The following is a 72,089-nucleotide window of genomic DNA, read 5'->3' on the forward strand; positions in this document are numbered from 1 at the left end:
TACATTACAGATGGAGAGATATATGAGAAACTAAGAGGCTGGAAAGTGAAGGCGACCACGCCAATCAAGAGGAGGATGTGGCCAGGAACAGACATTGTAGACGGGACGAGATTTTGCAAGGTGAAGTTCACAGACAATGTGCAATCCTTGCCATATTCTACCAAATTTAACACTGTCGAGGGATTTGAATATTTTCGTGTAATCCATGACAATCAAGTGAAGGTATGTAGACTATGTATTCAGCCGGGGCACATACTTAAGGAATGTCCAGAATTCACTTGCCATAAATGTAGTGAACAAGGGCATTATGCCAGAGAATGTTTGAACATAGGTAATGTGTGTGAAATGTGTGACAGACCGAAAGTTAGATGTAGCTGTAAGAAGGGAAAAGATCACTTACTTTTGCAAACAATGGACCTCACTTCTGAGGAAGAGGAGGGGAGTGTGTTTATGGAGGGAGAAAAAGAGAGTGACATGGGGAGTGTGACTTCAGAGACAGTGGCAGATATGCCTGAAGAGCCTGTAATGTCTTCTGGCAAAACACGAGACGCAGTTTTGGTCTCTGCTGCTGACAAGGTGGAACAGCAGCACATGATGGGTGAAATACATACACAGGTAGAGATGGTGCAAGGTGCTTCTCAGGTGCCTGAGCCAGTTTCAAGCGTGTGTAAAAATGACACCAAAAAGCGAGCTGGGTCCACTGAAGTCACTGGCACTGTTAAAGCGCACTTTTCAAAAGGCTTCCCTGCCGCTCCAAATCAGGAGACGGAGGATGAAATAGATAGTGAGGATCATCAGTTGTTTGCAAAAAATAAGAGGTCATTGTCGAAAACTAGGGAGATGATGGGATTTGGAAAAAAGAAAAAGTAGGTTTTGAAAGGACTTGTTTTGCTCTGATTATACCTCTGCACACATTACTAATGATTACAGTCGCATCCCTAAATGGTAACAGTTTGAGAAACATGAGCAAATTTGAGCAGGTTTTAGTGTCTGTTAAGGCAGACATGTTGTGTTTTCAAGAGACCAATTGGACAGATTCCAAAATACAGGAGATTAAGAGTAAATGGTCTGATTTAATTTTTTGTAGTCATGGAAGTGATAAAACATGTGGTGTGGCTATTTTGATAAAAAACGATGTGGTTCAAAATGTAAAACAAATATATGCTGACAATGATGGCAGACTTATTGCAATTGAATTTGAAGTGCAAAATGTAGTTTTTCGTTTAATCAATGTTTATGCTTCAAACATTGAATCTGAAAGGAGAGAAATGTTTCACAACTTAAAAACACTGTGCTCAGAAAACTGTATATTGATAGGAGACTTTAATGTGAGGTGTAGTAGAATGGATGCCTCTAGTTGTGCTAGATTCAGATATGACTCTTCTAGAAATGCATTATGGAAACTTATGAATGAGGAGAATCTAGTAGATATATGGAGGGCTGAAAATCCAAACAGAAGAGTGTTTTCTAGAAGGCAGGTGGTGCTAAAGGAATTAAAACAAAGCAGAATTGATTTATGTCTAGCAAAACAAGAATTGGTGCAGCATGTTAAGAAGATGTCATATAACTTTACAGCATATAGTGATCACGCAGTAATGTCATTTCAAATGGGTTTTGGTGTGGAGAGGAGAGGGGGAGGTGTCTGGTGTTTAAATGCCAGTCTGTTAAAGGAGGAAGGATATAGAAATGAAATTGTTGAATGTATTAATGATGAAATGTCTAATGTACTGTTAAAAGAGAATGTGTGTTTATGGTGGGAGGAAGTGAAAGGAAAAGGAAAAAACAGGAGTATTAGGTATGCTAGAAATCACAACCGGTTAGATAAGCAGAAAGAAACAATGCTTAGAAATAGGATGTTGCATGAACTTGAAAAGGCTGATACTGATCCAGACTATGATGTTGTGAACTATTTGAAAATCCATGCAGAGCTGGGTCGTTATGAAAAAAAAGAAATGTTTGGGTGCTATTGTTAGGAGTAGGGCACAGTACGCTTTGGAGGGAGAGAAATGTACATCCTTTTTTTGGGGGCTTGAAAAAAGAAAACAAAGAGTTACATTGTAGAGTTGGAAAATGAAAAAGGTGTAAAGGTAAACGATTTTGTTGAGATCTTAGATACAGTTGAATCCTTTTACAGAAATCTTTACAAAAAGAATGATGTAGATAAAGTGTGTGTTGAAAAAGTGTTGGATACAATTAGTGCCAAAGTATCTCAGGTAGATAGAATGATGTGTGATGAAGAGATTTCGATTATGGAAATCAAGGAAGCAATTGTTAACACTCAAGGCAATAAAAGTCCGGGTTTGGATGGTTTAACAAATGAGTTCTATAAAGTCTTTGTAGATATTTTGGCACCCATTTTAGGGAAGGTGTTTCATTATATGGAAGAGAATAAGGAAATCCCTGAGTCTATGTCAACTGGTATGTTAACGATTTTATTCAAGAATAGGGGCAGTAGATTAAAGTTAGAAAATTATAGGCCTATTAGTCTTCTAAATTCGGATTATAAGATATTGACTAAAGTGTTAGCGAATAGGATGAAAAAGGTGATTGAGAGTATTATTGCATCAACACAAGCCTACGGTATACCTGGAAGAGATGTTGCAGATGTAATTTGTACAATTAGAGATGTTGTTAATCAAATGAAAAATGAAGGCGGTATAGTATTAAGTTTGGATTTTAACAAAGCCTTTGATAGAGTGGAGCATAGCTTCCTATTACAGACTATGGAGAGGTTTGGTTTTGGGCCAAAGTTTGTATCTTGGATCAACCTGTTGTACAGCGGGGCTAAAAGTTGTGTCAAATGTAACGGAGTGTTAACAGATACTTTTCCTGTAGAGAGGTCAGTAAGGCAGGGCTGTCCTTTGTCAGCTCTGTTGTACAGTGTTTCTACAGAACCGTTAGCTACATTAATAAATAGTAATAAAGAGGTAAGGGGTGTCGGAATCCCAGGTGGTGGTATCAGTGTTGTACATCAGTACGCTGATGACACTACTTGCACTGTGAAAGATATAGGAAGCATTGGAAGCATTATGAGAATCATAGATATATATGGTAAGGCATCGGGCGCTAAAGTTAATATAGAGAAGACTGAAATAATGTTTGTTGGGGATATCGATGCAAATAAGTGTGAGATTCCATTCAAGATAGCAAGGGATTTTATTAAAGTGCTGGGAGTAAACATTGGTGTAAAGGAGAAAGAGGCAAAATATATAACTTGGACTGGGATCCTTAATAAAGTCAAGCTAACGTTACATTTCTGGAAAAATAGAAAATTAAAGTTAAAAGGTAAAGTAATTGTTGCAAATGCTTTGGTATTATCTAAATTTGTGTATGTTTTGGGAGTCCTGGACATGCCTGAGTGGGTGCTAAATGAATTAAATAAGGTGGTGTCTAATTTTATATGGGATGGTAAAGGTGTTAGAATATCTCAGAAAACATTGATAGCTGACTATGTGGATGGAGGTTTAAAACTTGTAGATTTAGATGTCAAAAGAAAAGCTATTAGGATAAAAACAGTAAAGAAATATTTGTATGACAGTGAAGATTATGGCTGGAAACACTTCTTTAAGGTCTACTTAGAGGAGAGTGGTGGATGTGGAGATAATGGTTTATTGATGGGGCTTAAAAGGAAAATGTTTGAAAAGGTACCAGATTTTTATAAAGAGGTGCTAAATGCATGGGCAGAGTTGTTGCCTAATGTATATTATGAATGTGGTCATATTGACCTGATTATGAATCAACCTATATTTCTGAATGAGAAAATCAAGAACAAAGAACAAGTTTTGTATAATAAAGTATTTAGGAGTGCAGGTCTACGACAAATAAAAGATTATACCTATGAGGTAATTCCAGGGTTTTTACCTGAAGAAGCTATTTTTGATATTATCAAGGAATGGGATGAAGAGGTGGGAAGGGGAACAGTGAATAATATGTATGACAAGATAAAGAATAGCATACCAAGCGCATGGGTGGATTTAATAAATAGTGAGGTTGAAAGAGAAAATCTGTTTGTATTTCCAAATTTGTTCATTGGTAGCAGTGAGAAGAAAGTACATTTATCTACTATACCAGTGAAAATATTGTATAGAATAATGGTAGGAAAATGTTATAGAAGGCCGGCTGCTGAAAAATTTTGGAAAACAGTTTTTCCAGAATTGGATGAAAAAAAGATATGGGAAAATTTAAATGTAAAATATAATAGTAAGGAGTGTGAAAATAATGATTTTAAGTTAAGACACAATAGAATATTTACAAAGGTGGTGTTACATCAAATTAATTGTGAAGTAAAAAGGGAATGCGATATATGTGGATGTTTCCCAGAAACGCTTATGCATTTGTTTATAGAATGTGAGGAATTAAAATATATTTTTTGTAAAGTTAAGGAAATGTTAAGTAAAAACTGGGGGGGTGATTTCTTGAAAAAGTATGTGTGGGAGGAACTTGTGTTATTTGGAGTGTCTGGTAAATGTGATGGTGTTCATGTGTGCTTGTTGAATATTGTTTTGAGTTTTGTGAGGTATGCTATTTTTTGTAGGAGGAATTATGGTTTTTTTGACAGGAAGAGGGTGAAGGTGTGGGGTATTTTTATATCACTGTTTAGTAAACACATGGATATGTTGTTTAATTATGGGATGGAAGATTTTGATGAACATTTTGTTGAGGGGTGTGGGTTGATTGCAAAGGTGGATGGTGGAGGAATCACTTATAATTTTTGAAATGTCTTAGTCATGTCTGGGTTTTTTTGTATACTAGTTTTTTTAGTATTTTTATTTCTTTGGGTTCTTTGATTTGATAGGGGGTGAATTGTTCACCTGCCTATGTTAGGATAGTGTCTTCTGTATTGTTCTTTGTAATATTGTACTGTAAATATTGTAAAAAATTGAATTTTTTGATAATAAAAAAATAAAAAAATAATAATAATAATACGCCCGATCTCGTCTGATCTCGGAAGCTAAGCAGGGTCGGGCCTGGTTAGTACTTGGATGGGAGACCGCCTGGGAATACCAGGTGCTGTAAGCTTTTTGTCCCAGTAGAGCGTGCTCTTGTGTCATGGAGCAACTGCTTTTTATTTATCACCCTAATAATATCATGGATTGTTATTGGACTAAATGCAGTTTGTGTGCTGCCCTGCCCTGATCAAATCAAATCAAATAATGGACAGTGCGTTTCCCTCAAAATATAGGCAGTACATGCAGCCTTTGTTTTTAGTCTAGGAGACAGTCAATGTCTGTAGTCCATTAGGGCACTATACAATCCCTTCAATGTTTTGCCTGATTCCGTTAATTCCCAAGTTCCCTTTTCTCCGTTTAGATTTCCCCGTTGACCGTTTGTCCCTGTTTTGGCAGGTTTTCGCTCTAAAAAGTACACATTTTTAATAGAAAAACAGCACAATTGGATGTTCTATGTCCACAACAATGTTTAAACCCTATCAGGTGACCATTTGTGAGGTCTGGGAAAAATGTAAGACATTTAGATGTTGGGGTGTAGTTACCCTTAAATGCAAGCATGCACCAGGAAGAGACCTTTGTTTGGTTAAGCGGTGTTGCTGTAGAACAAATGGCAACTGGAGTGATGCAAATGATCACGGTATAATTCTGCCAGGCAGGCATAGGCTACTTTGTAGTTAACATTTACTTGCGAAGGTTTTGGGGAAAGCCATTCCTTCCCTACCAGAAGAAGGTTATCATTAGCATCATTGCTAACGGCTACACAAAGTGTAGACATACGCGCGCACCGCACACATGCACACAGACAGGGGCATTCCTGTGCCGTTTCAGAAAGTTCATGGAAATACGAATCACTGATGCATTTTGTTCATGTCTTATGATTGACTTGGGCAAATGAATGCGTTTTCTAACAAGTTGAATAGATTTAGTTGATTTCTTACTAAGTTCAATAAATGTTTGAATATTGTTGAATTTCGGTTTAATGTCTGGATTCCGTGATTCGGTCCGCAACGCCTATTTTATAGGGCCCTAGTCAATGAACTTGTCATAAATCAACATAGGATATGCCCTCTTCCCCCCCCCCAACAAGACTCAAATATATATATATATATATATTGGAAATGTAAGCAGGGGTTGAGCTTCTTCAGTTTGTGTCACAAAGTGGATACGTTTCTGTGTCCCTTTCAGAGTGAGTGACACATTGACTTTATATAGTGTACCAAGAGTTGTTCCCTTGCTTACGGCCATACCAGCCTGAATACGCCCGATCTTGTCCGATCTCAGAAGCTAAGCAGGGTCGGGCCTGGTTAGTACTTGGATGGGAGACAGCCTGGGAATACCAGGTGCTGTAAGCTTTTTGTCCCAGTAGAGCGTGCTCTTGTGTCATGGAGCAACTGCTTTTTATTTATCACCCTAATAATATCATGGATTGTTATTGGACTAAATGCAGTTTGTGTGCTGCCCTGCCCTGATCAAATCAAATCAAATAATGGACAGTGCGTTTCCCTCAAAATATAGGCAGTACATGCAGCCTTTGTTTTTAGTCTAGGAGACAGTCAATGTCTGTAGTCCATTAGGGCACTATACAATCCCTTCAATGTTTTGCCTGATTCCGTTAATTCCCAAGTTCCCTTTTCTCCGTTTAGATTTCCCCGTTGACCGTTTGTCCCTGTTTTGGCAGGTTTTCGCTCTCAAAAGTACACCTTTTTAATAGCAAAACAGCACAATTGGATGTTCTATGTCCACAACAATGTTTAAACCCTATCAGGTGACCATTTGTGAGGTCTGGGAAAAATGTAAGACATTTAGATGTTGGGGTGTAGTTACCCTTAAATGCAAGCATGCACCAGGAAGAGACCTTTGTTTGGTTAAGCGGTGTTGCTGTAGAACAAATGACAACTGGAGTGATGCAAATGATCACGGTATAATTCTGCCAGGCAGGCATAGGCTACTTTGTAGTTAACATTTACTTGCGAAGGTTTTGGGGAAAGCCATTCCTTCCCTACCAGAAGAAGGTTATCATTAGCATCATCGCTAACGGCTACACAAAGTGTAGACATACGCGCGCACCGCACACATGCACACAGACAGGGGCTTTCCTGTGCCGTTTCAGAAAGTTCATGGAAATACGAATCACTGATGCATTTTGTTCATGTCTTATGATTGACTTGGGCAAATGAATGCATTTTCTAACAAGTTTAATAGATTTAGTTGATTTCTTACTAAGTTCAATAAATGTTTGAATATTGTTAAATTTCGGTTTAATGTCTGGATTCCTTGATTCGGTCCGCAACGCCTATTTTATAGGGCCCTAGTCAATGAACTTGTCATAAATCAACATAGGATATGCCCTCTCCCCCCCCCCCCCCCCCCCCCCCCAACAAGACTCAAATATTGTGATTGTGGAGGCCAGGTCATCTAATGTATTACTCCATCACTCTCCTTCTTGGTAAAATAGCCCTTACACAGCCTGGAGGTGTGTTGGGTCATTGTCCTGTTGAAAGACAAATAATAATCCCACTAAGCCCAAACCTGATGGGATGGTGTATCGCTGTAGAATGCTGTGGTAGCCATGCTGGTTAAGTGTGCCTTGAATTCTAAATAAATCACAGACAGTGTCACCAGCAAATCACCCCCACACCATAACACCTCCTCCTCCATGCTTTACGGTGGGAACCACACAGCGGAGATCATCCATTCACCTACTCTGCGTCTCACAAAGACACGGTGGTTGGAACCAAAAATTTCCAATGTCCATTGGTCGTGTTACTTTGCCCAAGCAGGTCTCTTCTTCTTATTGGTGTCCTTTAGTAGTGGTTTCTTTGCAGCAATTTGACCATGAAGACCTAATTCACACAGCCCCTCTGAAAAGTTGGGATTTATTTGGGATGCAATTTCTGAGGCTGGTAACTCTAATGAACTTTTCCTCTGCAGCAGAGGTAACTCTGGGTCTTCCTTTCCTATGGCGGTCCTCATGACAGCCAGTTTCATCATAGCGCATGAAGGTTTTTGTGACTGCACTTGAAGAAACGTTAAAAGTTCTTGGGGCGGCAGGTAGCTTAGTGGTTAAGAGTGTTGTGCCAGTAACCGAAAGGTCGCTGGTTCTAATCCCCGAGCAGATTAGGTGAAAAATCTGTCGATGTGCCCTTGAGCAAGGTACTTAACCCTAATTGCTCCTGTAAGTCGCTCTGGATAAGAGCGTCTGCTAAATGACTAAAATGTAAAAATGTTCTTGACATATTCCGTATTGACTGACCTTAAAGTAATGATGGACTGTCTTTGCTTATTTGAGCTGTTCTTGCCATAATGTGGACTTGGTATTTTACCAAATAGGGCTATCAACTGATTGGCTCAAACACATTAAGAAGGAAAGAAATCCCACAAATTAGCTTTTAAGAAGGCGCAACTGTTAATTGAAATGCATTCCAGGTGACTACCTCATGAAGCTGGTTGAGAGAATGCCAAGAGTGTGCAAAGTTGTCATGAAGGCAAAGGGTGGCTATTTGAAGAATCTCAAATCTATAATATATTTTGATTTGTTTAACACTTTTTTGGTTACCACATGATTCCATATGTGTTATTTCATAGTTTGGCATCTTCACTATTATTTTACAATGTAAAAAATAGTAAAAATAAAGAAAAACCCTGGAATGAGCAGGTGTGTCCAAACATTTGACTGGTACTGTATATGGAAATACCAAAAAGATTAAAGAACATATAACGGATAAATGCAGTGAAATGTGTTGTTATCTGCCTTGGTCATGGACACATTGACACATTTTTCAGCTTCGGTATTCAAACCAGCGACCTTTCAGTTACTGGCCCAGCGCTCCAACCTCTAGGCTACCTGCCATGAGCCAAGCATGTTTACATGTAGAATGGAATAGGTTATATGACCACTATGATTAATGTCATTGTCAGTTCTACCACCTCAACATTGTCCATTTTAAACAGGGTGAAATATCTAGTTAGGGGGGGCACTGTGTAACTGTCAGAAGATATGTGCTTCAGTCAGAAAATTTTTCTCTCATCTCTTCGGTCTCAGCTAGCTAGCCAGCCAGTAGCTACCGAAACAGCTAGCCAGCCAAGCTAGCTGCAGAAATGAAAACCATCAAATACACTTTTCCTAATATTATGACTTACATCAACATCCTTAGCTTGCCCATTCACTAAATATACTGTTAAATAACTCTGACTGACACCCAATAGCTTAAGGATGCTGAGCTATTTAACGTTATAATGAGAAAGATGTTGTTATTATGAAATAATCTGGTTGCAAGTTATTATGAGAAATAGCTTTATTATGCCGAAACATTAGCATAGGCTACTCGGCAAGCTTGGCTTCCTCTCATGCACAGGTTGACATTATGGCCGGTTTGCTTGAGTTGATCAACTTTTATTTTTGAGGCATTGGGAAATATTAGTGTCATTGAGCAATATAGATGGTGTTGTCAATACTTTACATACATTGCAGAGAATTCTGAGTTCTCTAAGGCTCTACAGACGGAAAAAACAATTGGACCTCCTTGACATAGCATTACTCCTTCTTGATCTAGGCTGACATGGGAAGCTTTATGGATACAAATTAATCTTAAACGCATCCAAGTGGGATATGTGGTGACTCATAACACAGTCAGGTGTTTACTTCATATTCAAGTCCCCAATGGAGTGCGCATTTGTGTGGAAGTCTCTGGGAATGACATTAGCCAGCTAGCTACCTTACCTTCACAAACAAGAAAGACGACATAGAGGAACAGCTTAGCTAGCTAAGTGTCCTTTTTGTCTTGTAATTTCACATTTGGAAGGTGCACTGAAACAAAATTATTATTTCATTTCTAGCACAGCCAACAACTAGCAAGCAAAATATATGAATAATGCGCTGAAATTAGCGACTGAGGGGTCACTATGGTAGTTAGCAATGGCTATTCTCAGGAACAAGCAAGCCCCTATCTGAGAAGCATGTTCGACTGATCGAGTATTCTATTCAATGCATTGTCAATGAACACATGATTTCATAAAAAGTGCATTAGAGTGGCTTGGAAATACAATGACATTGCAAAATGAGGCAAATAATTAGTAGGAAAACATATTTTCATCATTTTGATGTCATCAGATTGACTTTAGGTGCAGTATAACGTTAGCTAGCTAGATAGCTAAGATTTAGGGGAGACCACCGATTTTAGCTAGCTAGCTAACATTAGCATTGATAGCTATTTTTGATTAACTTTGTTAGCTAATGACAACGTTGCCATCCATTTGACGACATGATAATGATGGCAAAGTTGTTTCCTACTAAACATTTGCCTACTTTAGCAATGCCATCATATTTCCAGGCCACTATAGTGTTATTTAGACTAAACAGCCATTAGCTTCCATTTATCACACCACTAAGGCGCCAGTGGGCGGCTTGAGAACTTTCATAACAATGGCATGATGTAACCCAGTGACGGAGGTGCAACCTATGAATAGCAACATTTGTTTTTGCGTTATTCTATTTTACCCAGCTCTCACACTGTGTGTGTATGTGTGTGTGTGTCTATCTGTCCGTCTTGGAGTTCCAGATGTGGCGGCCACTGGAGGGCAACTTTAATACTGGAGCACATGTAGGAGCTCATCGTCATGAAATTAATCTATAACAGCTGATACAAGTATCCTATATTAGATGCCACTACAGTGCTAGCTAACTAGTAAATGTACACCGCAGGCGCATTGGCAACATTTCGTAAGTCCAGCTTGGTGAAGACCCGGGCTCCCTGCAATGACTCGAATGCCGTCAGGGGGAGTGGGTAGCGGTTCTTAACCGTGATGTCATTGAGCGCCTGGTAATCAATGCACGGCCGCTGCCCACCGTCCTTTTTGCCCACGAAGAAGAAGCCCGCGCCCGCGGTGAGGTAGAGGGGGCAGATGAGACCCTTGACGAGTGCCTCGTCGATATACTCCCTCATTGCCAGTGTCTCCGGCAGGGACAAGGAAAACAATTGCACTCGTGTGGGCATGGCGCCCCATGTAAATCCATTACATTAGGATTTCATGTAATGGAAAAAATTCAACAAAATAAATAACGGAAAAGTTGTGCGTGCATATGTATTCACCCCCTTTGCTATGAAGCCCCTAAATAAGATCTGATGCAACCAATTACCTTCAGAAGTCACATAATTTGTTAAATAAAGTCCACCTGTGTGCAATCTAAGTGTCACATGATCTCAGTATATACAGTTGAAGTCGGAAGATTACATACACTTAGGTTGGAGTCATTAAAACTTGTTTTTCAACCACTCCACAAATTTATTGTTAACAAACTATAGTTTTGGCAAGTCGGTTAGGACATCTTCTATGTGCATGACACAAGTACATTTTCCAACAATTGTTTACAGACAGATTATTTCACTTATAATTCACTGTATCACAATTCCAGTGGGTCAGAAGTTTCCATACACTAAGTTGACTGTGCCTTTAAACAGCTTGGAAAATTCTGTAGCTCAGCTGGTAGAGCACGGCGCTTGTAACGTCAAGGTAGTGGGTTCGATCCCCGGGACCACCCATACACAAAAATGTATGCACGCATGACTGTAAGTCGCTTTGCATAAAAGGGTCTGCTAAATGGCATATTATTGTTATCATGGCTTTAGAAGCTTCTGATAGGCTAATTGACATCATTTGAGTCAATTGGAGGTGTAACTGTAATGTATTTCAAGGCATACCTTCAAACTCAGTGCCTCTTTGTTTGACATCATGGGAAAATCAAAAGAAATCAGCCATGACCTCAGAAACAAAATGGTAGACCTCCACAAGTCTGGTTCATCCTTGGGAGCAATTTCCAAATGCCTGAAGGTACCACGTTCATCTGTACAAACAATTGTACACAAGTATAAACACCATGGGACCACACAGCTGTCATACAGCTCAGGAAGGAGATGCGTTCTGTCTCCCAGAGATGAACGTACTTTGGTTCAAAAAGTGCAAATCAATCCCAGAACAACAGCAAAGGACCCTGTGAAGATGCTGGAGGAAACATGTACAAAAGTATCTATATCAACAGTAAAACTAGTCCTATATCGACATAACCTGAAAGGCCGCTCAGCAAGGAAGAAGCCACTGCTCCAAAACAACCATAGAAAAGCCAGACTATGGTTTGCAACTGCACATGGGGACAAAGATCATACTTTTTGGAGAAATGTCCTCTGGTTTGATGAAACAAAAATAGAACTGTTTGACCATAATGACCATCGTTATGTTTGGAGGAAAAAGGGGGTAAATTGCAAGCCGAAGAACACCATCCCAACCGTGAAGCACAGGGGTGGCAGCATCATGCTGTGTGGGTGCTTTGCTGCAGGAGGGACTGGTGCACTTCACAAAATAGATGGCATCATGAGGAAGGAAAATTATGTGGATATATTGAAGCAACATCTCAAGACATCAGTCAGGAAGTTAAAGCTTGGTCGCAAATGGGTCTTCCAAATGGACAATGACCCCAACCATACTTCCAAAGTTGTGGCAAAATGGCTTAAGGAGAACAAAGTCAAGGTATTGGAGTGGCCATCACAAAGCCCTGACCTCAATCCTATAGAAAATGTGTGGGCAGAACTGAAAAAGCGTGTGCGACCAAGGAGGCCTACAAACCTGACTCAGTTACACCAGCTCTGTCAGGAGGAATGGGCCAAAATTCACCCAACTTATTGTGGGAAGCTTGTGGAAGGCTACCAGAAACGTTTGAGCCAAGTTAAACAACTGAAAGGCAATGCTACCAAATACTAAATGAGTGTATGTAAACTTCTGACCCACTGGGAATGTGATGAAATAAATAAAATCTGAAATAAATCATTCTTTCTACTATTATTCTGACATTTCACATTCTTAAAATAAAGTGGTGATCCTAACTGACCTAAGACAGGGATTTTTTACTAGGATTAAATGTCAGGAATTGTGAAAAACTGAGTTTAAATGTATTTGGCTAAGGTGTATGTAAACTTCCGACTTCAACTGTATACACCTGTACCTATGATGAAAATTACAGGCCTCTCTCATCTTTTTAAGTGGGAGAACTTGCACAATTGGTGGCTGACTAAATACAGTTTTTCCCCACTGTAGATGCCCAGGCAGGAGAGGTGAAACGGCGCCAACCGTGCCAACGACGGAGACCCGAGAGGCAACCCCAATAAAAAAATTTGGGGGGGGCACACAGGGTGGATGACGAGGCTACAGGAGGCTAAAAGGGAGAAGAAAAGTGTAGAGGCACGGCGAGAGGAGCTGGTTAGGCAGCAGAAGGAGCGGGGGTTAATAAAGGAACCCAGTCCCGCTCCTCGCACCAAGAAAGTGGTGCATGTCGCTAGTCCGGTCCGGCCCGTTCCTGCTCCCCTCACCAAGCAAGTGGTGCGTGTCGCCAGCCCGGTCCGGCCTGTTCCTGTCCCTCGCACCAAGCCAGTGGTGCGCGTCGCCAGCCCGGTCCGGCCTGTTCCTGCCCCTCGCACCAAGCTAGTGGTGCGCGTCGCCAGCCAGGCCCGTCTGTTCCTGACCCTCGCACCAAGCCAGTGGTGCGCGTCGCCAGCCCGGTCCGGCCTGTTCCTGCCCCTCGCACCAAGATAGTGGTGCGCGTCATCAGCCCGGCCCGGCCTGTTCCTGCCCCTCGCACCGAGCTAGTGGTGCGCGTCACCGGCCCGGCCTGTTCCTGCCACTCGCACCAAGCCAGTGGTGCGCGTCGCCAGCCCGGTCCGGCCTGTTCCTGTCCCTCGCACCAAGCCAGTGGTGCGCGTCACCAGCCCGGTCCGGCCTGTTCCTGTTCTTCGCACCAAGCCAGTGGTGCGCGTCGCCAGCCCGGTCCGGCCTGTTCCTGTTCTTCGCACCAAGCCAGTGGTGCGCGTCGCCAGCCCGGCCCGGCCTGTTCCTGCCCCTCGCACCAAGCTAGTGGTGCGCGTCGCCAGCCAGGCCCGTCTGTTCCTGACCCTCGCACCAAGCCAGTGGTGCGCGTCGCCAGCCCGGTCCGGCCTGTTCCTGCCCCTCGCACCAAGATAGTGGTGCGCGTCATCAGCCCGGCCCGGCCTGTTCCTGCCCCTCGCACCGAGCTAGTGGTGCGCGTCACCGGCCCGGCCTGTTCCTGCCCCTCGCACCAAGCCAGTGGTGCGCGTCGCCAGCCCGGTCCGGCCTGTTCCTGTCCCTCGCACCAAGCCAGTGGTGCGCGTCACCAGTCCGGTCCGGCCTGTTCCTGTTCTTCGCACCAAGCCAGTGGTGCGCGTCGCCAGCCCGGTCCGGCCTGTTCCTGTTCTTCGCACCAAGCCAGTGGTGCGCGTCGCCAGCCCGGCCCGGCCTGTTCCTGTTCTTCGCACCAAGCCAGTGGTGCGCGTCGCCAGCCCGGCCCGGCCTGTTCCTGCCCCTCGCACCAAGCCAGTGGTGCGCGTCGCCAGCCCGGCCCGGCCTGTTCCTGCTCCTCGCACCAAGCCAGGGGCGCAACAGGGAGGCGGAGAATCGGTGGTTGTCACGCCCGGAGCCGGATCCGCCTCCGAGGCGGAATGCCCACCCGGCCCCTACCCTCTTATGTTTATGCTGTGCGGTCGGAGTCCGCACCTTTGGGGGGGGGGTGGGGGTACTGTCACGCACTGACTCAGGGGACGCTTATATGTTGATTCAGGCTGTGTGTATTCTTTGTTGTGTTAGTTCTTGTTGTAGAATCTAGTATGTCTATTTCTATGTTGGCCGGTGTGGTTCCCAATCAGAGGCAGCTGTCGCTCGTTGTCTCTGATTGGGGACCATACTTAGGCAGCCTATTGGCACTAGTGGGTTGTGGGATCTTGTTTTGTGTGAGGTATGTTGTTTGTGTACCTTGGACTTCACGTTTCGTTTCTTGTTTTGTCGTTGTGTTTATAAGTCAAATAAACATGTTTGCATATCACACTGCATCTTGGTCTGACCCATTCATCAACGTACGTGACAAAGTTGTAAATGAGAACTTGTTCTCAACTGGTTTACCTGGTTAAATAAAGGTGAATGAAAAATAAAAAATAAATACACCAGATTCTCAATTAGATTGAGGTCTGGGATTTGACTAGGCCATTCCAAGACATTTTAATGTTTCCCCTTAAACCACTCGAGTGTTACTTTAGCAGTATGCTTAGGGTCATTGTCCTGCTGGAATGTGAACCTCCATCCCAGTCTCAAATCTCTGGAAGGCTTAAACAGGTTTCCCTCAAGAATTTCCCTGTCTTTAGCGCCATCCATCATTCCTTCAATTCTGACCAGATTCCCAGTCCCTGCCGATGAAAACCATCCCCACAGCATGAATCTGCCACCACCATGCTTCACTGTGGGGATGGTGTTCTCGGGGTGATGAGAAGTGTTGGGTTTGCGCCAGACATAGTGTTTTCCTTGATGGACAAAACCTCGATTTTAGTCTCATCTGATCAGAGTACCTTCTTCCATATGTTTGGGGAGTCTCCACATGCCTTTTGGCAACCACAAAATGTGTTTGCTTATTTCTTTCTTGAAGCAACTGCTTTTTTCTGGCCACTCTTCCGTAAAGCCCAGCTCTTTGGAGTGTACGGCTTATAGTGGTCCTATGGACATGTACTCCAATCTCCGCTGTGGAGCTTTGCAGCTCCTTCAGGGTTATCGTTGGTCTCTTTGTTGCCTCTATGATTAATGCCCTCCTTGCTTGGTCCGTGAGTTTTGGTGGGCGGCCCTCTCTTGGCAGGTTTGTTGTGGTGCCATATTCTTTCCATTTTTTTATAATGGATTTAATGGTGCTCCGTGGGATGTTCAAAGTTTCTGATATTTTTTTATAACCCAACCCTGATCTGTACATCTCCACAACTTTGTCCCTGACCTGTTTGGAGAGCCACTTGGTTTTAATGGTGCGGCTTGCTTGGTGATGCCCCTTGCTTGGTGGAGTTGCAGACACTGGGGCCTTTCAGAACAGGTGTATATACATACTGAGATCATGTGACACTTAGATTGCACACAGGTGGACTTTATTTAACTTATTATGTGACTTCTGAAGGTAATTGGTTTCACCTGATGTTATTTAGGGGCTTCATAGCAAAGGGGGTGAATATATATGCACGCACCACTTTTCCGTTATTAATTTTTTAGAATTCTTTGAATCAACATCTTTTTTTTCATTTCACTTCACCAATTTTGACTATTTTGTGTATGTCCATTACATGAAATCCAAATAAAAATTCATTTAAATTACAGGTTGTAAAATAGGAAAAACGCCAAGGGGGATGAATACTTTTGCAAGGCACTGAAAGTAAATCTCTGTATTTCATACTACTGTAATCTACTGTAATATAATCTAGTTATGGTATCAAAGCAAGTACATTTATTGTATTATACTGTACAAAAGTAAATGCCACCATAATCTGAATGAATGAAATTCATTGAGGGGAGGGGGTTTGTATTTCACAGTATTTTACTGTAATTACAAGAGATTGGTGCAAGCAGGGTGGCTGTTAGATAATGTGTTTACACATTACAGCATATCAATGAATATTTGGTGTTATATATCACTTGCACTTGTAGAGTAGGGGTTCCCAACCTTTCTTCCCCAGGGCCCCCTTTTTCACATTTGAAAAATGCCACGAAACACAACAATTCTTTCCCTGCCCACAATATTTTCCCACAATGCGCCATAACTTACAGTATGCTGCAATAAAAAATGTCAGAGTATTTTACTGTTAATATCCAAATTACCGTATAAATTACAGTTTTCCATTACAGTGTGGGCACCAGAGGATTCCAATGCTGCAGATACAACTTGCCTCACGAATGGAACCCTAGGGCTCTGGTCAAAAGTAGTGCACTATCTAGGTAATAGGGTGTCATTTGGGATTCAGGTACAGTCACTTTCAATAGCCATGTAAAAATTCAGCACAGCAGTCTCACATCATCATACCCCTCAGACTCTAAGCAGCAGCACTTCTAACACGTTATAAATATAGCCCGTCTTGAGGTTTCCCCTGACAGTGCCATCTAGCATCTGGGATGTTCACAGACATGTTTCTGGTTTCATTATCACTAACCTTAACCCCTAACTCCTAGCCTAGCTAAAATTAGCCACCTAGCTAACGTTAGCCACAACATATTGTAATTCATAACATATTGTACGAATTGTAATTCATAACATATTGTACGAATTGTAATTCATAACATATTGTACGAATATTGTAATTCATAACATATAATTCGAAATGGATGATGGACATCCATAAATGAATACTGTACATACCATAAGAAACTTAACATATCATACTAATTGGAGTGTCCTGGATTTACGTTTACAATGTTACGTCTACCCTACCCAGAGACATTTTGATTTCTATATAGGCTATTGTTAAAAAAGAGGAGTCTAAGTTTGTAACATTGCTAAAGTTGTTTATCAACTAAAAAATGTGAGCGCAACTGAGCTAGTTAAAATCAAATCAAATTTGGCACATTTTTATTTTACCAGGCAAGTCAGTTATGAACAAATTCTTATTTACAATGACAGCCTACACCGGCCAAACCCGGACGACGCTTGGCCAATTGTGCACTGCCCTATGGGACTCCCAATCACGGCCGGTTGTGATACAGCCTGGAATCGAACCAGGGGGTCTGTAATGACGCCTCAAGCACTGAGATGCAGTGCCTTAGACCGCTGCGTCACTCGGTAGCCCATGCTTCGAATACAACAGGTGTAGCCCTTACAGTGAAATGCTTACTTACAAGCCCTTAACCAACAATGCAAAAAAAAAATGTTTTGTTACAACTGAAGTATCTGATCATCAATAGATTAGAGAAAAAGCTATTAGTTTTTTAACACAGCAGCCGCATTTCATCAGTTAGGTCCTTGTTTAATAGCCTATGACATGTTGTTGTAATGTTGAAACTTCTTACGACAATAGAGTGTCATTGCGGCTCGCAATTCGCCGTTCCTGCATGTGGGCATTCCCGCGGGAAAACAGTGCTCGACAGGCGAAGGCGAAGGACACTGTCTACCATTGACATATCAAGCTCTTCTTCTGTGGGGTTTATCGGCGGTTGGCATCCAATGTTATGGTGCATTACCGCCACCTACTGTACTGGACTGCCCCTGCCTCCTGCCTGTGTAGCGGAGTCCTAGTTTAAAAATGGCCAATAGAAGTATAAAGAGGGGTTCCTGCAGATTGAGGAATGCCCATATGCAATAACGCCCCAAATTGCAGGCCACAAATTCACCCTTCTCTCTTACAATAGCCTACTTCAAAACCAAATGGTACATAGTCACACAAATAGATAGGGTGTTTGTTAAATTATCTTATATTTTAATATTTTATGAATGGAGTGAATTTGGAGCGGCAGTTGTTTTTCCTGTGAGTGCTGAGCGTTTTTTAGCGGAATGGGGGAAAGGACATTGAGCGCTGGTGCTGTCCGTGAGCAATGAGTGGGATTTCCAACTGTTCAACTCTGATCACATACTCTGGAAGCAATCTCAGACCTGTTGCTTAGATAAACTGTCACGGAATCTGCCGAGGCTGCTCCTCCTCCTTGCTCGGGCAGGTTTCGGCGGTCGTCGTCCCCCGGAGTACTAGCTGCCATCGTTGTATGTTTCATGTTCGTTTGGTTTTGTCTTGATGTTGTACACCTGTTTCTAGTTAGTGCTCATTAGTGTCCTATTTAGTTCTCGTTGTGTGTGTCAGATGTTGTGTGTGATTACGCTTCTGTTTGGTGTTCTGTGCTACGTGTTTCCCTCCGTTGTTTTGGAGAGGTTTTCGCACATGTTAGTGCGCCTTTTGTTTGATGCCTGTGTGCGCCTTTATTTCGCCTCCGGGCCTGTTGTGCTCGTGTACTACGTGAATATTTCACTAAAGTCTTTTGGACTTTGTTTCTGCGTCCTGCGCTTGATTCCTGCACCACACCCACCTTCAGCACTCGTGACATAAACCAAATACTAGTGTACATGCCTCTCTGCTCTAATGCTCTTATTGTTGTTGAATGAAACAGTGTTATCAAAGTGACAGTATATATCAATGTCCCCGTTTTTTTCTCAGCCAACCATTAACATAATTCACAATAAACAATAAATTGTGTGATTCCTAGGGCCGCTTCAGGATGATATGTCTGGGTGGGCAGCCAGACATTTTCTGTCTGTTTCAAAGCTTTCTTACTGCTATTTTAACCGTTTAACATGATTCTGGCATAATCAATTGGGTGGGCAACATAGGATTTTGGGTTGGCAATGCCCAAGCCACAGTTATGTTTTCTCATTCCCCGGATGCACTCCACCACACTCATTAATATAATATTCTGCCCTGTTTATCAAAAGTGTTGGAAAAACTTGTCAATAATCAACTGACTGGCTTTCTTGATGTCTAAAATATTCTCTCTGGTATGCAATCTGGTTTCCACTCAGGTTATGGATGTGTCACTGCAACCTTAAAGGTCCTTAATGATGTCACCAGTGCCCTCTAAGCAATGTTGTGCTGCTATTGATACGGTAGACAATTCCATTCTTGTGGGCCAACTAAGGAGTATTGGTGTCTCTTAGGGGTCTTTGGCCTGGTTTGCTAACTACGTCTCTCAAAGAGTGGAGTGTATAAAGTCAGAACATCTGCTGTCTCAGCCACTGCCTGTCACCAAGAGAGTACCCCAAGGCTCGATCCTAGGTCCCACGCTCTTCTCAATTTACATCAACAACATAGCTCAGGTAGTAGGATGCTCTCTCATCCATTTACATGAAGATGATACAGTCTTATACTCAGCTGGCCCCTCCCCGGATTTTGTGTTAAATGCTCTACTACAAAGCTTTCTAAGTGTCCAACAAGCTTTCTCTGCCCTTAACCTTGTTCTGAATACCTCCAAAACAAAGGTAATGCGGTTTGGTAAGAAGAATGCCCCTCTCCCTACCGGTGTGATTACTACCTCTGAGGGTTTAGAGCTTGAGGTATTCAACTCATACAAGTACTTGGGAGTATGGCTAGATGGTACACTATCCTTCTCTCAGCACATATCAAAGCTGCAGGCTAACGTTAAATCTAGACTTGGTTTCCTCTGTCGTAATCACTCCTCTTTCACCCCAGCTGCCAAACTAACCCTGATTCAGATGACCATCCTTCCAATGCTAGATTACGGGCACGTAATTTATAGATAAGCAGGTTAGGGTGCTCTCGAGTGGCTAGATGTTCTTTACCATTCGGCCATCAGATTTGCCACCAATGCTCCTTATAGGACACATCACTGCACTCTACACTCCTCTGTAAACTGGTCATATCTGTATACCCATCACAAGACCCACTGGTTGATGCTTATTTAGAAAACCCTCTTAGGCCTCACTCCCCCTTATCTGAGACACATACTGCAGCCCTCAGCCTCCACATACAACACCCATTCTGTCAGTCACATTCTGTTAAAGTTCCCCAAAGCACACACATCCCTGGGTCGCTCCTCTTTTCAGTTTGCTGCAGCTAGCAACTGGATTGAGCTTCAAAAAACATTCAAACTGGACAGCTTTATCTCCATATCTTCATTCAAAGACTCAATCAAGAACACTCTTACTGACAGTTGTGGCTGCTTTGCGTGATGAATTTTTACCTCTACCTTCTTGCCTTCGTGGGGTTGTCTGTGCCCAATAATGTTTGTACCATGTTTTGTGCTGCTACCATGTTGTGCTGCTGCCATGTTGTGTCGCCATGTGGTATTGCTACCATGCTGTGTTTCTGTTATTTTATTTTTTATTTTTTATTTTTGGGGGTAGATCAGCTTTAATATTGCAGATAGATTGTAACTTCCATCAATGTAATTGCCTGCATCACTTCCAATCCCCCATATGTATTTTTTCCTCGCAAATATATATATACACACACTACCGTTCAAAAGTTTGGGGTCACTTAGAAATGTCCTTGTTTTCCATGAAAACATACATGAAATGAGTTTGAATAGGAAATATAGCAAAATGAATAGGAAATGTAGTCATTGACAAGGTTAGAAATAATGATCTTTAATTGAAATAATAATTGTGTCCTTCAAACTTTGCTTTTGTCAAAGAATCCTCCATTTGCAGCAATTACAGCCTTGCAGACCTTTGGCATTCTAGTTGTCAATTTGTTGAGGTAATCTGAAGAGATTTCACCCCATGCTTCCTGAAGCACCTCCCACAAGTATGTCAACTTCTGAAGCTGAAATAAATCAGTGTACATATACAGTATCTACATTTTTGTAAATATTTGAGTATATCTTTTCACTGAAGAAATGACACTTTGCTACAATGTAAAGTAGTGAGTGTACAGCTTGTATAACAGTGTACATTTGCTGTCCCCTCAAAATAACACAGCACACAGCCATTAATGTCTAAACCGCTGGCAACAAAAGTGAGTACACCCCTAAGTGAAAATGTCCAAATTGGGCCCAAAGTGTCAATATTTTGTGTGGCCACCATCATTTTCCAGCACTGCCTTAACCCTCTTGGGCATGGAGTTCGCCAGAGCTTCACAGGTTGCCACTGGAGTCCTCTTCCACTCCTCCATGACGACATCACGGAGCTGGTGGATGTTAGAGACCTTGCACTCTTCCACCTTCCGTTTGAGGATGCCCCACAGATGCTCAATAGGGTTTAGGTCTGGAGACATGCTTGGCCAGTCCATCATCTTTACCCTCAGCTTCTTTAGCAAGGCAGTGGTAGTCTTGGAGGTGTGTTTGGGGTCGTTATCATGTTGGAATATTGCCCTGCGGACCAGTCTCCGAAGGGAAGGGATCATGCCCTGCTTCAGTATGTCACAGTACATGTTGGCATTCATGGTTCCCTCAATGAACTGTAACTCCCCAGTGCCGGCAGCACTCATGCAGCCCCAGACCATGACACTCCCACCACCATGCTTGTACTCCTCACCTAGTTGCCGCCACACACGCTTGACACCATCTGAACCAAATAAGTTTATCTTGGTCTCATCAGACCACAGGACATGGTTCCAGTAATCCATGTCCTTAGTCTGCTTGTCTTCAGCAAACTGTTTGCGGGCTTTCTTGTGCATCATCTTTAGAAGAGGCTTCCTTCTGGGACGACAGCCATGCAGACCAATTTGATGCAGTGTGCGGCGTATGGTCTGAGCACTGACAGGCTGACCCCCCACCCCTTCAACCTCTGCAGCAATGCTGGCAGCACTCATATGTCTATTTCCCAAAGACATCCTCTGGATATGACGCTGAGCACGTGCACTCAACTTCTTTGGTCGACCATGGTGAGGCCTGTTCTGAGTGGAACCTGTCCTGTTAAAGCTGTAATGCATCCTGATGTCTTTGCTTGCTGGGTCAGTAGGGCACCTCAGAGACAACTACAGGTCTTGACAGGTGGTCATGTAGTCAGCAACCATCTTCTGGTAGACAGACTGCTCACTTTGAACAAGCAGGAGATGCTGCACTTGTTTTTTCAGATTGGCAGATCTGAAGACCTGATAGTTGTTCCTCTTGCACTGCCAGCACAGGTCTGTCCTGGGCTTAGTGCTTGAGACGTGGGGTAGCAATTGTCACCACAGAGTCTTGAAGGAAGACAGCCCGACTGCACGTACCTCTGGAAAATACACAAATAATGTAAGATCAATAAAAATAGTGCCAATCATGTTGCCGGTAAATGCAATAATAAAAAAGGGTTTGTTTATGCTTTACATACTTTACAAGTGTTGTCATTGATTCCTTGTAGAGACGCCACACCGCTATTTTTGTCACATGAGATGGCAGCAGCTTTCCACCAAAGTGTTTGTGTCCTGGGTGGCGTCCTGGTAATACTATTGCATTATCCTCTGCATAGTTGTTGATGAAGTTCATAACTTGCTGCAAGTCCTCATGCTTCAGGTGTAACCTGCACTTGCTTGGGCCATCTATTTTTGAATTAGACCATTCTTCTTGTATGACTTGTGGAGGAGAGTCAGGCGTGTTCTATTGATGCTGAAAAACAAATTCCAGTTACAAATATTTTAGCAATAAAAGATGAGGCTTACCCAGACACAATTCTCTAAATTGACATCTAGCTAAGTGGATGGGTCTCTATTGTCTAGACCTGTTCACATGTTCATGAAATACAATAGATGGGCGTAATCACCCCCAGACACACCTGGCTAACTTGATGGGTCATGTAATCATTGGGCAAAGTGGAGTCTTTTGTTTAGATATGTAAATTAGCTAGATAGCTAGCTAGCAAAACAATGAACCATTATCCCAATCTATACAGTACTAGGAATACAAACCAATTGCCATAGCTAGCCACGACGCATGAAATGCTGTAGTATGAATCTGCAGGTAGCTAAAGCTAACCAACTAGGTTCCATTTTAGCTATCTAGCTAACATTAGGCTATAACTAGCAATGCAAATGATTTTTTTAGATATATATAATATTACTAAGCAGATCATGTAATCATCTGGCGAAGTGGAGTCTTTTGTTTAGACATGTAAATTAGCTAGCTAGCTAGTTAAACAATGAAAAATTATCCCAACCAATACAGTACTAGCAATACAAACCGATTGTCATAGCTAGCCACCATGCATGAAATGCTGTAGTATGCTGAAATAATAGATCCCAGAAATGACTATATGCACAAAACGCTTATTTCTCTCAAATGTTTTGCACAAATATGTTTACATCGCTGTTAGTGAGCATTTCACCTTTGCCAAGATGATCCATCCACCTGACAGGTGTGGCATATCAAGAAGCTGATTAAAGAGCATGATCATTACATAGGTGCACCTTGTGCTGGAGACAAGAAAAGGCCACTAAAATGTGCAGTTTTGTCACACAACACAATGCTACAGATGTCTCAAGTTTTAAGGGAGAGTGCAATTGGCATGTTGACTGCAGGAATGTCCACCAGAGCTGTTGCCAGAGAATTTAATGTTCATTTCTCTACCATAAGCCACCTCACCAGGGTCTTGATCTGACTGTAGTTCGGCATCGTAACCGACTTCAGTGGACAAATGCTCACCTTCGATGGCCACTGGCACGCTGGAGAAGTGTGCTTTTCACAGATTAATCCCGGTTTACACTGTACCGGGCAGATGGCAGACAGCGTGTATGAGGTTGTGTGGGTGAGCGGTTTGCTGATGTCAACGTTGTGAACACCCCATGGTGGTGGTGGGGTTATGGTATGAGCAGGCATAAGCTACGGACAACGAACACGATTGCATTTTATTGATGGCAATTTCAATGCACATAGTTACCGTGACGAGATCCTGAGGGCCATTGTCGTGCCATTCATCCGCCGCCCTCACCTCATGTTTCAGCATGATAATGCACAGCCCCATGTCGCGAGGATCTGTACACAATTCCTGGAAGCTGAAAATGTCCCAGTTCTTCCATTGCCTGCAAACTCACCATAAATGTCATCCATTGAGCATGTTTGGGATGCTCTGGATCGACGTGTACGACAGTGTGTTCCAGTACCTGCCAATATCCAGCAACTTCGCACAGCCATTGAAGAGGAGTGGGACAACATTCTACAGGCCACAATCAACAGCCTGATCAACAGCCTGATGCAAGAGGCAAATGGTGTTCACACCAGATACTGACTGGTTTTCTGATCCACGCCTCTATCTTTTTTTAAAGGTATCTGTGACCAACAGATGCATTTCTGTATTTCCAGTCATGTGAAATCCATAGATTAGGGCCTAATTATTTTATTCAATTAACTGATTTCTTTATTTGAACTGTAACTCAGTAAAATTGTTGAAATTGTTGCATATGGCGTTTATATTTTGTTCAATACTATCAGTTGAACATCATCATTGTCATCAACCCCGTATCCATCTTCCTTTCCTCCCTTCTCCCGCATTTTGAGAAAGGGGAAAGCAGAGATGACATGAGGAATCACCCAATTACAATTGAGGGTCACCCAGGGTTCGCAATCGGCATTCCTGATGCTGCTTTGAGATGGAACAATGTAGTAGTGTCACCTGTCATGTGTACTGTAGCTAACTGCCTTTATGGAAATTCGAAGTAAGCTTTATTTAAAAATGGCTTTTCAATGGCTGTATTGTTAAGTGGGTTATTTTGTAAAAAAAAACATATACATATTATTAGTGTAATCATGTATTATTATTATTATGAAAGAATATGAAATGATGTCAACACCAGGTTATGAAGGTTTTTCATTCCACATTCACAAATGTTTCCAAATTACCATGACTCTCTGTTGCTATGTATGGAGGCATATAGCTGTCGATGTAATTTGCATGTCATTGTCTTCACGCAGTCAGAAGCGCTGTTCACAAGTGTCACCGCAGTGAACAAGTCCATATCTTTGGCCTGTAGTAGTCTGTTAGGCGGCTCGAAAAGTGACAACAGTTTCATAACAAGGTGCGCAATGAAAAGAAAACTGCGCTGCGTAATGGCACGAAGCAGCCCGGTAGCCTCGACGCGCACCTCCGCTCCAAGGCCTCGTGTGTTTTCCACCTCGGTCAGTAATGTGGATATGTCGTGAAAACTCTTCACCACAACTTTGACCGTTGTCAAGTGGCCAGTCCATCTCTGGTTCAAGAGACGTTTCAGGGTATCGCCTTTGTACAGAATAGCCACGGTTGGCTTCCTGATGAAGTTGTACAGCATGTTGCATACTCCAAAAGAATAATCGACAGCTGCTTCACTGGACATGGCATGAATCACAACCAGATGAAGTTGGTGATTAAAGCAGTGAATATATGGTATGTTATGATCCAGCTTGTTTTGGAGCAATTTCTGCACACCACCATGCCTGCCAGACATGAGTGGTGCGCCATCATAAACTTGACTCAGGATTTTGTCCGTGCTGAGTCCGGCGCTGGTGAGCTCATCAATGATGACACCTGTCAGAGCCTCTGCATCACTTTTCTCAGATGTGGCCATTACCAAGAGGCGCTCACACAGACCATAGTGTTTGTCAACAAAACGCACAACTACAGATATGTTTTCTTGGCTTAAAGGATCCCGTGTGACATCCACTTTAATACCAGCTATCGCCGACTTGTCTCACTATCTCCTCTGTCACGAGATTGCTCATCATTTCGAGAATCTCGTTTTGTATCTGTGGGCTGGTATAGCGTGCATTCTGTGGGATTGTTTTTGTAATCCGTGTCAGTTCAGGATCTTTGCGCATGGTGTACTCAAAGAGAGACAAAAACAGCCCCATTGAGCTATTATCATCTAGCACACTGGCAAAACCAGCATTATCTCCACGTAACGGCAATTGATTCACCACTAAAAACTCCAGCATATCAATTACAGCTGACATGTAGTATCTGTTGCGAGCCAGTTGCTCTAAATTTAAGAGTGGAAATCTCTTTTCCTGTCTCTCTACGTTTTTCTGAATCTCTCCACATTGCTTCACAGGCTAACTGTTCTTTTGAAGCTGCATGCTTATTTAAGCCCTTGCCTGTTCCAATTGCATGCTTCCAATCATTACATCCCTTAATGGAGAAGTTCGCGTCCGATGATACAGATTTGAATTTCCTGCACGCATAACAAAATGCGGAGTCCTTTTCCACCGAGTACTCAAGCCAGTCCCTGTTCAAATACCAGCTAGAGCAGGGGTGTCAAACGTACGGCCCGCGGGCCGGATCAGGCCCGCAAACGGGTTTAATCCGGCCCGCGAGATGATTTAAAAAATAAAAATATTTTTTTTTTAATTTTTTTTATTTTTTAAGTATAAAAATGCGCTGCAATTTTTCAATAAAATAAACTGCTGTTCCAATTTCGTCCACTGGATGGCGCAATAGCAATTGTGTTAAGCAAGCAAACTGTTTATACCGGGGCAGAGCAAGTAGGTCAAGCACGTGCAGCCAATGAGCTACTTTGTTTTGCCCGCGATATTTATTACGGCTTCTACTTTTAACATTATGTGCTTTGGCACCCTCATTGCCCCAATATGTCTCTGTCAAAAAAGAGAAAAGTGGACGCAGAGTGCAGAGTGTTCCAAGAAAAATGGTCATCCTATTTAATCACGGAATTGAATGGGAAAGCTGTATGTTTGGTGTGTTCAGAGCATGTTGCAGTGCTGAAAGAATATAACCTTCGTCGCCACTATGTGAGTCTTCATGCCGACAAATATGACAACTTTCAAGGACAGCGGAGATGAGAGAAGGTGAATGAACTGTTGGCGGGTCTGAAGAAACAGCAGTCTGTGTTTACTCACAGCCGAGACATCAGTGACGCTGCAGTGAAAGCTAGCTACCTCATTGCTAATGAAATCGCAGTGGCTTCAAAACCATTTAGTGAGGGTGAATTTGTAAAAACATGCATGATGAAGGCAGCTGAGATTTGGTGCCCTGAAAAGCGGCAGGCTTTTGCAAATATCAGCCTGACAAGAAACACAGTTGCAGACAGGATTTCCGATCTTTCAGTGGATTTGGACAGCCAGTTGAAGCAAAAAGTAAAGTCATTTATTGCGTTTTCGGTTGCAATTGATGAAAGCACGGACATTACAGATGTTGCACAACTGGCCATTTTTTCATCCGCGGAGTTGATGACACATTGACCGTCACCGAGGAGTTCGTGGAGTTGGTGCCGATGACAGATACAACGACAGCAGCTGATATTTTTACCGCACTGGTCGGCGCGCTGATCAGGGTCGGAGTGGACTGGTCCCGCGCTGTCAGCCTGGCTACAGAAGGTGCGCCCTCAATGATCGGGAAAAAAGCAGGCGTTGTGACAAAGTTCAGAGAGAAAGTGCAATCTGCAAATGGAGGACGTGATTTTTTGACTTTTCACTGTATTTTGCACCAGGAGGCTTTGTGTTGCAAGTCATTAAAGATGGATAACGTCATGAAGGTGGTCATCCAAACTGTTAATTTCATCCGATCCAGAAGCCTGAATCACCGTCAGTTTGACAGCCTTCTCAGAGAGAAAGACCACATCTATGGCCTGCCATACCACACTGAGGTAAGATGGTTAAGCCGAGGTGCTGTGCTGAGGCGTTTCTTTGATTTACGAGAAGAAATTGAACAGTTCATGGAAGAAAATGGCAAACCAGTGTTAGAATTTCATTCCGCAGAATGGATGCCGGACCTTGCATTTATGGTGGATGTTACAGAGCACCTGAATAACTTGAACAAACAGCTGCAAGGGCGCAACAATACGTTCTTTCAAGTTGAAGCTGTCATTGTGGGAGACGCAACTTGCCGGTGGTGATGCAGCTCACTTCCCCTGTCTGAAAAATGTGTGCGCGACCCAACATGTGGCAGACATGAAGCGGTTCAAAGATAAAATAACTGGACTGTTACGGGAGTTTGAGCAACGCTTTCAGATTTATGTTTATATGTTTTTATGTTGATGTGCTATTGTTTTTAATTGATTTTATTTTATTTGTATATTTAACCTATTCTTGACTCTGTGGTTCTTGCACTTGTTTGGGGAACAGGATTTCATTATTTTTATCTACATTTCTGCCTGAGAAATGACACCCTGATATAGTTCTGTGATCTGTGAAACAGTTCTGTTAATCACTGAGGCATTGTGTGTTTGTGTGTTCTTTTTCTTTAAAATTTTCAAATAAACTTGACGTGTTTTATGATTAATAGTGATGTTGTGCTTGTACTATTTTGGACACACTGTCCTCAGGCTCCAGCTTTATGTTGTATGTTGATTGTATTAAAACAAAGAAAACAATCTGAAGTTGTTGTTTTTAAGTTATATATACCATGATTTTTCCGGTCCGGCCCACTTGGGAATAGATTTTCCTCCATGTGGCCCCTGAGCTAAAATGAGTTTGACACCCCTGAGCTAGAGGAAAATGATCGTTTTTTTTAACCAAACATTTTGACTGAATATTTCCTCAACACAACCTGTTTGGGTTTGTCCATGCCGAGGTCACTCATACCCACTGATTCAACAGGCAGTTGTGGCCCAAATGCTGCCCCGGACTCCACGGAGCTACTAGCATCAGGCTCAGACTGTCGTCCAGGGTCTCCTTCTCCAACTACAACATCAGGAAGCATCGGTGTCGTATCCAATTTGGCAGAGGAGACTGTTGGTGGGCTTTTCAACCACTTACGGATATATATGACGAACTGAAGCGAGTAAGCCGGCGAAAACTCATCCAGCTTTCAAAAATGCGCGGTAACTGTTGAGCGGCTACACTGACGTAGGCTATGTCACGTACGTAGCCTAACTTTCTTTTTATTAAGGCCGTGATAGGCTGTTGCAGTGTAGATTCCCATCAATCAAACAAAATCACACCATTGTTTCTTTATATGTTTTATGTTTTAATGATAAAGAATGCAACATTAATGCAACACAAAATTAGCAACTATTATAATATATATATATATATATATATATTTTTTTTTTACATTTACATTTACATTTACGTCATTTAGCAGACGCTCTTATCCAGAGCGACTTACAAAATTGGTGCATTCACCTTACAGCCAGTGGATAACCACTTTACAACCATTTTATTTTTTATTTTTTTTGTGGGGTGAGGTAAGGGGGGGGTAGAAGGATTACTTTATCCTAACCCAGGTATTCCTTAAAGAGGTGGGGTTTCAAGTGTTGTTCCACCATTGGGGTGCGAGAGCAGCGAACAGTTTTGACTGGGCTGAGCGGGAACTGTGCTTCCACAGAGGTAGGGGGGCCAGCAGGCCAGAGGTGGATGAACGCAATGCCCTCGTTTGGGTGTAGGGACTGATCAGAGCCTGAAGGTACGGAGGTGCCTTCACAGCTCCGTAGGCAAGCACCATGGTCTTGTAGCAGATGCGAGCTTCAACTGGAAGCCAGTGGAGTGTGCGGAGGAGCGGGGTGACGTGAGAGAACTTGGGAAGGTTGAACACCAGACGGGCTGCGGCATTCTGGATGAGTTGTAGGGGTTTAATGGCACAGGCAGGGAGCCCAGCCAACAGCGAGTTGCAGTAATCCAGACGGGAGATGACAAGTGCCTGGATTAGGACCTGTGCCGCTTCCTGTGTAAGGCAGGGTCGTACTCTCCAAATGTAGTAGAGCATGAACCTACAGGATCTGGTCACCGCCTTGATGTTAGCGGAGAACGACAGGGTGTTGTCCAGGGTCACGCCAAGGCTTTTTGCACTCTGGGAGGAGGACACAACAGAGTTGTCAACCGTGATGGCGAGATCATGGAACAGGCAGTCCTTCCCCGGGAGGTTCAGCTTGACGTGGTGATCCGTCATCCACACTGATATGTCTGCCAAACATGCAGAGATGCGATTCGCAACCTGGTTATCAGAAGGGGGAAAGGAGAAGATTAGTTTTGTTTCGTCTGCGTAGCAATGATAGGAGAGGCCATGTGAGGATATGACAGAGCCAAGTGACTTGGTGTATAGCGAGAATAGAAGGGGGCCTAGAACTGAGCCCTGGGGGACACCAGTGGTGAGAGCACGTGGTGCGGAGACAGATTCTTGCCACACCACTTGGTAGGAGCGACCTGTCAGGTAGGACGCAATCCAAGAGTGAGCCGCGCCGGAGATGCCCAACTCGGAGAGGGTGGAGAGGAGGATCTGATGGTTCACAGTATCAAAGGCAGCAGACAGGTCTAGAAGGACAAGAGCAGAGGAAAGAGAGTTAGCTTTGGCAGTGCGGAGAGCCTCCGTGACACAGAGAAGAGCAGTCTCAGTTGAATGACCAGTCTTGAAACCTGACTGGTTTGGATCAAGAAGGTCATTCTGAGAGAGATAGCAAGAGAGTTGGCTAAAGACGGCACGCTCAAGAGTTTTGGAGAGAAAAGAAAGAAGGGAGACTAGTCTGTAGTTGTTGACATCGGAGGGATCGAGTGTAGGTTTTTTGAGAAGGGGTGCAACTCTCGCTCTCTTGAAGACGGAAGGGACATAGCCAGCGGTCAAGGATGAGTTGATGAGCGAGGTGAGGTAAGGGAGAAGGTCTCCGGAAATGGTCTGGAGAAGAGAGGAGGGGATAGGGTCAAGCGGGCAGGTTGTAGAGCGGCCGGCCGTCACAAGTCGCAAGATTTCATCTGGAGAGAGAGGGGAGAAAGAAGTCAAAGCATAGGGTAGGGCAGTGTGAGCAGGACCAGCAGTGTCATTTGACTTAACAAACGAGGATCGGATTTCGTCAACCTTCTTTTCAAAATGGATTCAGCAGGGAGGTGAAGGTGGTAAAGAGCTTCCTAGGGTTAGAGGCAGATGCTTGGAATTTAGAGTAGTAGAAAGTGGCTTTAGCAGCAGAAACAGAGGAAGAAAATGTAGAGAGGAGGGAGTGAAAAGATGCCAAACCCGCAGGGAGTCTAGTTTTCCTCCATTTCCGCTCGGCTGCCCGGAGCCCTGTTCTGTGAGCTCGCAATAAGTCGTCATGCCATGGAGCAGGAGGGGAAGACCGAGCCGGCCGGGAGGATAGGGGACATAGAGAGTCAAAGGATGCAGAAAGGGAGGAGAGGAGGGTTGAGGAGGCAGAATCAGGAGATTGGAGGGAGAAGGATTGAGCAGAGGGAAGAGATTATAGGATGGAGGAGGAGAGAGTAGTGGGAGAGAGAGAGGGAAGGTTGCGACGACGCATTACCATCTGAGTAGGGACAGAGTGAGTAGTGTTGGAGGAGAGCGAGAGAGAAAAGGATACAAAGTAGTGGTCGGAGACATGGAGGGGAGTTGCAGTGAGATTAGTAGAAGAACAGCATCTAGTAAAGATGAGGTCAAGCGTATTGCCTGCCTTGTGAGTAGGGGGGGACGGTGAGAGGGTGAGGTCAAAAGAGGAGAGGAGTGGAAAGAAGGAGGCAGAGAGAAATGCATCAAAGGTTGACGTAGGGAGGTTAAAGTCACCCAGAACTGTAAGGGGTGAGCCATCCTCAGGAAAGGAACTTATCAAGGCGTCAAGCTCATTGATGAACTCTCCAAGGGAACCTGGAGGGCGATAAATGATAAGGATGTTAAGCTTGAATGGGCTAGTGACTGTGACAGCATGAAATTCAAATGAGGAGATAGACAGATGGGTCAGGGGAAAAAGAGAGAATGTCCACTTGGGAGAGATGAGGATTCCTGTGCCACCACCCCGCTGACCAGATGCTCTCGGGGTATGCAAGAACACATGGTCAGACGAGGAGAGAGCAGTAGGAGTAGCAGTGTTTTCAGTGGTAATCCATGTTTCCGTCAGCGCCAAGAAGTCGAGGGACTGGAGGGTAGCATAGGCTGAGATGAACTCTGCCCTATTGGCCGCAGAACGGCAGTTCCAGATGCTGCCGGAGACCTGGAACTCCATGTGGGTCGTGCGCGCAGGAACCACCAGGTTAGAGTGGCAGCAGCCACGCGGTGTGAGGCGTTTGTATAGCCTGTGCGGAGAGGAGAGAACAGGGATAGACAGACGCATAGTTGACAGGCTACAGAAAATGGCTATAATAATGCAAAGGAGATCGGAATGAAATGAACTAAACATCTGGGAAAGCGAGAGAGCGGGGCCTCCTTCACTTACGTTTCACTGAAATATAACTCTCCCAACTTCCACCTCAGAAAGATCCACCTCACTTTTTAAGAGATCTGTGCCTCAAGTGGGGGTTGCCAAGCATTTTTGGGGGCGGGCCCGGCCCCCTATGGCCCGCCCATAGCGACGGGTGTGGTCCTCTTAAGCACATTATTTCAATATTTCCTAGCTCTGAATTGACGCAGGTTACACTTTTGCAAAACTACTCGGTTAAAAATAAGAGCATGAATGACAATAAAGGTATGACTTTAATTATATGCATAATGATGTAGTAAACAACATCGCTCAGCGTGGGAACTTTTGGTGGGGGGGAAGTAGCCTTTATAAGTCTCCATGGTGGGTAAAGACCATCACTTCGTTGTCTTGTTGGGAATAGTAATAATTTGTGACAGTACGCATTGTATTAGTCTAAGAGTTGTTTTTCATTTTATTTCTCACATTAAAAAGACATTTGAGAAGGATTTGAGAAGCGAATTGCTTGCAGTTGTACATATGACGCACAGACACACTAAAGCTGTACAGTGTAGTTAGAAAAGACAGTTTACATTATTTGCAGATGTGTTCCCTTTTATTTACAAATCGAAAAATTTAACATTTGAAATGAATGTGGCAGAACAGTTAAGCCAAGAGTTCCTGTGGGAGTCTTCTCCTTCAGTCTTTTTGCCTCCTATGCCTCGTTTCCCATTAGATGGGATTTTCCCAATGCCAACTTCACCTGAGACAGCCGCTATCCAGTGTCATGTGTTGCTGAATTACAGATCTCGCTATCCCAATGTCGCTGCTGTCCATGGTGCTGAAATATCCAATCTCGGCTATTTGCATACATAGGACCATTCACACTTGACACCACACACACAAGTTAATGCTTTTTCTCTCACACACTTTTGAACATTGTACAACCTGCAACAAGACACTGAAACAACACTTAATTTCAAGTTTGTTTCTTTCTGAATAAAGATTAAATCAATGTGTGGAAGGAGATTGGACAATGTATAGGCATTCCCTATAGCTGTTTTTGACTGGAGCATGATCCGATTGCTTTGTTTGAGCCAGAATGGAAATTTGGTCTGAGAAACGACGCCCATTATAGCATGACTATTTCAGAGAGAATTAACTTTATGTTATATGTAAAAATATAAATAAGGCAGTGTTTATATGACCCCCTTTCAAACAGTCACTTATTTATCACTTTCTTGCAGATATACAGTGCATTCAGAAAGTATTCATACCCCTTAACTTATTCCACATGTTGTTTTCTTACAGCCTGAATTCAAAATGGATTCAATTATAATATTTTCTCTCACGCAGCTACACACAATACCCCATAATGACAAAGTGAAAACACGCTTTTGAAATTTCTGCAAATGTATTGGAAATTACATACAGAAATATCTCATTTACATAAGTATTCCCACCCCTGAGTCGATTAAAGCTGTGTCTTTCTGGGTAAATCTCCAAGAGCTTTGCACAACTGGATTGTAAAATATATGCAATATACATTATATAGACAGCCATTTTTTTTTTGCCATAGGTTTTCAAGCCGAATTAAGTCAAAACTGTAACTAAGCCACTCAGAAACATTCAATGTCGTCTTGGTAAGCAACTCCAGTGAATATTTGGCCTTGTGTTTTAGGTTATTGTCCTGCTGAAGAGGGAATTTGTCTCCCAGTGTTTGTTGGAAAGCAGACTGAACCAGGTTTTCCTCTAGGAATCTGCCTGTACTTAGCTCTATGCCGTTTATTTTTATCCTAAAAAAGTATCTAGTCCTTGCCAATGACATGCATACCCATAACATGATGCAGCCACCACCATGCTTGGAAATATGAAGAGTGGTACTCAGTGATGTGTTGTGTTGGATTTGCCCAAAACATTACGCTTTGTATTCAGGGCATGAAGTTCATTTCTTTGCCACATTATTTGCAGTTTTACTTTAGTGCCTGATTGCAAACACAATGCATGTACAGGTTTCCTTCTTTTACATTTACATTTTAGTCATTTAGCAGACGCTCTTATCCAGAGCGACTTACAGTTAGTGAGTGCATACTCTGTCAATTAGGTTAGTATTGTGGAGTAACTACAATGTTGATGATTCATCCTCAGTTTTCTCCTATCAAAGCATTAAACTTTCTAACTGTTTTAAAGTCACCATTGGCCTCATGGTGAAATCCCTGAGCGTTTTCCTTCCTCTCTGGCAGCTGAGTTAGGATGGACACCTGTATTTATGTGGTGACTGGGTGTATTGATACACCATCCAAAGCGTAATTAATACCTTCACCATGCTCAAAGGAATATTCAATGTCTGCTTTTTTTGTACCCATCTACCAAAAGGTGCCCTTTTTTGCGAGGCATTGGAAAACCTCCCTGGTCTTCATGGTTGAATCTATGTTTGAAATTCACTGCTCGACTGAGGGACCTAATAGATAATTGCATGTGTGGGGTACAGAGATTGTGTAGTCGTTCAAAAATCACTATTATTGCACACATAGTGAGTCCATCTAACTGATTATGTGACTTGTTAAGCACATTTTTACTCCTGAGCTTATTTAGGCTTGCCATAACAAAGGGTTGAAAACTAATTGATTAGATTACTAGATACTAGACTCTGTCAATATGTTTTTGGAAGTGGCTCTGCATTTCTTGCATACATATCATATTTATTTAAGGATTATGACGACTTTCTAAAAGGACAAAGCTGTTTCTGTGTGCTCCCTTGTCTCCACTGTCACTCACCACATCCCTCGATGCGTGCAAACAGAGCATCTATATTAGGGATGGGCAACTCCAGTCCTCGGGACCTGATTGATGTTAAACTTTTTCCCCAGCCCCAGCTAACACGTTTGACTCTAATAATCAAGTACTCATGGGTTTCAGTTTAGAATGCAATAAGTTTAATCATCTGTGTTTGCTAGGGATGTGGAAAAAGTGTGACACCCCTCCGACCCCCAAGGACTGGAATTGTCCATCCCTGATCTATATGGTAGGACCAGTACCAGACCTGAATGAATGTGTCTGTTTTGAATATTCACGGAGACAGAATGATGTGGTTGATAGCAGAGACGTCATGCCAAAAGGGGGCACAGGGTCACTTGCCCCCTCAGATTTGTGATGTTTAAATTTGTCTTGTTATATTTTCTCTGTCATACTACTAACCATGAAGTTGGCTTTAGCTAGCCCAGATAGGATCCCAATCTCCCAACCTAATAACTACACTGAACAAAAATATAAACGCAACATGTAAAGTGTTGGTCCCATGTTTCATGAACTGAAATAAAAATCCCAGAAATGTTCCATTCGCACAAAAAGCTTATTTTTCTCAAATTGTGTACACAAATTTGTTTACATCCCTGTAAGCGAGCATTTCTCCTTTGCCAAGATAATCCATCCACCTGACAAATATGGCATATCAAGAAGCTGATTAAACAGCATGATAATTACACAGGTGCACCTTGTGCTGAGGACAATAAAATGCCACTCTAAAATGTGCAGTTTTGTCACACAACACAATGCACAGATGTTTCAAGTTTTGAGGCAGCGTGCAATTGGCTTACGGACTGCAGGAATGTCCACCAGAGCTGTTGCCAGATACGTTTATGTTTATTTCTCAACCATAAGCCAAGGCGGCTTTAGAGAATTTGGCAGTACTTCTAACTGGCCTCACGACTTCAGACCACTTGTAAAGCAGCGTATGGGCGAGCTGTTGACTGATGTCAACGTTGTGAATGCCCCATGGTGGCAGTGGGGTTATGGTATGGGCAGGCATAAGCTACGGACAATGAATACAATTGCATTTTATCGATGACAATTTGAATGCACAGAGATACCGTGGGATAGTGTACGTGCACAAAGTGAATTTGTAACATGTATATCATTCTTACTTGTTGTTCTTTATATTTACTACCATTGCCTATTGTAAGTTGCCTCTCTGTGTTTTACTGTGTTGTGTAATACTCCGCAGGTAGCATTATGCCATTAATACAGCCCTTCCTTTGTTAATAGCGTTGTTGCTCTACTTGTGCTATCAGTTATTGTGCATATTCATTACCCCTGTTATCTGTCCATTACAGGACCACTATCATTCCACTACCTTTCCATGTCCATTTCATCCGTGTGTGTCAATAAAGTATCCTTGAATGTAACTCTGAGGTTGCCTTATTCCCCTCTTACCGGGGGAGGTGAAAGCGCAACCTGGTCTCAGAACATTTCGTATTATTCTGTATGTACAAAGCTGTGATCAAGGCAAAGGGTGGCTACTTTGAAGAATCTCACATCTCAAACATATTTTGATATGTGTAACACGTTTTTGGTTACTACATGATGCCATATGTGTTATTTAATAGTTTTGATGTCTTCACTATTATTCTACAATGTAGAAAATACACAAGACACAGAGGAGGAGAAACTATCCAACACCCTGGGAGAGAGAACGAGTGACCTCAGTCGAACTCACAGCCAGAAAGATGGGTTAGATACAGGAGAGGAGGAGGTTACCCCGGATGCCATCACCCCTGCTCCTGTGAGCAAGGAATGAGAGGGGAAGCCTTCTAATCAGGCCAACGGGCAGGCGGAGCGAGAGGTCATAGTGATAGTGATTCACACCCAGAGAGAGACAGACAACCCATACAACCTCTTGGCTGAGATTAACCACACAGAGGTAGAGGCAGAGGGCCTTCAGGGCAAGCCAGTCAGCCTGCCTGCTCTGATCCTCAAGTCAATTGTATTTAAATTCATATTCATTAAAGATTTTTAGTCAAGACTTGAAAAGTGCCATTTATTTCAAATGATAATTATTCAGTGTCTGCAACCCTCAAGAACCAGGGTGAGTCTGGGTCGCCCTTTAACTGGGCAAACACAACTTGCATATCGTCATAGACTAGACCGAAACGTTAATCTTTTAACCTTGCTTAAATAAAACAATGCATTTTTAATAGTGAGCAAGAGTTTTCTATGATGATTAAAGTTTTTTTGTCGCGCCCTCCACTTTTTTGTCAAATAATACATCTAAAAAAAATGTAATAAGTTAATTATGTCAGGTCGTGTTGTAGGTGTTGTGTAGGAATCAAACGCAGGAAGCAGACTGATATTCCAAAAAGCTGTATACTGCCTAAACACAGGCAACAGGACAAAATAAGCCTGACAGCAAAATACGCACGAAGGCGAAAAGACAATGCGCACAAACAGGTGCGACAAACTGAATAAGTGCACACACAAGTGCAACGAACGCTCCAGCAAACATTGGAGAAAATAACGCTCAACCGAGCAATACACAAACTGACGGTAACAATCACACACAACACAAGACAAACACAACGAGAAACTTATAGGACACTAATTACTACAAAACAGAAACAGGTGTAGAAACAAACAGACAAAAGCAAACGAACATGAAACATCAATCGGTGGCAGCTAGAATTCCGGAGACGACGAACGCCGAAGCCTGCCCGAACAAGGGAGAGAGGCAGCCTCGGCCGAAACCGTGACAGTACCCCCCCCTTGACGCGCGGCTCCAGACGCGCGCCGACTCCGGCCTTGGGGACGACCCGGAGGCCGCGGCGCAGGGCGCGTCGGATACCCCCGATGGAATTCCGTCAGGAGCGACGGGTCCAAGATGTCTCTCCTCGGCACCCAGCACCGCTCCTCCGGACCGTACCCCTCCCACTCCACTAGATACTGAAGACCCCCTCTCCGACGTCTAGAATCCAAGATGGATCTCACGGTGTACGCCGGTGCCCCCTCGATGTCCAACGGGGGCGGGGGGGTCTCCAAGATCTCATGTTCTTGGAGTGGGCCTGCTACCACCGGCCTGAGAAGGGACACATGGAACGAGGGGTTAATACACTTATACTCAACTGGTAACTGTAATCTATAACATACCTCGTTCAACCTTCTCAGGACTTTAAATGGCCCTACAAACCGCCGACCCAGCTTCCGACAGGGCAGGCGGAGAGGCAGGTTTCTGGCAGAGAGCCAGACTCGATCTCCAGGTGCGTACACTGGCCCCTCACTGCGGTGTAGGTCGGCGCTCGTCTTCTGTCGACGTATGGCACGCTGCAGATGGACGTGTGCAGCGTCCCACGTCTCCTCCGAGCGCCGCACCCACTCATCCACAGCGGGGGCCTCGATCTGGCTCTCATGCCATGGTGCCAGAACCGGCTGGTACCCCAAAACACACTGAAAAGGGGTTAGTTGGGTGGAGGAGTGGCGGAGAGAGTTCTGTGCCATCTCGGCCCAGGGCACATATCTCGCCCACTCCTCCGGCCGATCCCGGCAGTACGTTCTGAGAAACCTACCCACATCCTGGTTAACGCGTTCCACCTGCCCATTACTCTCCGGGTGGTAACCCGAGGTGAGGCTCACCGAGACCCCCAACCGCTCCATAAAAGCTCTCCAGACTCTGGAGGTGAATTGGGGACCTCGGTCAGCCACAATGTCCTCGGGCACCCCGTAGTGCCGGAACACATGGGTGAATAGTGCTTCGGCGGTCTGTAGGGCAGTAGGAAGACCCGGCATGGGGAGCAAACGACAGGCCTTAGAGAACCGGTCCACAACGACCAGGATGGTAGTATTCCCTTGAGAGAGGGGAAGGTCAGTTATAAAATCCACCGAGAGGTGGGACCATGGTCGTTGTGGAACGGGCAGGGGCAGTAACTTACCCCTAGGCAGATGTCTAGGCGCCTTACACTGGGCGCACACCGAGCAGGAGGAAACATAAACCCTCACATCCCTGGCCAACGTGGGCCACCAATATTTGGCACTAAGACAGTGCACTGTCCGGCCGATACCCGGGTGTCCAGAGGAGGGTGACGTGTGAGCCCAATAGATCAATCGATCCCGACACTCGAGCGGAACATACCTCCGGCCCTCCGGGCATTGTGGTGGACTAGGGTCGGTGCGTAATGCCCGCTCGAGCTCAGAATCGAGCTCCCACACCACCGGTGCCACTAGACACGACTCCGGCAGTATGGGAGTGGGCTCCACGGACCTCTCCTCCCCGTCATACCGCCGAGACAGCGCATCTGCCTTACCGTTTTGTGACCCAGGGATGTAGGTGATCTTAAAAGAGAAACGGGTCAAAAACATACTCCATCTAGCCTGCCGAGGGTTTAGCCTCCTCGCTGCCCGGATGTACTCCAGGTTACGGTGGTCCGTCAAAATGAGGAAAGGGTGTTGAGCCCCCTCAAGCCAGTGCCTCCACACCTTAAGGGCCTGTACCACAGCTAACAGCTCCCTGTCCCCTACGTCATAATTTCGCTCCGCCGGACTGAGCTTCTTGGAATAGAAGGCACAGGGGCGGAGTTTAGGTGGCGCGCCTGACCGTTGTGAAAGCACGGCGCCAATACCGGCCTCAGACGCGTCCACCTCTACCTGAAATGGTAAAGAGGGATCCGGATGCGCCAGCACCGGAGCCGAGGTAAACAGGTCCTTCAGCCTCCCAAACGCCCTGTCCGCCTCGACTGACCACTGCAGACGCACCGGGCCCCCCTTCAAGAGAGACGTGATGGGAGCTGCCACCTGCCCAAAACCCCGGATAAACCTCCGGTAGTAATTCGCAAACCCCAAAAACTGCTGCACCTCTTTCACAGTGTTTGGTGTTTGCCAATTACGCACGGCTGACACTCGGTCTACCTCCATCTTCACCCCTGAAGCTGACAACTGATACCCCAAAAAGGAAATAGACTCCTGGAAAAACAGACACTTCTCTGCCTTCACATACAGGTCGTGCTCCACCAGCCTCCGCAACACCCGGCGCACCAGGGCCACATGCTCGACACGGGTAGGTGAGTACACGAGAATGTCATCTATGTACACAACGACTCCCTGTCCCTGCATGTCCCTGAAGATCTCATCCACGAATGATTGGAAAACCGACGGAGCATTCATCAACCCGTATGGCATGACTAGATACTCGTAATGGCCCGAGGTGGTACTAAAGGCTGTTTTCCATTCATCATCCTTCCTGATGCGCACCAAGTTGTACGCGCTCCTGAGATCTAATTTCGTGAAGAAGCGCGCCCCATGCAACGACTCAGTCATGGTCGCAATCAGCGGGAGTGGATAACTATACTTCACCGTAATCTGATTGAGACCACGGTAATCGATGCACGGACGCAAACCACCATCCTTCTTCTTCACGAAAAAGAAACTCGAGGACGCGGGGGAAGTGGACGGCCGTATGTATCCTTGTCTCAGTGATTCGTCTATGTAAATCTCCATAGCTTTCTTCTCCTCCTGAGACAGAGGATACACATGACTCCGTGGGAGCGCAGCTCCTGCCTGAAGGTCTATCGCACAATCCCCCTGCCTATGGGGTGGCAACCGCGTCGCCCTTGCCTTACTAAACGCAATAGCCAAATCCCCATACTCAGGTGGAATGTGCAATGCGGGCACCTGGTTTGGACTCTCCACCGAGGTAGCCCCTACGGAAACGCCTAAACATCTACCCACACACTGAGCAGACCACTCCATCAGAGCCCTCTCCTGCCACGAAATAGCGGGGTTATGGGTACTCAACCAAGGTAGGCCCAGCACCACCGGATACGCAGGAGAGTCAATCAGGAACAGCTGAATCATCTCCTGATGACTCCCCTGCGCACACATCCTAAGTGGCGCCGTTACCTCCCTGATCAAGCCCGTACCCAACGGACGACTATCTAGGGCATGAACGGGAAAAGGAACGTCAACAGGAATACGGGGAATCCCTAACCTTAAACAAAACTTTCTATCAATAAAATTCCCAGCCGCGCCTGAATCTACCAGCGCCTTATGCTGGGATTGAGGTGCTACCTGTGGAAAACTGACAGGTATACAAAAATGGGCAACAGTGAGCTCTGGGTGAGTGGGGCGCCTACTCACCTGGAGGGAATCCCCAGTGCGGGACCTGTCGTCATCTCCCCTAGGAGGCCATCCCCAGCACCTAGCCGCGGTGTGTCCTCCCCGACCACAGTTGGTGCAGTGGATGGACCCCCTAGTCTGCCGACTCCTCCTATCTCTAGCGCCAGCGCCCCCGAGCTCCATAGGACACGGCTCGGATGCGCTGGAGGATGGAATGGACGGACCCCCCTCAGGACGTCCGCGGGTAGCCAATAGGTTATCTAACCTGATTGACATGTCGACCAGCTGGTCGAAAGTGAGACTGGTGTCCCTACAGGCCAGCTCCCGACGGACGTCCTCTCTGAGGCTACATCGGTATAGATCGATGAGGGCCCGCTCATTCCACCCTGCATCTGCCGCTAGAGTACGGAATTCGAGTGCGAATTCCTGGGCACTCCTCCTCCCCTGCCTCAGGAAGACCAGACGCTCCCCCGCCGCTTTCCCCTCCGGGGGATGGTCGAACACCGCCCTAAAGCGGCGGGAGAACTCGGCGTACGTAATAGTCGTGGCGTCGATCTTCCTCCACTCCGCGTTGGCCCACTCCAACGCTTTACCGGCCAGGCAGGAGATCAGGGCGGACACGCTCTCATGCCCTGAAGGTGCCGGATGTACTGTGGCCAGGTACAGCTCTACCTGGAGCAGGAATCCCTGACACCCAGCTGCGGTCCCGTCGTAGGACCTCGGGAGAGATAGTCGGACTCCGCGAGGTTCCGGCGCTGGACTGGGTGGGCTGGCCGATGGTGCTGGCAGGGCGGCTGGCGGTGGAGGCGGACCCCAGCCTCGGATGGTGGTCATCACCTCCTGCAGGGCGGCCCCCATCTGCAGGAGCTGCTCTTGCTGGTCCCGAACCTGGGCTTCCAGTCTTGTATGTGCTGCTTCGGCTCCTGCTGATTCCATACTGTATGGTGTGTGATTCTGTCAGGTCGTGTTGTAGGTGTTGTGTAGGAATCAAACGCAGGAAGCAGACTGATATTCCAAAAAGCTGTATACTGCCTAAACACAGGCAACAGGACAAAATAAGCCTGACAGCAAAATACGCACGAAGGCGAAAAGACAATGCGCACAAACAGGTGCGACAAACTGAATAAGTGCACACACAAGTGCAACGAACGCTCCAGCAAACATTGGAGAAAATAACGCTCAACCGAGCAATACACAAACTGACGGTAACAATCACACACAACACAAGACAAACACAACGAGAAACTTATAGGACACTAATTACTACAAAACAGAAACAGGTGTAGAAACAAACAGACAAAAGCAAACGAACATGAAACATCAATCGGTGGCAGCTAGAATTCCGGAGACGACGAACGCCGAAGCCTGCCCGAACAAGGGAGAGAGGCAGCCTCGGCCGAAACCGTGACAAATTATTAAAAGCATTAAAATTGCGATTGGGATGTTTCCCACTTATTTATACAACCTACTCCACAAAGTTTAGAGAAATGTTCTGAAATTAATTAAGAATTAAACAGAAGAAAATCAGAATTGAAGGCAACTATAATGCAAAGAATTTAATGGTCTATGGTTCAATCCTGTTTCTGGTCTAATGAATAATTAATATTGTTCCTCCTCTTCCTTGTGGCAAGCGCAGCAGCACACTGCCCTCCAAAGCCTGCAAAAAAAACGCTGGACTGCCCCTTTCCTCGCCCTGCATGGAACATCCAGGGTCACGTCCTTGGTGACGTGTGGGGTGACGTCCAGGGTGACCACAGCAACAACCTCTGGAAAGGGACAAAAGCAGGACAGAATGTAAATAAATGCAAACCGTAGGTTCTAAACACTGGCCAGTTGAATGGGATCTTTTATTTCAGCTCATGAAACATGGGACCAACACTTGACATGTTATCATGATGAACGGCACCTGTCAGAGTGCTTTCTATAAGTCTTACTCACCTGCTTGGATGTCAGATGGCAGAGTGGCGTAGACGGCCACCATGAGAGGCTTTTCTTCAGGTGTGACGTCCACAACCTCCAAGAGTGAAGAAGCAGGGTATGCATCTGTGTTAGGGGTGAGGTCCACAAGCTCCAGGTGGGAAGAAGCAGGATCTGCCTCTGTGTTTGGGGTGATGTCCACAACCTCTAGGTGGGAAGAAGCTGGGTCTGCATCTGTGTTAGGGGTGATGTCCACAAACTCCAGGTGGGAAGAAGCAGGATCTGCCTCTGTGTTTGGGGTGATGTCCACAACCTCCAGGTGGGAAGATGCCAGGTGTGCCTCTTTGTTAGAATTGATGTCCGCAATCTCTAGGTGGGAAGAAGCCGGGTCTGCCTCTGTGTTTGGGGTGATGTCCACAAGCTCCAGGTGGGAAGAAGCCGGGTCTGTCTCTGTGTTAGGGGTGGTTTCCACAACCTCCTGATAGGAAGAAGCCGGGTCTAACTCTGTGTTAGGGGTGATGACCACAAACTTCAGGTGGGTAGAAGCCGTCTCAGCCTCTGTGTTAGGGGTGATGTCCACAAGCTCCTTGTGTGAAGAAGCCAGGTGTGCCTCTTTGTTAGGGGTGATGTCCACAACCTCCAGGTGGGAAGAAGCAAGGTGTGCCTCTTTGTTAGGGGTGATGTCCACAACCTCCAGGTGAGAAGAAGCCGGGTCTGCCTCTGTGTTAGGGGTGATGTCCACAACCTCCAGGTGGGAAGATGCTGGGTCTGCCTCTGAGTTATGGGTGATGTCAACAACCATACGGTGGGAAGAAGCAGGGTCTGACTCTGTGTTAGGGGTGATGTCCACAAACTTCAGGTGGGTAGAAGCCGTCTCAGCCTCTGTGTTAGGGGTGACGTTCACAACCTCCATGTGGGAAGAAGCCAGGTGTGCCTCTTTGTTAGGGTTGATGACCGCAATCTCTAGGTGGGAAGAACCCGGGTCTGCCTCTGTGTTTGGGGTGATGTCCACAAGCTCCTGATGGGAAGAAGCCAGGTGTGCCTCTGTGTTAGGGGTGATGTCCTCAACTTCCAGGTGGTAAGATACTGGGTCTGCCTCTGTGCTACGGGTTTTGTCAGCAACCTCCAGGTGGGAAGAAGCCAGGTGTGCCTCTGTGTTAGGGGTGATGTCCAAAACCACTATGTGGGAAGAAGCCGGGTCTTCCTCTCTGCTACGGGTGATGTCAACAACATCTAGGTGGGGAGAAGCTGGGTCAAACTCTGTGTTAGGGGTGAATCCCTCAACCTCCAGGTGGGCAGAAGCCGGGTCTTTCTCTGTGTTAGGGGTGATGTCCACAACCTCCGGGTGGGAAGAAGCTGGGTCTGCCTCTGTGTTATGGGGGATTTCCACAACCTCCAGGTGGGAAGAAGCCTGGTCTGCATCTGTGTTAGGGGTGACAATTAAAATCCTGATTGGCTCTACTACTACAAGGCACCAGGATGTCATGACAAAAGGCATCTGTCAGAGTGCTTTCTATGAGTGCTACTCACCTGCTTGGATATCAGCTGGTAGTGTGGCGGAGAAGGCCACCACTAGGACAGGGGGAACTCGCAGGGTGTCTGCAGTAGGCTGGAAGTAGCTTTTCACCTCGTCCGCCACAAAGGCACAGACAGAGCTCATAAAAAAAGGGGTCTTGAGGTCATCCAGGGAGAAGGACTGGCTGATTCTCCCGAGGATCGACCTCACAGAGTCAAAAGCAGCAGCCCGGGAGAAAGGGGTGTGAGGAGAAGAGGCCTTCAACGTGTTGGAGAGCTTCTCCCCTACGGCCACCACCATACTCACAGCCATCCCGCTTAGGAGGATGGGGTGATCTGAATGGCCTTCCTCTGGCTGAAGCCACAGGGCCAGGAGGATCCTGGGCACCAGCTCCACCACCACCTGGGATGGGCTGAGCAGGTTGCTACAGGGCTTATTGGACAGCTTGTCCAGAATGCTCCTCACAGCTCTCTCCACGATGATGTGGACCTTGGGGTCGCTGAAATCAACAAAAAGCAGCAGAGAACGCTAAACGATGTGCAATGTTCACACAGAGAACACTGCCCTAGTTATTTTCTGCATAGCTCCAGATGTGTAGATGAATGGAGCAAGCTGTATGCAGGGCAATACATGGAACTCACATGTCAGCGCCAGCTGGAGAGGTGGTGTGCATAGAGCGGCGGAGCTTGCAGACAGCCTTGTGCTCCATGTCAATCATTTTTAGGCAGGTGTTTACTTCCCAGGTCTGCCGTAGGAAACAGGAAGTCCCATTAGTGTAATTTCACAACAGATATATTCTGCTGTACTGACTAGTTGTTGAAGGGCTAGAAAGGAGCTCACTGACTAATAGTCTAAGTCTCTAACTCTCATTCTCTTACCAGCCGAGCGAGTTCGTTCCCCTCCTCCAGGGTTTCCTTCCACACCCTTCAAATAAAACACAAAGCATTTCAACTTTCCTGGCTTCCTATTGATCTGTTGTTTATTTTACCCACACCTCCTGGAGTGCTGCTGGTGACAGAGAATGGCAGTGAAGGTGAGAGCTGACGTGGTACTCACCTCTCCCTAAGGGATTTTTTGCCCTGAGACACCAGCCAGTCGCTCATGTGCTCCATGGTGACATGGGGCGAGACCTGGCCTCGACTCTGGAGCAGCAGATAGTGGACCATGAACTTCTTCTGCAAGATGAGGTAAGGTGTGAGACCGTGCCACTAAAGACCATATAATGTGCTTTCAGAAGGGCCTCATTTCACAACTGCTCATGTCTCACAATTTGCAAGTGATATTAAAAACTCTTATGACCATCTTCTCTAAACTGTCTTGAAATAAAACTCTTGTTTTGGGATTAAATCTATCTCTTTTTTTCTGTGGTTACTTTTTTTGTGGGATGAATCTTACCTGTTTATTGTAATATGCTTCCTCCCAGCAGGCCTGCAGAGTCTGAAAATAAAGGCTGCTTCTACAGAATTCCTTTGAAGATAATTAAAACAATTATGCTTTATTAGGTACATTATGCACAGGCATTTACAGTATGCCAAAAGGAATATCTCCTAAGATTACCTTAGTGGGACCATAAGTGAACTCAGGAATGCTCCCAACCCTATCCATGGTCAGAGGGGGACGAAATGCAGCGCTATAAATATACGGGATGCTCTAGAGATAACAGGAATGACTTAAAGTCGCGAATGATCAATGCCTGTGGAGTCGTCCAATATGCTGCGCTGAGAATTGAGTTGTAGGCGATATTTGGATATGTTTGGCGCAATTTACATGTTTACATTCTATTGCCATGGAGAAATTGAGTTTCTAGAACCTGTTTTCTTCTATGTCTTTATTTCGTGAAATATTAAGATCTTTATTTTGTCATAATGTGTATATGAGGACGTTGGAGCCCGTTCCGATTCATGACGCGGTTATCCAGGTGCATGTTGCATAGACCTACTAATCCAACCTTGGCTTACAAGTTAAATTAAATTAGTATATATGCCTATACAAATCGATTGACCACATCCATTTAAATCAATGATTGTCAATTGAAAATGTGGTAGTTGTGTTATCCTGTTGTGCGTGTCAGGGCTCCTCTTAAGCACGTTATTCCAATATTTCCTAGAATTGACGCAGGTTACACTTTTGCAAAACTACTAGGTTAAAAATAAGAGCATGAATGACAATAAAGGTATGACTTGAATTATATGTGTAGTAGTGTGATGTTGTTCCCCTAGATCAGGGGTGTCAAAGTCAAATGGACGGAGGGCCAAATAAAAAATTTAGCTACAAGCCGAGGGCCGGACTGTTCGAATGTTCATTGAAAAATTTTTAAATGACGCATATAGTCTAGTGAACCTAATTGAACCTACTGAAAACCTAACAAATATATTCCAATATGATCAGATAAATAAAGCAATATTTTCTTATGGCTCTGTCAGTAATCTTTAATTTTCAACAGACACAAAAGACAAATTTCCTTTATATAAAAATCCCCATAACATGAACATTAAATGAAAGAAACCGGTATTCAAGGCACCATCAGTAGCCTATATTTTCTATTTTAGCAAAAGTGGGCTAAATTTACTTCAAAGAAAAAAACAATAATAGCAATTTTCTATCATCCACTCAACTGAAATATTTTTAAAATATAATTGGATTGAAATACAATAAAATAAAGTGCAAAAATCTATTAATCAAAAACAACACTTTGTTTAAGGAGAAGTAACATGCAGTGAAAACAAATATTAAACTTTAACTTTTAAACTTGAACTGAGTAAAAACTCTAAATATGTGATTGCACAGTAATGTTCACTTGTTTGAGGTTGAGGGTGATACTTGGTGGTGTCCCATCTTTTCCACAAGTTCATCAATGTTCGGGGTAAGGCTCTGAGCTGAGGAAATCCTCAGAATTGAGTGGAGGTGTTCAGCAGTAAGTCGACTTCTGTGTGATGTTTTGTTCAGGTTCATCAAAGAAAACAGTTGTTCACACAGGTATGTGCTGCCAAACATAGACAACGTTTGAGCAGCCTGGATGCGCAGCTGGGGCATTTGTTCCATGTCCATATTCTTGTTTTTGTCCGCGTGTTTCGTTTCATAATGTCGTCTCAGATTATACTCTTTCAGTACCGCCACACTTTCTCCACACAGAAGACACACAGGTTTTCCAGCTACCTCCGTGAACATATACTCCGACTCCCACCTTGTTTGAAACCCCCGGTTCTCAGTGTCCACCTTCCGTTTTGCCATTTTTGATGGGTATCTGAAAGTTAATTTTACTGTGATGCTGACGACTGCTGTGCCAATAAATATTGAAATGAAGCAGCCTACTGCTCGGTGCGTCACCGTTGCATTGTGGGAAATGTAGTATTGGTGCGTGTAAAAGATCTGCGGGCTGCCGGCTTGCTGCGGTCTGCGGGCCGGTTCTAATAATAAATCAAGATCATCCCAGGGGCCGTAAAAAACCTTCTCGCGGGCCGGATGTGGCCCGCGGGCCTTGACTCTGACATATGTGCCCTAGATTATGCACCAAATTGCACACAAGGACAGTTCAAGTAGGCCAGGTCAAGAGGGGATGTTAATAAGTTAATAATAATAATAATTCAATGTGGTTTCTTTATTTAATTACAGCTGCATAGCTAATGTTATTTTTTGGTGTGCAAACATTTTTATGTATCTATATTGCAAATACACCTAATTGTAAAAGTTGTGTATATTTTGGTTTGGTCCATCGCGGGTTATCTGTATTTATGTACCCTCTTATTGTTCTCTTTTGCCTGACCTTCAACTAGCAAGGTATGTTGTCCTTGGCGCCGTAATTTGTCGATATAAAACTGTGGTAAAGCTACACAAAGTGCTGTTACGCAACTACAGGTTTTGTTACAATGTGGACAATATAAAGATGTATGTTAACAACTTTCACCGAGCTCGCTAATTAGGGTACCTATTGTAACTCGGGAGTATTTGGGTCAGTGTTTGAGTGAGTTTCTATGTGCTCACGCAGGTGCCCGAGAGCTGTGGCTGCACCAAGGGCTAAGCTATTGTGTGTTGTCTCTTCGTGTACAGGTATGTCATTTATTTTTGTCAGAATTATGTTGTATATCATTTTACTTGTATTGTATAGTGTGTTGTTAGGCACTGAATGTGTGCATGCAGCACCTGTTCATTTTTGCCTGACCTTCAACTAGCAAGGTGCCCGAGAGCTGTGGCTGCACCAAGAGCTAACATATTGTGTGTTGTCTCTTCGTGTGCAGGTCGAATAAAAATTATCCAACCATCAGAATTCCAGTTGTGGCAGTGTCCTGTGGCAAGCCGACCGCCGGAGCTGTGCATGTGGATGAGGTGCACGACCTGCGCATGTGAATTTGTTGATGGCTTACTGTAAGTGAATATATACTGTAAACAGTGAAAGTGAATGTAGCATATTCATTAGATACAGGTATTCGTGCTTATTTGTATGTTTTGGATGAATTTGTTTATTGCATTAATTTTTTTTGGTATTTGAATGCACTAAATTACATTGTATTTTAGTGCTCTGTTGAGCCATGGAAGATTCTCAAATCCATAAGACGTGTTATGCTGTGGATTTTAGTGTGGGTAGAGGGAGGGGTGTCCTTCCATTTACACCAATTGTACATTCAGCTCCTGGGAGTAGAGCGTTTGCTAGTCCTGAGTTTGCAAGCACTGGGAGGGGTAGGCTGTTTGTTCCACCAGACCAGGGTATCCCACCTCTGTCTTTTGATGTACCATCATCCACAGTACTCGGTGATAATGGGACGCCTCCGAGTCAGCTTAGTGACCTTATTAAGCAGATTGGTTCAGAGATAGGAGAATCTATCAGAGCGAGTTTACTGCAGCCTGGGGTTTCAAGTCTTTCTCCTGCCCGTCCCCCTCACCAACCCCAGCAGTTTCCCCTGCCTGAGCAGTGTGGGTCAACCTTTATTGATGCGTCCAAGCTGAATCTGGTTGTGAAGTCAGATGTTAGTGCTCCACCTCTTTTTAGGGGTGATGGCTCAGATAAGTACTCTGTCCTGGAGTGGGAGGAGTTAATGGAAGTCTACCCTAGAGAAGAGGGGTTACACTGGGTCTGGGAATGTTGGGGAGGTGATGTCTAGGCTCATGGGGAGGGCACGTGATGTGACCAAAGTCTGGAAGCGTAACAACCTTGTTGTCACAGATGTTAAGGCGGTGTTCAGTGTTTTCAAGCAACACTTTGGGGATACTGTCTGCTCAGGTATGCCATTAGCTGATTTCTATTCAATCAAACCATATGCTAATGAGGGTCCAATAGATTTCTGGATTAGGCTTAACAAAGCTGCAGAGGCAGCCGAACAGTACCTTGTGAGTGAGGGCAGGACCTTACCCAATCAGTGCTCAGAGTTGGCAGTCATGTTTGTACGCAACTGTCCTGATAAAGAGTTGGCCCAAGTGTTCAAGAGCAAACCCATTCGTGACTGGACAGCCAGTGAGGTACAGGATCGGTTGGATGAACTGTTAAGGGAACGTAAAGCATGTAGAACACAACTTTCACAGCAGGTTGCTGCTGTTTTTGACTGCCCTCAGGAGGGAGTGGGTCCTGTGAAAAGACCTAATGTGTCATCTTTTTCTCAATGTGGCCGTGAACCAGACCAGGCATCATCTGTATCTGAGGGTGGGACATTAAATACAATTTTGACTTTGTTAGAGAAGGCTCTGGTCAGCAATACTCAGCAATACTCAGTCTGTGAGTGGCACAGTGGTCTAAGGCACTACATCGCAGTGCTAGCTGTGCCACTAGAGATCCTGGTTTGAATCCAGGCTCTGTCGTAGCCGGCCGCGACCGGGAGACCCATGGGGCGGCGCACAATTGGACCAGCGTCGCCTAGGGTAGTGGCGGGAATGGCCGGCTCAGTTCGTAGTGCATGGTGTTTGCAACGCCAGGGTTGTGGGTTCGATTCCCACGGGGGGTATGAAAAAATAAAAATAACGTATGCACTAACTGTAAGTCGCTCTGGATAAAAGCGTCTGCTAAATGACTTAAACATGTTAAATGTAGAGGGCCCCGTAAACAGTTCCACAAACGTCAGCATGAGTGCGCTGACTGTGGAAGCACTAATCACTGGACCAAAGCTCACTGTCAGATGCACCAGCTGTGCGTCAAGTGCTTTTCTCCGGGCCACATGAGCTTTGACTGTAGTGAGGCTGGGCAGCGACAGAACCCTGGATGTGGACAGACTGGCAGGTCTCAGGAAAACTAGAAAGCCTCCGTTCTGAGGAGGGCAATGTGGGGCATTCTTATTTTTCCTCCACTGATGATGATATCCAATCTGTTTATTCTTACTTTTGTGAGTCAGTACCCAAGAACAACACAGTCATTTTTCAGAACACAATGAGAATTACTCAGAAAGACAGTTTGTTTTACACCACTGTGCTAGTACAGGATAAAGTTGAGCTGAAGGGGATGTTAGATAGTGGGTCCATGGCTACTACTCTGCGCGCAGATATTGTACCTCGGTTGAGGGAGGCAGGAGTGGTAGAGGGGAACTTTCTAGCTCCTTCAGACATCATCCTGGTGGGTTGTGGTGGGAACAAACTAGCCCAGTGGGCATGTGTGACTTAAAAATGCAACTTTATGGCTTCTGTTATGTAGTCCCAGTGCTTATTGTTGATGGGCAGGTTGATGAACTCATTGTGGGAACTAATGTGTTGAAGTCTCTGATTAGACAGTGAGTTTCTATGTGCTCACGCAGGTGCCCGAGAGCTGTGGCTGCACCAAGGGCTAAGCTATTGTGTGTTGTCTCTTCGTGTACAGGTATGTCATTTATTTTGTCAGAATTATGTTGTATATCATTTTACTTGTATTGTATAGTGTGTTGTTAGGCACTGAATGTGTCCCCTGTCGGTCTGTCCCCCTGTCGGTCTGTCACCTGTTTTTCTGTCTGTGTCCCAGGAGCCAGAGTAAATGCCAAAGACAACAAGTGGCTCACTCCTCTGCACCGGGCCTTGGCTTCCTGCAGTGAGGTACGTGTACTGATACTGTCAGCCCTCACACACACTCCTGTGCATATGTGTTTGACTGTTAAGTGTGTTGTGATTTTTAAATGCACTTTAAACAAAGTTGAACATGATTTGTTCAACTTTGGACTGTGGTCCTCTGTAGCTCAGCTGGTAGAGCACGGCGCTTGTAACGCCAAGGTAGTGGGTTCGATCCCCGGGACCACCCATACACAAAAATGTATGCACGCACGACTGTAAGTCGCTTTGGATAAAAGCGTCTGTTAATGGCATATTATTATTATTATTTGAACTGTGTTCCTGTAGGAGGCTGTCCAGGTGTTATTGAAACACTCTGCTGATGTGAACGCCAGGGACAAGAACTGGCAAACGCCGCTCCACATCGCTGCGGCCAATAAGGCAGTCCGCTGGGCCGAGGCCCTGGTCCCTCTCCTCAGCAACGTGAACGTGTCAGACCGGGCCGGGCGCACGGCGCTGCACCATGCAGCCTTCAGTGGACACCAGGAGGTTAGCAATTAGCATGGACATGATTACACACTGTAGTCTACACTTTATACCTGTCCTATCCCCATGTTGAGCTTACTGTGCATCCGATTACTTACAATGGTTGAATGTAGGGCTGTGACGGTAATTGGATAACCGTGACATTGACGGTTTTGGATGAAGAACACCATGAAAATAAAATTACCGTCAAAACCAAAAAGAAGTATGATTTTCTCTCCATAAAATGTTTTATCACCTTTATTTTAATGTAGATATACTTTATCCATAGCGGGAGTGTTAACTATTGATTATATGGTATTGTTTTGCTGACTTAGTTGGAGGAGATATAGACAGTTTAATAGATGGACTATCTTTTGATGCACCGCAATCACCAAATCTGCTCTATGCGCGAATAGGAGAGAATCTTTGAAGGTCAATTCAGGTTAATTGAAGAGGGGGGGGGGGGGGGGGGGGTGAGGTGAAAAGTGGGGACCGGGGGTAACTATAGTACCTCTAGATCTATAGCCTACAGGCTGGGGGTGGGTGGGTAGCCTCTGACCTCTGACCTTCACCTCTGACCTTTTTCATTGTTACAGTAGATCAGAGGAGTGAGGTGAAAAAGATGGCTCTCATAGCAAAAAAAAAAACATAACAACCTGTTTGGGCACATTTCAGTTTCACACCTAACGACGATGGAGAACCAGATGACTTGGCCAGCCTGTTTGCAGAATATGCGCAAAACCCATAGGCTACCTACTAAGAATTCCAGCACCACAAACGGGACACCGATAAGTGGCGAGCACTGCCAGACACTGGAACTCGTTATTTAGTCATAGGAATGGTGCCTTTACGAACGGTGGAGAAACCCGCCTTCAAATAAATGCTCTGGAAATTTGACAGACTATACGAGTTACCGGGGAGAAAGTATTTGTCTCAAACAGCGGTCCCTACCTTGTTCAACAAGGTGAAGGGGGAGGTTCAGGCATGTCACGGTTTCGGCCGAGGCGGCTCCTCCTCCTTGTTCGGGCAGGTTTCGCCGGTCGTCGTCTCCGGAGTTCTAGCTGCCACCGCTCGATGTTTCTTGTTTGTTTGGTTTTGTCTGTTAGTCACACCTGTTTTGTGTTAGGTCTCATTTAGCACCCTATTTAGTTTCCTTGTTGTTAGGTTTGTGTTGTGTGTGATTGTTCGTGTCGTGGTTGCGCTACCCGTGTCGGTACGCTATTTTTCCTGAGCTTCCTCCTCGTTTTGTGAGGAGAGATTTACGCACCTGTGTGTGCGCTTGTATTTTACGCCTGTGTGCGTCTTTTGCCTCCGGGCTGTTTTGGATTAATTTTCGTGCTCAGTAAAGTCTTGTTGGACTTACCCTCTGCTGCCTGCGCCTGATTCTACACCACACCCATACACAGCACCGTGACAAGGCAGAGCTAAAGGACGTAGATTTGTTTATTTTTGCACTGAATATGGACATGTGGTCAAGTGTAAATATGACTCCTTACATGAACCTAACAGTGCACTATCTGACGAAAGACTGGACACTGAAATCCAACTGTTTGGAAACAACCTACATTCCGGAATTCCTTGACTGGGCCCTTGACGAAAATCTAATGTCCTGTATCGCCACAGACAACAGGGCCAACATTGTGGCTGAAGTGAGGCAACTGAACTGGCCTTGGCTAAATTGCTTTGGCCACAATCTCCATCTCGCTGTCACCATCAATGTGAAGCCAGAGCACAGGCCGTGTTCTAGGCCTATGTAGAACTCTGGTGGGCACTTTTTAGCAGAGCTGGCGATTTAAAAGAGGGACCTAGTAAGGCCCAGACCGAGCTGAACCTCCCAATTCACAACCTCATTCTTGTGAGAAATTAAGTTTTAATAACTAAGCTGTAATAACCATTTATAGGCTATTCAATGTTAAAAGAATAAGCTATGCAAAATTATTGTTCATGAATAATTGTAATTCAGATGCCCGAGCAAATAAACAAACAAAATAGGCTAGTTTCCTTGAATCACTTAATGTTGCATTACCATAGGCCCATTGTTTTATTTAGCCAATCATACTCTAATTAAACCACTGATTATAATGAGTTAATAATGAGAATATAGAACATATTCTGGGAATCCTACATGTTACGTGTGTATACTATACCAGAAAGCATGATCATTAGCTTCTTCTGGATTGTTTTAAATCGCGTAGCCTGTCGGAAGGCAGCGGGTGCGGCGAATAGGCTTCCAAATAGATGACTGTTGAGTTGTGAATGTCAGTGAAAGAGAGGCTCAACCAGGCATATCGCAATTTTTCAAAATACAATGGAGGGAAAACAGTTTGGAAAGCAATTGGCTTATTGCTTCAAAGAGAAGAAGATGAAAATACTAATGTCTTTTTAATGATCAAAATCCTCAACTTAATTGAGGGAACAGTATTATTGGCATCGGCTATATCCCCGGTGAGTGTGCATATTCACTGTCTTTATCACTGGGTCAGTGCCACTTGAAAGTCGTGTTGAAAAAGATTCTGCTAATCTCTCTAGTCATATAAAGTGTAGTAGAATTGCGTGATTTTAAAATAATAAAAGGCCACATTTTTCCAGTGAAAAGAAACCTACTCCACCACCCGCTGCATTGAACAGCCTGTGATTGAGTTATATTATTAGCCTAAATTATGACTATCCAATTTACTAATCACATTAGGAATAGTCAGCTATTTTACATAAGTTCCGAGCTGGTCATGGGTGCACTTCAGCCACGCTCAAGGTCCTAAACGATATTATAACCGCAATTGATAATAGACAGTACTGTGCAGCCGTCTTCATCGACCTGGCCAAGGCTTTCGACTCTGTCAACCACCGCATTCTTATTGGCAGACTAAATAGCCTTGGTTTCTCAAATGACTGCCTCGCCTGGTTCACCAACTACTTCTCAGATAGAGTTCAGTGTGTCAAATCGGAGGGCCTGTTGTCTGGACCTATGGCAGTCTCTATGGGGGTGCCACAGGGTTCAATTCTTGGGCCGACACTTTTCTCCGTGTATATCAATGATGTCGCTCTTGCTGCTGGTGACTCTCAGATCCACCTCTACGCAGACGACACCATTTTGTATACATCTGGCCCTTCATTGGACACTGTGTTAACAAACCTCCAAACGAGCTTCAATGCCATACAACACTCCTTCAGTAGCCTCCAACTGCTCTTAAACACTAGTAAAACTAAATGTATGCTTTTCAATCGAACGCTGCTGGCACCCGCCCACCCGACTAGAATCACCACTCTCGACGGGTATGACCTAGAGTATGTGGACAACTACAAATACCTAGGTGTCTGTTTAGACTGTAAACTCTCCTTCCAGACTCACATAAAGAATCTCCAATCCAAAGTTAAATCTAGAATCGGCTTCCTATTTCGCAAACAAAGCCTCCTTCACTCATGCTGCCAAACATGCCCTCGTAAAACTGACTATCCTACCGATCCTTGACTTCGGCGATGTCATTTACAAAATAGCCTCCAACACTCTACTCAGCAAACTGGATGTAGTCTATCACAGTGCCATCCGTTTTGTCTCCAAAGCCCCATACACTACCCACCACTGTGACCTGTACGCTCTTGTTGGCTGGTCCTCACTACATGTTCGTCGTCAAACCCACTGGCTCCAGGCCATCTATAAATCACTGCTAGGCAAATCCCCGCCTTATCTTAGCTCATTGGTCACCATAGCAGCACCCACCCGTAGTCTGCGCTCCAGCAGGTATATCTCACTGGTCATTCCCAAAGCCAACACCTCCTTTGGCCGCCATTCCTTCCAGTTCTCTGCTGCCAATGACTGGAACAAATTGCAAAAATCTCTGAAGCTGGAGACTCTTATCTCCCTCACTAACTTTAAGCATCAGTTGTCAGAGCACCTTACCGATCACTGCACCTGTACACAGCCCATCTGAAATTAGCCCACCCAACTACCTCATCCCTATATTGTTATTTATTTTGCTCTTTTGCACCCCGGTATCTCTATTTGCACATAATCTCTTGCACATCTAGCATTCCAGTGTTAATACTATTGTAATTATTTTGCACTATAGCCTATTTATTGCCTTACCTCCATAACTTGCTACATTTGCACACACTGTATATATATTTTCTGTTGTATTTTTGACTTTATGTTTTTTTACCCCAAATGTAACTCTGTGTTGTTTTTATCGCACTGCTTTGCTTTATCTTGGCCAGGTCGCAGTTGTAAATGAGAACTTGTTCTCAACTGGCTTACCTGGTTAAATAAAGGTGAACAATTTTTTTTTTTTTAAATAAGTTTGCAAATGTGATGATGCATGGAATGCTTGATATTTTTCATGGAGAAAATTAGCTTCCCCAAACTTGAGAGCAAGACTGGCCTAAACGCGCTAATGTTTTCCTTTGCTAATGTCCGTCCCGCCCCCCTGTCAGCTGTCAGTTTTGTCGATGACCACGTACATAAGACACGCCAATCACCGACACCTGAAGTTCCATGACCATCACAGCCCTAGTTGTATGCTTGAGTTTGTTCAGAGGAGGCTTTTAATAAAATCCGATCTGAGTGTGAAATGCCTTACTGAGGGTAAATGGAAGCTCCTCTTGTGCCCGGCTCAGCCTTATACAGTTTAAGGTACTTTACCGTATCCATTTCAGTAAGGCCAGATTGTCCAAATTCTACCCAAATATTGATGGTACATGTGACAGGTGTAAAAGCTCCTTGGTGGACTTGACCCACATGTTCTGGTCCTGTCCCCGTCTGGCAGATTATTTGTCCACTATTTAAAACCCTTTCTGAAGCATTTGATATAAAGTTGCAGCCTAGTGCAGAAATTGCTATTTTTGGAGTACCAAACAACAATCCTTCTCTGACCAATAGACAGCTAGATGCCATTGCCTTTGCCTCCATGTTAGCCCGCAGAAGGATTTTATTGGATTGGAAATCTATCAATCCTCCCTTAGCCTCTCTTTGGCTCAAAGATCTGAAGCTGTTCCTAAAATGAGAAAAAAATGAAGTTACCATTCGAGGGTCAACCAACTCATTTTATTCCTCCTGGGACCCGATGATATCCTATTTTGAACAGCTCCAAACACTTCCTCCAGATTAGTACTCTTGGCCCCACCTTGAGATTACTGCTATATAGGCCTATAAAATCACTTAATCACCTGAAATTGTTAGGCTATTACATTTTTGCTTGAAGTAACGTTGTTGTATACTTTTGTTTTGTTTTCTGACATGTAACTCAATTACTTTCCCTTTCTTTTTAAATGTGTTTGGAGGCATTCTGGGGGGAGGGGGAGGTCAAAGGGGGACTAAAAGGGGAGAAATGTACCATGTCTTTACATGTTATCTTTCATTCATTGTGAATACAAAATATATAATTTTAAAGGGAAGGCTTTGAAGCCAGATTTAGCGGATTTTGCTGTTTAGTTTTCCTCAACCTGTGTTTTGTTTCTCTCTCCTCTCCCTGTTAGATGGTGAGGCTGCTTCTCTCCAGAGGAGCCAACATTAATGCCTTTGACAAGAAGGATCGCCGAGCAATCCACTGGGCTGCTTACATGGGTGATGAGTTTACCACATCATTTACATTCTGACTAATGTCCTTTATACCAATGAATGAATGAATGAATGGACTGTGTGTTAGTCTCACAGCTCAGCTGTATGAGCCACGTCTAGTGTGTTATTATGTCAGAATCATGTACTAAGTAGGTTGATTAGATGTTTTCAGTTGTACTAACATGATGTAGGTGTTGCTTATGGTGCTGTGTACCACTGTAAACTAATCTATCTCTCCCTCTCTCTGCCTATCTCTCTGTGTTTGTATCTCTGTTTCTCTCTTAACCCCCTTACTATCTCCCTCCTCTCTCTCTCTCTCTCTCTCTCTCTCTCTCTCTCTCTCTCTCTCTCTCTCTCTCTCTCTCTCTCTCTCTCTCTCTCTCTCTCTCTCTCTCTCTCTCTCTCTCTCTCTATTTATCCCTCCCCCTCTCTCTCTACCATAGGGCACATTGAGGTGGTGAAACTGCTGGCCTCTCATGGATCAGAGGTGTCCTGTAAAAACAAGAAGGCCTACACCCCTCTCCACTCTGCAGCCTCCAGTGGAATGATCAGTGTGGTCAAGTACCTCCTGGACCTTGGTGTGGATGTGAGTCAACACGCATTCAAATGTGTAGGGGGTTTTCATAATAGTAATGAAGAGAGAGAGGTTAGAGCCAGTGATTTGGACCAGGGGGTTTTCATAACCAAGTAATGAAGAGAGAGAGGTTGGACCAGGGGGTTTTCATAACCAAGTAATGAAGAGAGAGAGGTTGGACCAGGGGTTTTTCATAACCAAGTAATGAAGAGAGAGAGGTTGGACCAGGGGGTTTTCAGAACCAAGTAATGAAGAGAGAGAGGTTGGACCAGGGGGTTTTCATAACCAGGTAATGAAGAGAGAGAGGTTGGACCAGGGGGTTTTCATAACCAAGTAATGAAGAGAGAGAGGTTGGACCAGGGGGTTTTCATAACCAAGTAATGAAGAGAGAGAGGTTGGACCAGGGGGTTTTCAGAACCAAGTAATTTACATTTACATTTTAGTCATTTAGCAGACGCTCTTATCCAGAGCGACTTACAGGAGCAATTAGGGTTAAGTGCCATGCTCAAGGGCACATTTACGTCATTTAGCAGATGCTCTTATCCAGAGCGACTTTTTTTGGGGGGGGGGGGGGGGGGGGGGGGGGTAGAAGGATTACTTTATCCTATCCCAGGTGTTCCTTAAAGAGGTGGGGTTTCAAATGTCTCCGGAAGGTGGTGAGTGACTCCGCTGTCCTGGCGTCGTGAGGGAGCTTGTTCCACCATTGGGGTGCCAGAGCAGCGAACAGCTTTGACTGGGCTGAGCGGGAACTATGCTTCCGCAGAGGAAGGGGAGCCAGCAGGCCAGAGGTGGATGAACGCAATGCCCTCGCCTGGGTGTAAGGACTGATCAGAGCCTGAAGGTACGGAGGTGCCGTTCCCCTCACTGCTCCATAGGCAAGCACCATGGTCTTGTAACGGATGCGAGCTTCAACTGGAAGCCAGTGGAGTGTGCGGAGGAGGGGGGTGACGTGAGAGAACTTGGGAAGGTTGAACACCAGACGGGCTGCGGCATTCTGGATGAGTTGTAGGGGTTTAATGGCACAGGCAGGGAGCCCAGCCAACAGCGAGTTGCAGTAATCCAGACGGGAGATGACAAGTGCCTGGATTAGGACCTGTGCCGCTTCCTGTGTAAGGCAGGGTCGTACTCTCCGAATGTTGTAGAGCATGAACCTGCACGATCGGGTCACCGCCTTGATGTTGGCGGAGAACGACAGGGTGTTGTCCAGGGTCACGCCAAGGCTCTTCGCACTCTGGGAGGAGGACACAACGGAGTTGTCAACCGTGAATGCGAGATCATGGAACGGGCAGTCCTTCCCCGGGAGGAAGAGCAGCTCCGTCTTGCCAGGGTTCAGCTTGAGGTGGTGATCCGTCATCCATACTGATATGTCGGCCAGACATGCAGAGATGCGATTCGCCACCTGGTTATCAGAAGGGGGAAAGGAGAAGATTAGTTGTGTATCGTCAGCGTAGCAATGATAGGAGAGGCCATGTGAGGATATGACAGAGCCAAGTGACTTGGTGTATAGGGAGAAAAGGAGAGGGCCTAGAACTGAGCCCTGGGGGACACCAGTGGTGAGAGCACGTGGTGCGGAGACAGCTTCTCGCCACGCCACTTGGTAGGAGCGACCGGTCAGGTAGGACGCAATCCAGGAGTGAGCCGCGCCGGAGATGCCCAGCTCGGAGTGGGTGGAGAGGAGGATCTGATGGTTCACTGTATCAAAGGCAGCAGACAGGTCTAGAAGGACAAGAGCAGAGGAGAGAGAGTTAGCTTTAGCAGTGCGGAGAGCCTCCGTGACACAGAGAAGAGCAGTCTCAGTTGAATGACCAGTCCTGAAACCTGACTGGTTTGGATCAAGAAGGTCATTCTGAGAGAGATAGCAAGAGAGTTGGCTAAAGACGGCACGCTCAATAGTTTTGGAAAGAAAAGAAAGAAGGGATACTGGTCTGTAGTTGTTGACATCAGTGGGATCGAGTGTTGGTTTTTTGAGAAGGGGTGCAACTCTCGCTCTCTTGAAGACGGAAGGGACATGGCCAGCGGTCAAGGATGAGTTGATCAGCGAGGTGAGGTAGGGGAGAAGGTCACCGGAGATGGTCTGGAGAAGAGAGGAGGGGATGGGGTCAAGCGGGCAGGTTGTTGGGCGGCCTGCAGTCACTAGTCGCAAGATTTTATCTGGAGAGAGAGGGGAGAAAGAAGTCAAAGCATAGGGTAGGGCAGTGTGAGCAGGACCAGCAGTGTCATTAGACTTAACAAACGAGGATCGGATGTCGTCAACCTTTTTTTCAAAGTGGTTGACAAAGTCATCCACAGAGAGGGGGGGGGGGGGGGGGGGGATTCAGCAGTGAGGAGAATGTGGCAAAGAGCTTCCTAGGGTTAGAGGCAGATGCTTGGAATTTAGAGTGGTAGAAAGTGGCCTTAGCAGCAGAAACAGATGAAGAAAATGTAGAGAGGAGGGAGTGAAAAGATGCCAGGTCGGCAGGGAGTCTAGTTTTCTTCCATTTCCGCTCAGCTGCCCGGAGCTCTGTTCTGTGAGCTCGCAATGAGTCATCAAGCCACAGAGCTGGAGGGGAGGACCGAGCCGGCCGGGAGGATAGGGGACACAGGGAGTCAAAGGATGCAGAAAGGGAGGAGAGGAGGGTTGAGGAGGCAGAATCAGGAGATTGGAGGGAGAAGGATTGAGCAGAGGGAAGAGATGATAGGATGGAAGAGGAGAGAGTAGTGGGAGAGAGAGAGTGAAGGTTGTGGCGGCGCGTTACCATCTGTGTAGGGGCAGAGTGAGTAGTGTTGGAGGAGAGCGAGAGAGAAAAGGATACAAAGTAGTGGTCGGAGACATGGAGGGGAGTTGCAGTGAGATTAGTAGAAGAGCAACATCTAGTAAAGATGAAGTCAAGCGTATTGCCTGCCTTGTGAGTGGGGGGGGATGGTGAGAAGGTGAGGTCAAAAGAGGAGAGGAGTGGAAAGAAGGAGGCAGAGAGAAATGAGTCAAATGTAGACGTGGGGAGGTTGAAATCCCCCAAAACTGTGAAGGGTGAGCCATCCTCAGGAAAGGAACTTATCAAGGCGTCAAGCTCATTGATGAACTCTCCAAGGGAACCTGGAGGGCGATAGATGACAAGGATATTAAGCTTAAATGGGCTAGTGACTGTGACAGCGTGGAATTCAAATGAGGAGATAGACAGATGGGTTAGGGGAAAAATTGAGAATGACCACTTGGGAGAGATGAGGATTCCTGTGCCACCACCCCTCTGACCAGATGCTCTCGGGGTATGCGAGAACACATGGTCAGACGAGGAGAGGGCAGTAGGAGTAGCAGTGTTTTCAGTGGTAATCCATGTTTCCGTCAGTGCCAGGAAGTCGAGGGACTGGAGGGTGGCATAGGCTGGGATGAAGTCAGCCTTGTTGGCGGCAGAACGGCAGTTCCAGAGGCTGCCTGAGGTGTGTGGTGCGTGCAGGGACCACCAGGTTAGAGAGGCAGCAGCCACGCGGTGTGGGGCGTTTGTGTAGCCTGTGCGGAGAGGAGAGAACAGGGATAGGCAGAGGCATAGTTGACAGGCTGCAGCAGATGGCTACAATAATGCAGAGGAGATCGGGATGAAATGAACTAAACATCAGGGAAAGGAGAGAGCAGGCCTCCCTCACCAAAAAAAAATATATATATATAACTCTCCCAACTTCCACCTCAGAAACTATAATTGTTTCACTGAACCACCCGAGTAAAACTCTCCCAACTTCCACTTTAGAAATTAGAATTGTTGTAAACTACAGCAGACTGTTATCAGTAGCTATAATTAAGTACAGCAGCTACCAACCACCTAACGTTAATGCCTCGGATGAGGTTAGAAAAACAGCTGAATGGTAGCAGCTAGCTGGCTCAATCACAGGTACTCTTAACCATGAAATAACATTGGAAACAATTAACCATAGTTGCAAAGAGTTACCAGTAGCTACCCGCTAGCTAGCTAGCTAGCTTTGTTGGTCCAAGTAGTGGGTAGGCTAGCCTCGTGCTTCGCCGGAGTCCGCCGAATACAGTCCTTACCTACAATAATTACCTACAATAACCTTCAATAACTACCTGAGTAAGCTACCTATAATACCAAACTACAATACCTACCTACAATCTAAATACATGGTTTAAGCTTAACTCAACACCATATAAGAAGCCAAGCTTACCTTTCATAACGCAGCAACGATTAAACGTTGGGTAGCTAGCACAAAGATATTGTATTTAGCTACCACAGCCTGCTGGTAGTGTTGGCTGGCTAGCAATGGCTACTGTGTTGACTTTGTTTGAAAAACGGCGTCGCTGCGAACGAATGTAGCTGGCTAAAAGGATATTGTTTTTAGTTGCAACCGTTGCTATTAGCAACTCACCAGCTAATCCAGGAGGTGAGTTAGCTAGCTAGCTTAGTAATGAAGAGAGAGAGGTTGGACCAAGGGGTTTTCATAACCAAGTGATGAAGAGAGAGAGGTTGGACCAGGGGGTTTTCATAACCAAGTAATGAAGAGAGAGAGGTTGGACCAGGGGGTTTCAGAACCAAGTAATGAAGAGAGAGAGGTTGGACCAGGGGGTTTTCATAACCAAGTAATGAAGAGAGAGAGGTTGGACCAGGGGGTTTTCAGAACCAAGTAATGAAGAGAGAGAGGTTGGACCAGGGGGTTTTCATAACCAAGTAATGAAGAGAGAGAGGTTGGACCAGGGGGTTTTCAGAACCAAGTAATGAAGAGAGAGAGGTTGGACCAGGGGGTTTTCATAACCAAGTAATGAAGAGAGAGAGGTTGGACCAGGGGTTTTTCAGAACCAAGTAATGAAGAGAGAGAGGTTGGACCAGGGGGTTTTCATAACCAAGTAATGAAGAGAGAGAGGTTGGACCAGGGGGTTTTCATAACCAAGTAATGAAGAGAGAGAGGTTGGACCAGGGGGTTTTCATAACCAAGTAATGAAGAGAGAGAGGTTGGACCAGGGGGTTTTCAGAACCAAGTAATGAAGAGAGAGAGGTTGGACCAGGGGTTTTTCATAACCAAGTAATGAAGAGAGAGAGGTTGGACCAGGGGTTTTTCAGAACCAAGTAATGAAGAGAGAGAGGTTGGACCAGGGTGTTTTCAGAACCAAGTAATGAAGAGAGAGAGGTTGGACCAGGGGGTTTTCGTAACCAAGCAATGAAGAGAGAGAGGTTGGACCAGGGTTTTTTCAGAACCAAGTAATGAAGAGAGAGAGGTTGGACCAGGGGGTTTTCATAACCAAGTAATGAAGAGAGAGAGGTTGGACCAGGGGTTTTTCAGAACCAAGTAATGAAGAGAGAGAGGTTGGACCAGGGGGTTTTCATAACCAAGTAATGAAGAGAGAGAGGTTGGACCAGGGGGTTTTCATAACCAAGTAATGAAGAGAGAGAGGTTGGACCAGGGGGTTTTCATAACCAAGTAATGAAGAGAGAGAGGTTGGACCAGGGGGTTTTCAGAACCAAGTAATGAAGAGAGAGAGGTTGGACCAGGGGGTTTTCAGAACCAAGTGACCTGATCAGGAATGTATTGTTTTGTTCTCTCCCCCCCCTCTCTCTCTCTCTCCACTCTTTTCCCTCCCTTGCTCCCTCCAGATAAATTAGCCCAATGGGTACGGTAACACCCCCCTCCACGTGGCATGCTACAACGGGCATGATGTGGTGGTGAATGAGCTGATCGAGTGTGGCGCCAACGTGAACCAGGTGTACGAGAAGGGTTTCGCCCCACTCCACTTCACGGCCGCCTCGCGCCATGGGGCGCTCTGCCTGGAGCTGCTGGTGGGCAACGGGGCCCTCGTCAACATCAAGGTGAGGAGACCGGATGACCAACACTGTGTCTGAACTAAATAACACCCTATTCCCTATGTAGTGCACTACTTTTGACCAGGGGCCCATAGAGCAAGGAGCCGTGATGACACTGCCTGTGTCCCAAATGGCACCCTGTTCCCTTTATAAGTACACTACTTTGGTTCAAAAAGTAGTGTACTTATAAATAGGGTGCCATTTGGGACGCACACACTGACGCAGCACATGGCTTAGTATTTGGCCCTGGTCTACATTCAAATACCAATGGAATAGGCCTAACAATGCAAACTAAATGCCATCAAGCGCTCCTCCAATACGTGTTTGATTTTGCCTGTGGTCAGCAGCACAGACTGCCGTGTGAACCATCTTTGTCTTTCTATCTGCAGAGTAAAGATGGAAAGACCCCCCTCCACATGACGGCCATCCACGGACGCTTCTCCAGATCTCAAGCCATCATCCAGAATGGTGAGTCGCTGTGAATGCTCTCAACTGAATATATATGAACCAGTAGGCTCTTCAGCATTGTCTTTTGTCTTCAAACCATGATTCACTGGCACAGAGCAATGTTACTTGCAATGTGGTTGAACATGAAGCTTCATGAGGCCTCTAGGGTCAAGTGGTTGACGTGTGTGTGTGTCTGTGTGTGTGTATGTGTGTGTGTCTGTGTGTGTCTGTGTGTGTCTGTGTGTGTGTGTGTGTGTGTGTTCTGTAGGTGCTGAGATCGACTGTGAAGAAAAGAATGGAAACACACCTCTGCACATCTCTGCTCGCTACGGCCATGAGTTACTCATCAATACACTCATCACGAACGGAGCTGACACAGCCAAGTGAGAACACACACAGTTTCCAGCAAAAATGCAACATGCATCTGCAATTCTGTCATTGACCGAATTCCCGCTTGGAGACTATGCTCAACACATTGTGGTGTGTGGGGGGTTGATAGACAGGGCATTGCAGCATGCTGATGTGTTGATCTGCTGTGGGGTTTAATGAGGACTGTGATGTGGTGCTGTTTCCAATCTTAGCTGAATCAACTGTAAGTCGCTCTGGATAAGAGTGTCTGCTTAAAGTCTAAAATGTAAAAATGTGTTGCAGGCGAGGCGTCCATGGGATGTTCCGCCTCCACCTGTCTGCTCTCAGTGGGTTCTCTGACTGCTGTCGGAAGCTCCTCTCATCAGGCTTTGATATAGACACCCCTGACGACTTTGGAAGGACCTGTTTACATGCTGCAGCAGCTGTTGGGTGAGTGGACTGGTCCAGGCTTTACACCAAGGAATATTTAGTTCATGAACTGGAAAGCCACCAGAAAGAACAAACACATATTCACACTCTTACATTTCACATTGTTTAGCAGTATAAAAAAATCGTATAGATCATTAGTGCAGTATAATTTCTGTATAATGTGGTTCCATGCCATGGTGGTATTGACTTGCGCTCTGGTCTAAATTGTCTTTATATCTTCTTGAAAGAGAAGAGAAACCTGCAAACTGCTCTTGCTAGTATCACTTTTTATTATTGCTTTTATTAGCATTATAAAAACAGTGATACTAGCAAGAGCAGTGTACGGGTTTCTCTTTTCTTTAAGGTTCTCATTGTTACCATCCACCTGATAGCTCAGATGTGAAAGGGCCTTTCTGAACTTGATATCTTGTTACCATCCACCTGATAGCTCAGATGTACGAGAGCCTTTCTGAACTTGATATCTTGTTACCATCCACCTGATAGCTCAGATGTACGAGAGCCTTTCTGAACTTGATATCTTGTTACCATTCACCTGATAGCTCAGATGTACGAGGGCCTTTCTGAACTTGATATCTTGTTACCAGGAACCTGGACTGTCTGAATCTGCTGCTCAACACAGGGGCAGACTTCAACAGAAAGGACAGCTTCGGAAGGTCTGTCTGTGGCATCAAATAACTTTCATATGTGATCTTTATGATAATGGGGAATATAGTATAGGGGCATATAGGAATTATTATGGGAAATATTGTGCGGCAGGTAGCCTAGCGGTTAAGAGCGTTGGGTCAGTAACCGAAAGGTTGCTGGTTCAAATCCCCTAGCTGACTAGGTGAAAAATGTGTCTATGTGCACTGCAGCAAGGCACTTAACCCTAATTGCTCCTGTAAGTCGCACTGGATAAGAGTGTCTGCTAAATGACGTAAATGTAAAATGTAAATGTTTTACAGCTCCAATAAGTTGTTTCTGTTGTTGATGTTGAATGGTTTCTGTGCGTTCTTCTAGGAGTCCTCTGCATTATGCGGCAGCCAATTGTAACTACCATTGTCTGTTTGCCTTGGTGGGGTCTGGGGCCAGTGTGAACGATCTGGATAAAAGGGGTTGCACCCCGCTCCACTACGCTGCTGCCTCCGACACAGACGGAAAGTACGTCTCACACCTCTCTTACTGTTGTGTGTGTTGTGGTGCCATGACCTTTCACATTTCACTGTAGTCTGGAGAGTATGTTGTTGTGCCATGACCTTTCACATTTCACTGTAGTCTGGAGAGTATGTTGTGGTGCCATGACCTTTCACATTTCACTGTAGTCTGGAGAGTATGTTGTGGTGCCATGACCTTTCACATTTCACTGTAGTCTGGAGAGTATGTTGTGGTGCCATGACCTTTCACATTTCACTGTAGTCTGGAGAGTATGTTGTGGTGCCATGACCTTTCACATTTCACTGTAGTCTAGAGTATGTTGTTGGCCGTGTTTGAATACATACTAGTGTTAAATCTGCAGTGTGAAAGCTTGGCCACGTCTCCTTTGGGAAAGTGTCTCTGCTTGCTTATCTGTCTGTCTTGATGTTGGTATAATGATTAGTGAACTCTTGACCTCTGACCTCTAGGTGTCTGGAATATTTGCTGCGAAACGACGCTAACCCAGGGATCAGGGACAATCAGGGCTACAACGCAGTCCATTACGCGTCTGCGTACGGACACCGCCTCTGTCTGGAGCTGGTGAGTCAGAACCACAGGGGACTAGACGCCCTGCATTCACAGACCATTTTGTCTGCGTCCCAAATGGATGTAGGGCCCATAGGGCTCTGGTCAAAAGTAATGCACTATATAGGGAATAGGGTGCCATTTGGGACAGACATTGATATTCAGTAGGTTTTAAGGTGTGGTTGCATGTTTGTCGTGGCCGCATCGTCACTCTTGATGTTCTTTTTCCAGATTGCAAGTGAAACACCTTTAGATGTGGTAAGTACCAGTTGGTTACTTTTCCTCACACTAGCTTGTTTAAGATACGAATGCAACACCCCAGTATGTCTGCAGGGGCTGGTCACTGAGATTTACAACATGAAACATGCTACTAGACTAACCTTCAAAGTAAATATGTTACAAGTCTAAACTGGCCCGTCCTTGTCTTTCCCCAGCTAATGGAAACCTCAGGGACAGACATCCTGAACGACTCTGATGTCAGAGCTCCCATCAGCCCCCTACACTTAGCTGTGAGTAAAGCCTACCTGCTCCTGTAGGGGTCTCGCCACATGACAAATGGCACCCTATTCCCTATTTAGTGCACTACTTTTGACCAGAACCTTATGGGCCCAGATCAAAAGTACTGCACTACATGGGAAATAGGGTGCTATCTGGGATGCAGGCATGGTGTTGTTTTTCCACGAAAAGTTGATTGTCCAGACACTCACACACCATGTTCCTATCTGTTCCTGATTAGTGTAAAATACATGCATATTTTGACACGGTGATGATGAGGATGATTTCCTTATTTTGCCATTTGAGTTAATCAACCTCCAACAGAGGAGTAGTAGTGTGTTTGTTTCTAAATCTCACGCTTGGCAGGGACCTTCGATGTTGATGCTGGGCGGGAGAAAAAATGGGCACCCGATTTGAGAGACACTGGTCTACTTTAGAGGTCTAGGACTGTTTCTGTTCAGGCATACCACTGGTCTACTATAGGACATTGATTATATTAAGAGTGTATATCTGTTCAGGCATACCACTGGTCTACTATAGGACATTGATTATATTAGGAGTGTATATCTGTTCTGGCATACCACTGGTCTACTATAGGATATTGATTATATTAGGAGTGTATATCTGTTCTGGCATACCACTGGTCTACTATAGGACATTGATTATATTAGGAGTGTATATCTGTTCTGGCATACCACTGGTCTACTATAGGACATTGATTATATTAGGAGTGTATATCTGTTCTGGCATACCACTGGTCTACTATAGGACATTGATTATATTAGGAGTGTATATCTGTTCTGGCATACCACTGGTCTACTATAGGACATTGATTATATTAGGAGTGTATATCTGTTCAGGCATACCACTGGTCTACTATAGGACATTGATTATATTAGGAGTGTATATCTGTTCTGGCATACCACTGGTCTACTATAGGACATTGATTATATTAGGAGTGTATATCTGTTCTGGCATACCACTGGTCTACTATAGGACATTGATTATATTAGGAGTGTATATCTGTTCAGGCATACCACTGGTCTACTATAGGACATTGATTATATTAGGAGTGTATATCTGTTCAGGCATACCACTGGTCTACTATAGGACATTGATTATATTAGGAGTGTATATCTGTTCAGGCATACCACTGGACTTTGCTTCAGACTGTGTGTTTGTTTCCATTCAGGCGTACCACGGCCACCACCATGCTATGGAGGTCCTGGTTCAGTCTCTGCTGGATCTAGACGTGAGGAACAGCCAGGGGCGCACCCCTCTGGACCTGAATGCCTTTAAAGGCCATGTGGAGTGTGTTGACGTCCTCATCAACCAGGGAGCCTCCATCCTGGTTAAAGACTTCACCCTGAAGAGGACCCCCATCCACGCTGCAGGTACGCATAGGATATCACGTAAGACCTAGAGATTCTGTAATTCAAAAGTTTTCCTTACCAAGATGGACATTTGTTTGGTCATGTTGCTAGGACGCCAATGTCCACTCTAGGGATATTATATAGCATAGTGTGAAAATGCCCACTACACACTGATCTAAGGTCATTTTTTGTCATTATTGCTGAGGATCTGGGGAGGGTAAGCTGATCCTAGATCAGTGCACAGGGGGACTTCTATCCAGAGCCAGGTACACAGCTAGCAGGTGACAGGCTTCGAGGGCCTCATCCCCAAAATGTTTTATTATCTGCTGTGTTAACATCATGAGGATGTCATCTACCAATACCACTGTTCTAGAAATCTGTCTGTTCATGTGAAGGTAATAGTCGTCCAGCAATCAGCTCATATCCTCTCTGTTTAGCCTCCTCTAGCTACCAACGGTCAATCATCTCACATTCTTATATCCTCTCTGTTTAGCCTCCTCTAGCTACCAACGGTCAATCATCTCACATTCTTATATCCTCTCTGTTTATCCTCCTCTAGCTACCAACGGTCATTCGGAGTGTTTGCGTTTGCTGATTGGAAATGCTGACCTCCAGAGTGCAGTGGACGTTCAAGACGGGAATGGACAGTAAGTCAATTGGGTTTTGGATACAATTCCTGAAATAAAGAGATTTTGACACTAGGTCTACGTCCCAAATGGCACCCTATGCCCTACTTGGTGCACTACTTTAAACCAGAACCCTATGGGCTCGGGTCAAAAGTAGTGTACCATATAGGGAATAGGTTGCCATTTGGGACTCAGCCTGGTTATTACCAGTTTGTAATATGACCTTGTTGTCTTGTGTATCAGAACCCCTCTGATGCTGTCGGTGCTGAGCGGACACACAGACTGTGTGTACTCACTGCTCAACAAGGGAGCCAGCGTAGAAGCCAAAGACAAGTGGGGCAGAACAGCGCTACACAGAGGGGTGAGGAGGAGAGCTGGCTGTATACGCTCACACACAGAAAGAGACGGGGAGGCTCAAATATACATATTATCTTCAGAAAAGTAGTTGTCCATGGGTAGTGGTGTATTCATCCCTGTAGGGGGACCTGCCTCCAGACATCATTTGTAATAATTGATGATTCATTATTATATCATTGATTATTAGTTATTCAAATCCATTCTTGTCTCCCCGCCCTTCCTCCCAGGCGTTGACGGGTCATGAGGAGTGTGTGGAGGCCCTGCTGCAGCACAGCGCCAGCTTCCTGGTTCGGGACTGTAAGGGGCGGACCCCTGTCCACCTGGCGGCGGCATCCAGACACATCGGGGTGCTGGGGGGGCTCCTACACGCCGCCCAGTCAGTGGAGACCCTCCCCGTCATCACAGACAACCAGGGCTACACGCCACTACACTGGGCCTGCTACAACGGTACGTACTGGACTAACGGAACACTAGATCTTTTCTGATTTTCTCTCTTCAGCACCGTAAACATGTCCCTGAATTAGGCAGGCCATACAACTAGGGGTGTAACGATTCGATTTGTATCACGATTCGTGGTTGTCGATACGATTCAAGGACGATATTGGTTCATTTAGAACGATACGATCCGAAACGATTCAGTGACTTGAAATCGATTCAGTAACCTTTTAGCCAAAAATTCAACCAGTGTGACTGAAATAAATACCTGGATACTGGACAGTGCAGGTGAAGTTTCCTAGATTCCTGTTCCTTGTAAGGACCGCAATGGTGGCTTGATAATTTCTCGCTCGTCGGCTTCTCCTCTGTCGTCCGCCATGCTATGTTTTGTTGTCTTTGCGCCTTTGCGCTGCTGCTGGCGTGGGGCGATGACGTCACGGATAGGCAGACTGAATTGAGTAATGTTTAAAGCCTTTATCATTAAAAGTGCTAAGAAAAAACATCCATATAAAGTCTGACGTGCTTAAATCCAATGGGTTATTTCCTAGTATCGATACAATCGATTTATTACATTTTAAAACGATGTTAGAGTGATATATGTTGTCCAAAAGGCCAACTCGCCGAGCACAGATCGATGTAGTTGGATCATAGGAATATAAATCGATACATCGATGTAGTAGATGGATCGTTACACCCCTACATACAACGGTACGTACTGACTAACTGGACTGTAGCTCTGTTCTCTCCTCCATGAAGTGTACACTCATTCACTCCCTCTTGTGGCTTGAAAAGCATTCGATTGGTGTGGACGGAGCCATGTGGGGGAATGAACAAGACTACAACAGAATTAGGGGTTATGACTCTCAGTGGAGGACCTTACACTGAAACAGGACTTTGTCAGGGATTGACATAGCATATGTTGTAGCTAAAACATATTTTTTGACTTCACCATTGTCAGATGTGTAGCTTTCTCTGAGAGTATTGTTGTGGTCTGCAGCGACGTCATCTTTTTCCGGTATGAATCAATCTTCCACTAGGCCATGACACGTGTGTAGAGGTGCTGCTGGAACAGGAGGTTTTCCACAAGACCGAGGGCAACTCGTTCAGCCCCCTCCACTGAGCTGTGATCAATGACAACGAGGGGGCTGCAGAGATGCTGATTGACACTCTGGGGCCGGCCATTGTCAACGCCACTGACACCAAGAACCGGTAACTACAGCACATGACAAAGTCCTTTTCTTCTGGAGAATAATGTTGTCTTGGGAATAAAATGACCTCTGGGGTTGGATGAGGGATTGTAGATTACTTTTAATACATCTATTAGTGATTTTATATTTCTATGGTATAAACAGGGTTAATTGAACAAACTTGTTTACAACAGTCCTACATGATATCGGTGAAATAAGTTTCCTCTCTCTCCAGGACCCCCCTGCATGCGGCGGCTTTCACGGACCACGTGGAGTGTCTTCAGCTGCTGCTAGGCCACAACGCCCAGGTCAACTCCCCCGATGCCTCCGGGAAGATCTCCCTCATGATGGCTGCTGAGAACGGACAAACCAACGCTGTCGGTACGCAGCCCCCTCTCCTCCGCTTTGCCTCGCCCAGCCGGCTTAAGTTCAACATGTCTGTTTTACATTTTAATAAGTCGCTTAATTTCCTAATTGAGTTTCTTTATGTTTCTCTGTCTGTGTCAGAGCTGTTGGTGAGCAGTGCCAAAGCAGAGCTCACCCTGCAGGATGCAGTCAAGAACACTGCTCTTCATCTGGCCTGCAGTAAGGTGAGCATCCCCACATGAAGATGACGTTCATCTGAACAGTTGGCTCTCTCTGGTTGAAATTTTGGTCTGACATGTTTGACTCTGGTTTTTAAAGGGGCATGAAACCAGTGCTTTGTTGATATTGGAGAAGATTACAGACAGGAACCTCATCAACTCGACTAACGCAGCCTTACAGACGTA

Source organism: Coregonus lavaretus (genome assembly GCF_964263955.1).
Source record: "Coregonus lavaretus genome assembly, contig: HAP1_SCAFFOLD_305, whole genome shotgun sequence".
NCBI classification, from domain to species: Eukaryota; Metazoa; Chordata; class Actinopteri; order Salmoniformes; family Salmonidae; genus Coregonus; species Coregonus lavaretus.